This window comes from Lampetra fluviatilis, chromosome 14, assembly GCF_964198595.1.
Source record: "Lampetra fluviatilis chromosome 14, kcLamFluv1.1, whole genome shotgun sequence".
Taxonomy (NCBI): domain Eukaryota; kingdom Metazoa; phylum Chordata; class Hyperoartia; order Petromyzontiformes; family Petromyzontidae; genus Lampetra; species Lampetra fluviatilis.
Genome location: NC_136288.1, coordinates 4,741,830 through 4,813,918, shown reverse-complemented (window position 1 = coordinate 4,813,918; position 72,089 = coordinate 4,741,830).

The window sequence follows — 72,089 nt, the reverse complement described above, 5'->3', positions numbered from 1 at the left end:
TTAATTACACAGTTGTATTTTCATTGGGATGTTATGTTTTAAAGTTTTCAGAAGATTTTAAATGTATTTTTCCCCCGGGCAACGCTGGGTATATCGAGTTTATACCACAAAGTCGACGCCTGACAGAGTTGCGTGTCGAGGCCTAGTACCGTGCAGAGCCTCCGGTCTCGCCTAGATTGCCCATCCGGCTGAGGCTGGGTGCTGGGACCGTTAACCCCCCCCCCCCCCCGCGCTACAATAATACTGTCTAATCGCTATTATTTTATTATCTACCGACCCTATAATAGTAATTGCACACATTGGGGTGGGGGGGGGGAGTGAAGAGGACGTGAAACTTTGATGAATTTACCTCAGAATCGCGTGTTAATGCGTGCACATATTTTTAATGCAAAATGGCGTCCACCCCGCAGCGAACACGTTGCTATCCGTTGCCAGGGGCAAGAGTAAATAAATAAATAAAGCGTTATATAAATAAATAAATAGAAATCGCACTAAATCGATAATCGGTCCGATTTAAAGTTTAGAGACGAAAAATCGGAAATTCCTAAGTTTACCGCGGGGCCGGGGGCGTGCCCACCTGCAAAATTTAATCTCGCCGAACCCCACGGTCCGAGAGTTACATCCCCCGCAAGGGAGCGTACGCAGACGGACGGACGGACGGACAGACAAAAAATTAATTATATAGGTTAGATTCAATGGTGGAACATACCTTCACAAATCAGCTTCTTCGCATGGTGGTTTGTCTCTAAATTGTCCATTATTCAGTTCAGGGGAAGGCTATTGAGTCTAATATTTCCCATCAGTTGTTTCCTTTTTTTTCCAAATAAAAAATGATTAAGGTATAATTCCATGATTGAGACATTTCATTTATATGTAAACATGTAGTAAATAGGTCTGCCAATTACGACCCAACATGTGGTTCTACTTTTTTGATGATGTCTACAGTTAAACCATCTCGTACAGAAGCTGACTTCCTTGTCACACTGTGATGGGAAGTGGCTCTTTCAGTGTGACACTTAAAACCTATTCCTCCACGTAGGAATAATGCCATATGGTTTACTTATTTCGATGCAAACATTTGCATGAATTTCCTCCACTAGTTTAATGATTCTGTATTTATTGTACATTTTGAATGTCATCTTCCCCTCTGAGGGGTATTATTTGTGTGATTATACAGGACTGCACAAATATATTTTGATCAAGTTAATTGGTGCTCGGGTGAGTTCTTCAGTACACAATTCTTAGGTCAAGAGTTATTTCAGCCTATCATCCCTCCAAGGAAGATAACAAGAGTTCCACTCCGAGGGATTTCAACAGTGGCTGTGTTATGGAGAGATTTGCCCCTAACTTAGAATGCTCACCACTGGCCCAGGGCTGCCAATAGAGATGAGAACCATCACAAGCTTTATCTTGGCTTTAAGGACACTGAGATTAGACTTTTCACACTCATAAAATTGCTCGATAAACGCACAGTTATCAATGCCAAAAGAGAACCGCCAAGTGACTTAATTGTACGTGCACATAATGTGTCCTCGTGGACAGAGGGTGCACTAAATGTATGGAGCGTGCACTCACGTGCTTAGCCCTTTGACGTTTCTATATTTGCGCTGATCAATGAGTGCCAGACAGACCTGATTCAAAACTCAGAGCTATAATTCTCAATGTCAGGCAAGTATAGATTGAAATTGGGTAATGACTAATCAAGAGACATTTCACATTTTCAAGCTACCGCACCTTGTTATTAAATAATAGTCCAGTCAGTTTTATTTTGCTTACACACGCGGCGCCGGTCTGCAACAAATCTGCCACTCAAAGCCACATCACATTGATACTCATAAACATAAAAAACTGCTACCCAATGAGAAAAATATATATATACTATCTATAGGTGTTTCAAAATATAAGAAGAAAAGCAAGTTGTGGCTGTGAGTTGTTGTATGCACATACACAGAGATGTGTTTTGAGTGGTGACTTGAATGTAGTGATGGAGTTGACAGATTGCTAAGGAGAGGTTGTTCCAGAGGTGTGGTTGCTGCAACAATGAGAATCATTTAGAGCCCTCTGTAAATCCACTGCTGGATGAAGGCCTCCCTCTGCTGTCAGCCTTGGAGGTTATTTAATGATACTTCATCACGCTGCCTAGTTTGGTTCAGTGAAGAGGGGGGCACAGGGCTGATCCAGATTTTACTGGCTTACTGATGTTAATCGGGGCCAGAAATCAATGCGCCACTACTACCCCCGATGACATTGTTATGGGATCGCAAAAATGTCATTGCGTGAGATAAAAAGAAATCTGGTGAGCTTTGAGGCAGTCAGGAGATGACGGTGGAGTTAATTGGTTTCTGACCTGTCTGTGTGGACTTTGAATTTTATTCCCGACTACACACAGTGTGTCTCCAATTTCCTCCCACTTACTAAAGACTCATTGAATAATTACAAACACCCTCAATGATACTTGAGATGCAGTGAGGCTTTGCTGTTTAAATACATTACTTTTAAATAAACTTAATCTCACAACACAGCCAATAGTATTGTTCATTAAACGTGAGCTGCCAATATACGATGTATATAAGTTGATTAAACATGTCTATACAATGTAAAACACTGAATGAATATAAAACATGGTAGATACAATAATACTGGTAGGAACGAAGTGGACCAGACCACCAATATATTAATGTGTCCGTCCGTCTGTCCGTCCGTCTGTCCGACAAGATGGCCGCCCGCTCCCCCTGCGATCTGTGAACTAAACAAGATGGCCGTCGCTTCCGGCACCTCACGGCGAAACTTTAAACTTCGCTTCAAAATTACTTTACTGAAACGCAGCACGTTTTAAAAAAAAATTACTTTACTGAAACGCAGCACGTTTTTTAAACACAGAGACAAGAAACATTTATTAACACAGAGACGAGATACATTTAATCGCCTTATTTGTGCACGAAAAGCACGGCGCGAGGCCTAGTGCGGCAGGCCTCGCGAGGCCTTGTGCGGCAGGCTTATTAACACAGAGACGAGATACATTTAATCGCCTTATTTGTGCACGAAAAGCGCGGCTTCGCGAGGCCTACTGCAGAGGCTTCGCGAGGCCTAGTGCAGAAGGCTTCGCTAAGTCTATTGCAGAGAAGGCTTCGCGAGGCCTAGTGCAGTAGGCTTCGCGAGGCCTAGTGCGGCAGGCTTCGCGAGGCCTAGTGCGGGAGGCTTATTAACACAGAGACGAGATACATTTAATCGCCTTATTTGTGCACGAAAAGCGCGGCTTCGCGAGGCCTACTGCAGAGGCTTCGCGAGGCCTAGTGCAGAAGGCTTCGCTAAGTCTACTGCAGAGAAGGCTTCGCGAGGCCTAGTGCGGCAGGCTTCGCGAGGCCTAGTGCGGCAGGCTTCGCGAGGCCTAGTGCGGCAGGCTTATTAACACAGAGACGAGATACATTTAATCGCCTTATTTGTGCACGAAAAGCGCGGCTTCACGAGGCCTACTGCAGAGGCTTCGCGAGGCCTAGTGCGGCAGGCTTCGCGAGGCCTAGTGCGGCAGGCTTATTAACACAGAGACGAGATACATTTAATCGCCTTATTTGTGCACGAAAAGCGCAGCTTCGCGAGGCCTACTGCAGAGGCTTCGCGAGGCCTAGTGCAGAAGGCTTCGCTAAGTCTACTGCAGAGAAGGCTTCGCGAGGCCTAGTGCGGCAGGCTTCGCGAGGCCTAGTGCGGGAGGCTTCGCGAGGCCTAGTGCAGAAGGTGGTGGTGGGGGGTGGTGGGGTGGTGGTGGTGGGGTTGGGTGGTGGTGGGGGGTGGTGGGGGGGTGGTGAGGGCTGGTGGGAGGGGTGGTGTTGAGGGTGGTGTTGGGGGGTGTTGGGGGGGGGCTGTCAACTGCGCGTCACCAAGTCGTCGGCTCCCGCGAAAATCGCCGCGTTTTGTCGTCACGGCGTCGTCGATTTGATGGCGTCGCTGAGATAAAAGCGCCTCCTCGCTAAAGTCGGTCGCCGTGAAGTCTGCAAACGACCACTTCGCCCCCAAGTAGTTGAAGACGGGGGACAGTCAACACAGCGGCGTCCACACGACTCCTCGGCCACCCACGATCACCACGATCACCACACGCCGCCCTCACCACTTAAGCAGGGCGCGTTGCTAAGGGGCGGGGTAGAGGGCGGGGACTCGGAGCCTCTGGCGCGCATCGCTCCTCCCGATATCCCTGTACCGGTGTAATAATCCTTCAGGAGACGGCTTCGGAATCGGTCCTTTTTATTTTCACTTCACTATACACCTTGCTCACTCACTCTCCGTTGCTGGCAGACAACGGAGAGAGGACAGACCACCCACTAAGTCCCCGCCGCGCACGTGGCAACCCCCGGCCCCGTCCGCGCGTGACCCTGCTCTCCTCCTGCTCCAGTCTGCTCCCGATCGTTCTCCTCCCCTCGCTCTTAACACCTTCGTCACGTGGTTCCCCCAGCCAATCATCCATGGACAGCTCCGACCATTCTCGATGGTTCCCTGTCAATCCCGGGACCACGCCCCTCATCCGGCTCCCCATTAGCTGGGGCCCCGAATGGCTAAGCCCATCCCCCTGACGGCCTGTCATGATGACGCATGGGCCATGGTCCCTATCTCAACCCTTATTGGCTACAAGCAGGACCGGCAAGCCAATCCCCACGTGAACCCTCTGTGGCTGTTATTACATCACCCCCCCCCGGTGAAAAAAATTTAGCCGTCTCGGCTGGAAAAGGGGTGAAGAACCAATTCCGCAAAATCTTATTAGGGCACCAAGGTGCATTTAACAATTTGAGGGTGAACCAGCGTTTCCGCGCCTAACAACATTCAACAGTCACCCATAATAATAATAAAAAAATCACAACATACATTAGGGCGCCCCTGCAGCGCGGTAACGACAGGGAATTAGCAAAACGATCAGACGTTAACGAAACGGAAGAGATCTCGACCGCGTACGCGACGCGGGACCCTCTCCGCTCCCAGCGCAAGGTCGCTTTGCCTCCGGATGGACAGGAGGTGGCAGGCTCAAAGAAGAAGTCGGTTGTTGGTGCTCGGTCGCGTCCAGGGCGGGCCCCGTTGGAGGGGGGGCAGCGGGGGCTTCCTCAGCCCTCAGAACCTGTTCATCTGCAGGAGGCACAACACAATCCCCCCTGGGATCAACGGGCGTATCACGCGGCGTAGTCGGCCCAGCAGAACCCGGCAGGTCAGCTATTGGGGATGAAGGACCGACGCGCGCATCAACATAGGGTTTAAGTCGCGAGGAATGAACGTACCACCGACGTTTGCCGTATTGAACACGGATACATTGCGAGTTCCGAATATCTACGAGCGTCACAGGCCCCCGCCATGGCCTGTGCAGTTTAGGGGACGTGCCCGCCGGTACTTGGGGGCAGTGGAGCCACGCCAGGTCTCCCACCGACCAAGGCATGCGAGTGTGCGATCGAAGCACGTACCGTTCGTTCCTTGCCTGAGCACGGCCCGTCGCACACCGGGCGGCCTCTCGCGCCGCCGTTACTCGTTCAAGCGAGTCACGCACGTGGTCAGGCAGGGAGCGGGACGGTTGTTTAGCCGGCGTACCCAGTTGCACATCGATGGGTGGAACATTTTCACGGTCATACATCAAAAAAAACGGTGAGTATCCCGTGGACGTGTCCGGAACCATGCGGTATGCCTCCAAGACGCCTGGTATGTGCAAGTCCCAATCAGTTTGCTTTTCACTGACCGTGTGACAAAGCATAGCGGAAAGGGTACGGTTGAATCGTTCCACCATACCATCTGTTTGTGGATGGTATGGGGAAGTGCGAACCTTCTTTGTACCCAGCGCGTCACAAACTTCCCTAAGCAATTTAGAGGAGAAGTTCCGGCCTTGATCTGTGAGCAGCCTTTCAGGTGCCCCCTTGTCCATGACATACCCGTTCAAGAAAGCGTCGGTGATGGACGCCGCCGTTTGGTCGGGCAGAGGCCAGGCCATCGGCCATCGAGAAAAATATTCCACCCCGACCAGAAGGTACTTATTGCCCCTAGCCGACGGGGGAAACGGCCCCAGAATGTCGAGAGCCACTAATTCGTTAATACGGGACACTTCAATGGAACGCAACGGTGGTACATAGTGGTTCCGAGGCGGTTTCCTTTTCGCACAGTCATGGCACGAGCGGACAAAATCATTGATGTCCGCCGTCATACCGGCCCAGAAAAAATCCTTTTGCATCGCGGCCACAGTCTTTTGGACACCGAGGTGCATCAATTTGTCAGCGTGCAGAGCACGGAGCAGGTCGTAGCGAAGCGAAGTAGGCACCACCAAGCGTGGTCGGTCAGACACCCCGTCGGTGCACATTAGCAATCCCGACTTACCCCGAAACATCTGCCACTTCCAGCCTCCCAATCGCGATTTCTGTTTCCCAACCAATTTACGTAGTGGAGACAGCGAGGCGTCGGCCTCCTGCTCGCGCAACCAGACCGCGTGCGGCAACCGTAAGGTGTCATCGGTGTCCACCGACACCTGCTGGTCCTTCTCTTTCGCTTTCGCCCCTGCGTCGTCCTCATTCGCTATCGCCCCCATAACCGGGCAGGGCGATGTGGGCGGTATGGCGCAGCGGTGCGTGCCCGTCAGGCAAGTGCAAGGAGGAGCGGGCAGCAGCCTTGAGAGCGCATCAGCATTCGCATGACGGGCTCCCTTTCGGTACGTTATATCGAAGGAGAATTCCTGTAACGATTCCAACCACCGGGCCAATTGGCCTGACGGCTGATCTAATTTGAGGGAATATTGCAAAGCCGCATGATCAGTGCGGACTAAGAATTTCCGTCCATACAGGTACGGTCGGTACAATCGAACAAAATGAACAATTGCCAAAAGTTCCCGCCTTGTCACGCAATATCGCGTTTCTGCAGGGGACAGAACCCTGCTGCCATACGCCACCACCCTCTCAACCCCGTCTTTGCGCTGCGACAAAACTGCCCCTATGCCGATATCACTAGCATCCGTATCAAGGATGAACGGCTGTGAAAAATCAGGGTAATCTAACGTATGTGCCGTGGCGAGGTGTTCCCGAAGTGCCTTAAAGGAATTTTCTTCCTCCGCCCCCCATTTAAACCTTTGATTTTTACCAGTCAGAACGTGTAATGGTTTTGCCAACGTCGCAAAGTTTTTAACGAAGCGGCAATAATAGGAAGCGAATCCAATAAACCGCCGAACATCACCCACTGAAGTGGGTGTGGGCCACTCACGTACACACTTTGTTTTCAGAGGGTCAGTAGATACACCGTCCGAGCTGACAATATGACCCAGGTAACAGACGGAGTGTTGCAAGAGGTGGCACTTCCTCGGTTTAAACTTAAGGTCAGCCGCACGCATTCTTTGAAAAACTGTCTCAAGTCTTTGGAGATGTTCCTCGAACGTGCGGCTAAAGACAATTATATCGTCCAGATATATGAGGCACGTTTCCCACTGCAGTCCCGCCAACACCAGTTCCATTAGCCGCTGAAACGTGGCCAGGGCCGCGTTCAGGCCCATCGGCAGCCGATTAAATTCAAAGAGGCCTTGCGGTGTGCGGAATGCCGTTTTGGGTTTTGACTCGTCATCGACGGGAAGCTGCCAAAAGCCCGAGGACAGGTCAAGGGTGGAAAAGAATTTAGCACCCGATAACGCATCCAATGAGTCATCCATCCTCGGTAAGGGGTATGCGTCTGCCACCGAGATTTTATTCAACCGGCAGAAATCAACGCAAAACCTCGTACTACCATTTTTCTTCTTAACCAAGACGACAGGCGCGCCCCAAGGGCTATTGGATGGCGAGATAATATCCGCCGCCAGTAATTCATCTACCGCCCCACGCACGTGTTCCCTTTCCGCGGGGGCTCATGCGGTGAGGGTGCATACAGACAGGTGGCGATGCACCGGTTTCAATATGGTGCGACAAAAGCGATGTGCGTCCGAGGTCCAAATCATTCCTGCTGAACACATCAGCGTACTGCAGCAACAGCGAACGCAAGGCGTTCCTCTGTTCATTAGACAAGGACGAATTCTCTCCGCATAAATCCGCGATCCAGCGTTCTTGTGAACGATCATGCGAAGATCCATGAGCAGGCATCCGCATGCGCGGCGGTTTCTCACAAGAGGCGAAATCGGTAGTGGCGTGAGCCAGCACCGATCCCTCGGGAACAACAACGCGATCAGGTCCCCCATTCAAGACTTGCATGAAAGGTGCCTGACCCAGGCGCACTATCGTTTGTGCCGCCGCCAAAGAAAAAGATTTCGATACGGAATTCGATGGGGATAGCAGCACGCCTTTCGCACCCCTTCCCATTTGAAGCGGTTTTCGGTAACGTAGCGGAATGAGCATTTGCGCTCCCGATGGAACTTCCACGGTAGCCGCAACTACAGCAGTAATTGCGTTACTTGTAGGCGCCTTGGCCAGCAGGGAAGGCAGGAACGCCATCCTATGACCCCCCGGCATTTCCAAACAGTCCTGGTCGACCCGTATTCGCAACGGCATCTGGCGCAGGAAATCTGTCCCCAACAAGCATGGAACAGCTAGCGAGCGAGAAATCAATACAGGTCCTGCGGCGGTGATATTTCCAATAGCTATGCTCACATCCACCTGTCCGCAGATACCCATACTCCCACCATTGGCGGCAACACACGCATCATTAACCTTGCGTATCCTCGACGCAGGAATGGACAACAAATGGAAAATCACATCCGAAATGATGGTAGCCGACGCGCCAGTGTCCACCAAGATACGGACGTCAACGCCGTCGATGGTACCACGTACCGTCGACGAGCCCGACGCCGCAGCCACAATCCTGCGAGCCAATTTCTTCCACTGTGTCGCGGAGCGTGTCAATGGAGCAGAAGTAAAATTGGCTCTAGGAGTGTACGAATGAGTGCAAGTGGATGAATGATGTGACACGACCTGCCGGGTGCCCGTATTGTGCCGACTCGCCCGAGGTTGTTGCAGCTCCGCGGCAGGTAGAGGAGATGGAGGTCCCCTTGGCAGAGGAGGCGATAGCAGAGGTCGGCAGCGGCAATCACGGGCGAAGTGGCCCCGTCTACCGCACTTGAAACACGCGGCCGACGTTGGCCGGCGGTCGGACGACCCGGCCCTCGCACGCGGTCGGCCCGTGTAGTCGCCCCGCTGGTCGCGCAGCCGGCGGCCTGGAATCCTACGCGGAACAGCCGCTGCCAACATGTCGTCGTCGCCCGAGTCGTCGGAGCAGTGGACCACCAGTCGCGGAGACCACCCCAGCGGCGGCCCGTCGATCTCGGGTTTCCCCGTCCACGCCGCCATCTGGTCCCATCGCTTGATATTAAACTTAGCGTCCAGGCAGCGCGCCACCCACCGCGATGAAAGCGGTTCGTGGCCGCACACTGGTAGCGAGATGTTGAGCTCCTGAGACAACTCCAGCATGCGGGAAAGAATGAGTGGATCCAAATGCTCGGCCGTTGCGTCGGGGTAGGCGGCCATGGCCATCGCCATCAACGCCCCCCGATAGGCCAACGGCGATTCCTCCGGTGCCCGGCGACGCGACATGAATTTCCTGGTGGCCGATGTCGGCGGGTCGTAAAATTCTGCCATCTCTGTGAACGCATCCCGCAGTCTCTTCTTCTTGGATGCCGGGATGGCGCGGAAGACCCCCAGAGACACATCATCGAGCAGCGTAGGTAGCGCTGCCAGCGCTTCTTCCTCCGTCCAGTTGACAGATCTAAATGCCGACTCGAAGCGCCACGTAAAAGCACTCCAATCACCTCCGGCGGTGAATTCTTTTATGTGTGGAAGGCGATGTCCACGGTGGCAGGCGCGCGCCGCGGGTGTCTCCGGCCGCCGTTCCCGCTCTCCGCTCGGTGCAGGCAAAATGGCGTCCGGCGGCCGCGTGGTAGCAGGCGCGCCTAAAATGGCGGCTGACGACTCCGACGCAGCCGCCCCACCCAAGACGACGGTGTCCTCCCGTGTGGCAGGAGCAATGGCGGGGCCCGATTCCTTAGTAGGACCCTTTCCCGCGGCGTCCAGTTGATCGGCGATCTGGCGACCAACGGCTGGTGAGGACGCCACCGCGGTCACCAAACTGAGCAGAATTGCGCGCAGCGACTCAATCTGCTCCGCCATCAGCCGCCATTCGTCTCTCGATCCCGCAGTAGCCGCATCTTCTCCCAGTCGGCGCTGAGAGGCGTCGAGGCGAGCATCGTCGGCCGGCGGCACCAGGGCTGTAGCTCCCAACAGCTCATCTTCGTCCGTCTTCGCCTCTTCCTCCGACAGAGGCACGGGCAGGTTCTTTTTTCTGAGGTGTTTAGACATCTTGACGATCGTCCAAACAGTCACAGAATCACTTCTGACACCAATGTAATAATCCTTCAGGAGACGGCTTCGGAATCGGTCCTTTTTTATTTTCACTTCACGATACACCTTGCTCACTCACTCTCCGTTGCTGGCAGACAACGGAGAGAGGACAGACCACCCACTAAGTCCCCGCCGCGCACGTGGCAACCCCCGGCCCCGTCCGCGCGTGACCCTGCTCTCCTCCTGCTCCAGTCTGCTCCCGATCGTTCTCCTCCCCTCGCTCTTAACACCTTCGTCACGTGGTTCCCCCAGCCAATCATCCATGGACAGCTCCGACCATTCTCGATGGTTCCCTGTCAATCCCGGGACCACGCCCCTCATCCGGCTCCCCATTAGCTGGGGCCCCGAATGGCTAAGCCCATCCCCCTGACGGCCTGTCATGATGACGCATGGGCCATGGTCCCTATCTCAACCCTTATTGGCTACAAGCAGGACCGGCAAGCCAATCCCCACGTGAACCCTCTGTGGCTGTTATTACACCGGTACTAAGTATTATTCCTACCAGCCCACCCCGCAGGGTCCTGTTTAATTTGAAAACATAAAATGTCATCATACATTGTGGAGTTTATTGAGTAGCATAATCAACTTTGCCGTTCAAACCAAAACATGATTTATTATAATCGATGTACAGCCCCTATTGTCAGTCTCCTGCTGGATGAGGACTCCCCACACGTTTAAGGTCATGGGGGTTATTTGATCATGCGAGTTGGTTAATGCACGGAATATAGATGTGGGAGCATAGAAGTATAATACAACGATGATTTGTTATGCATTACCCGCTGCTGCCTACAATGTAGCATATCTCCGCAACAACCTGTGACGGCCTGGGGTGCAGAGCGCACCTCCGATTAGCACGGTTGTCTATGTATGGTGCGAAAGAAGTTCAACATACATGCATCCTATAGCGATCCAGGCTCAATACCGATTGGCTTCTGAGGCCTGGTGAGATTCTGCAAGTTCTGGGTGATTTGATCATCAGCTTATATAACCTATGCTGTACTTATACATATACATAGATAGATAAATCCCATTTTTTGTATCTATCTAGCTGGGACACATTGGAATACATGACATCTTACACAAAGTGACAAAGGTAATTGTAGTTTACATAGGCACACCTTCGAGCACACATACTCAAGGGTAATTCTCCAGTTCTAAACGTAAGCCATAACACCTGCACATAATGAACCTACATTATAGACTGCCAGTACGGTCACTCAGTTTAATAACCATTGCTACACTCTATATTATAGAATGCCAATACGTTCACCACGCTTAAAACCAGGATACAGTATACATTATAGGCTGCCAGTACACTCACTTCGATTCAAAACCAGGTTGCAATCTACATGAATTGTTTTTTGATTTTTATTATTTTTATTTTATTTTCATCATTTTTCTTTGTATTCACTTTATTTTATTTTTCTTTCTACGTGACTTTACCGAAAGAGCCAAATAATATGCTGATGGGACACTTTAAGTTTTGTTTTAATTATTTTGTCTGGCCACACCAAAAATAAATACTTTCCCCTCTTTCTGGCATCATTAAAGAGGGGGCCCCTTTATAATGATGGATTGAGAATCCCATCTGCTGCTGCTTATTGACTTTGACCTTGAATGGGTGGGAGCTTCAGCCAGCCCAATCACATATGCAGTGTCGTCTAGCGATGCAGGACCCCATCAAACCTGTCTCCTCCCCGTCCGATTCCACAGACTGCACACACAGTTCAGTTGCCGCCTGCCGTGTATGACTCCAGCAACCATCCACTCGGCAAGCATTCGCTTGAGTGCCAAGCTAATGCATACAGTATCCATGGTGCATACACCTGTTTTCCAATTTTAGATTCATTTCACCAATACTATCCCAATTGTGCTCTCCGAGTTGAGGTTCAGAGAGAAGCCCATTCACTTACAAAAAACACTTACAAAAAACACGGCCATATATCACTTTTGTGCAATGATCCCTAACTGACACCACAAGCCTCCAATGGTCTGTTGTGTACGTCCCACTAGGACTGCTCTTCCTTTAGCTGAGCACACAAGTGGTTTGTTTGGTCCGTGCCAACCTTCCAAGTAATCTCAGATAGTTGGGTTCACGAGGGGTTTTCTTCGTGCAATAATTGGTGACCAGGCTGAGACGGTCCAAGTCACTGCACATGGGAACTCATTGTTGTCTCAGGCGGGTTAAGCTTCGGTCACAAGCATCATATCTCAGCGGTGCCAACTGCCCCAAACAAGGGAATGGCATCCTTCCCGAGCCACCCATCCGACTCTGTGAACACGTATTCGTAACTCAAGTTCAAACGCACCGTCTATTATAACGCAATGATGCTGTGCGCTTTGCAGTTATTTTTTTTTCAAAGGTGCAGCGTGCTTGCTGTTTGTATTTGTATGTGTGCGTCGAGATGGGCGGCTTGCAGATTTATGCGTCACATTAATATTCAGCTTGTGGAGTGCCACTGCGGATTTTCGCCACAGCTAATGGTGTCGGGTTATTGACAGGCGGCAACATTTCCACGCTAATAGAGCACAGGCCATGTCTATCAGCGGGGTGGATGGACTCCTTAGAGAGATTAATGGAACAGACTCAGTGGGGGGATTGAGTTTTATTCATGTTATTCCGACGAAAATAGAGCGAGTAATCTGGCCATTCCATCACTGTCCGTTAGTTAGCGATGTCTTTGTGCATGATGAATAACAGGGCCAGCTCCGCATGAGGCAGCCCTATTACCATACTTACAAATAAAACACCCAGATGTCACGTATTAAAAGCGCAACTTAAGCAACAACAAAAGGTGTTTGTAGGCCATTAATATGCACGTTTAAATTGAAACGAGTGGGCGTTGAAACATATGATGTATATGCTAACACTAGATTATTGCCACGTCTTTTTAACGTTTCCATTGGAAACCACGCTAGTTAAACCGTTCGAAATTATTAGGTTACAATTGTTGTTCATAAACACAGTACAATGTGAAATTACAAAGCAAAGAAATATAACTGCATCTCAAGATACGGTGGAGAGGAGGGGGCAGGATACATTTAGGGTAGCAGTGGTTAGCGCACTGCGCTACGAACCCGGCGACCTGAGTTTGATTCTCGCACAGTTAACATCAGTGACACTTATCTAAACCAGTCCTGTGCCACCTCTAGGTCGTCTCAGCCTCGAATGAGTACCCGGTGCAGTGTGTAGACAGACGGCTGGGCGTGGTTCTGACCACCAAACCCCTCGTGTGCCGTGTTGGTATTCGCAGGTGCTCGCTAGCAGCCCTAGCCCCAATAGTCTGTAATTAATACTACGACTGCCTTGGCCCAAAATGATTTTCTACATTTGTAGAAAATGATTTTCTACACATGTAGAAAATCACTTTCCCTAGAAGCCATTATTGTAGATTATTCAAATCGAATGCCAATGTTATGCTCGTGTTATGTTAATTCTCAGATGGACACGACATGGGGAGACAGAATGAGATGGACGAAATAGGAACAACATTTTTCAACTGACTAAGCAGTGTGACAAACAATGATAGTACAAATTCAAAAGTACAAAGACACAGTACAAAATATGTGGCAGTGACATAAACGGATGCAATTTCTTGCAACCAAACTTCAGGGGAATTAACGTATTTGAATAATAATTACTAATATCACACACATATATGTAGCCTCCGTGATTCAAAGACAGAGTTTCTAGGAGGCACTTTATTAACAACTTTCACGGTCTCGTCCGCACACTCTCCACAGTAGCTCAGCCTAGCCTGTACACAACACCAGCCGTCTAACACTGACGGCGCTGACTGAGATAACCATAAATTTAGCGACGACGGCGATGAGACGAAGCAACGACGAGACGAGTCCATTCCCAGAACCGGCAGCCTCGAGCCCCCGCTCTCGGCTCCTTTTATGCTACCAGCGAGGCCTGGCTCCGCCTTGACCGCCCCTCCCTTCTCGAACCTGCTAGCAGGTTCCAGGGACCTCCAGATTTGGTCCTCCGTGACCCTTACCCTAGTTCCTCCCCTCTGCCAACACGCCGTGCACACCCTCACTGGCGTGTGTACTGTCTGTCCTCGACAGTTGCCGCCGCTGTCCACCAGCCAGCGCTATTACACTACACATATTTTAAAAAAATTCACTGCCATCGAGCGTACAGCAATACCTCTCGAAGCAAGACAAATTGGGTGTTGAGCTTTGTATTCAAGTCCACCTAAATGCAAATGTAGTAATTTCAAAATGTTGATTATATTACAATATTTTAAATGCAATCTTTCTCACTACATTTTCAAAAATCATGTTTTATTACCATTACCGTAAAGCAGAGTTGGACAGCGGAGGTCCACTGGATGTGGAATGCTTAAAACAATCTCTCACGGGCTTCAAGAATACATTTCGTTTATTTGCTAAATAATGCAAAAATAACGTTAACAAAAATACGACAGCTCGCACTGAGAGCACGTGGATGGATCGGGCTCACCGAATTCCATACAATAGAAAAGAATAACGTGTTATTATTGCTAAAGCACAAAGGCATGTCAATGGTATTCATTGCAATGGTAAGGGGTAGAATTCCATACACGTTATTAACACCTCTTTACTACTTTACTGATGCGTGTGAATTTGTGTCAGAACGCTGCACCCTACTTTGCGCAGTTTTAGTCACCACGCAAACAATGTTCCTGTTGCATTTTGACCGTTTTTATTTATGCCTTTGAGGGGGTTACATTTTCAGCATACCCAGAATTACAGCTTATTCAAGTGCAACTCTGAGAAGTATTACTATAATTGTGAATATAATTCTATCCAATAATTGAATCACCATCCTTTATCAATGTAAGGTGCCATGCCCAAGTTCACTGACTTTTCTGTAATGGTCAATACGTCTATAACTTGAATAAGTTATCTGATAAACGTGGTCCTCTTTCTGTCTCTCAGTATAATTCAGAGCATATACCTATCCGTACTTTTGTATAATTTCCAGTCTTTATTCTATTCGTTTATTTGTCAACGTCAGTGTTTATTATCCATATGTCAAAGCAGGTACTACACATTGATTAAACCGTGTGTTCTTCCGGCACATTGGCACGTGACTATCCATTGTTAAAATATAATTTTCCAAAAGCATTCCCACCTGCTCTCTTTCACCAATGTATAAAATATATATATCCAAATATATCAAACAACTGCTCCAGGTCTACATACTAGGTTTAGATACTCTGATGTATTTTGCAATTGCATCCCTCTATCACATGTCAGAGACAAAGTGTTAAGGATGGAACATCGAGAAAAGAGCCTTGGGTGTGGAAACAATGGATAGAACAAGCAATCCTGTTGTACGTGACATCTGTTTTGCTCGTATATATGAAGACCAATTTCTGCAGCGTTTTTTATTATATTCTCGGATAATTTGTGTACTTTAGTACATTTAATTCAACGTTGACCATTTCAGATGTATTGACTGCATAGTTGTTAAGACAACCGGTGGAAATGAACTGCACACTATGATAGAATAACTTGAAAATTAAAATCCTACTTCTACCGTATATATATCTAGCAGTAATATCACTGTGTCAAAAAATGCATTTACACCTCTGGGGAAAAGATTTACCATGGCACAGCAGTGAGGCAACAGCTCACACATGACGTGCTGTTTGCCTAGCAATTAATGACAACGGTTCCTTGGGTGCAAGTTATGACACCCTTGTCAAAATTAGCGAGTCGGAAAGCATTTCCTCAGCCAGCAAAGTGGCAGCTTGAAGCGAACATGCAGTGTATAGCCTCTGGCCCTGCTTTGTTCCCCATGGGGTCCTTGTTATTAGATTTGGGATGCACATGAAGCCTGCACACAGAAACACCAAAGGCTTCTCCGCTATGCAAGTGTACTGCAGGGATGATGGCACTTATGCAGAATATTGGCCAGACAAAAAAATGACATCAACTGCAACAAAAAATCCACCCCGTCTAGCCTGCTTAATTCCACTAATATGACAATGGCATTGTTGCCAACTTGGAATGCCACATTTTATTTATATGATTGTATGAAAATAAAATACAATACGGCTCAGCATGCATGCCACTGGTTTCCATGTGGTTGGTGGTTGAATTCCTGCAGCAGCAATTCAGTAATATTACGTGAAAATTACACGAGGGGTTCAGAAGTTATTGTTGAAATAATGGCCAGGTTTCCTGAAATCCCACTGTCTCTCTCCAATCCAGCAATATAAATTGATGCACCACAGTTATATGTCTGGCCAGCATGGATTAATAGGCTAAATACTCTCTGGGGGAGCTATCTTGAGCTACCTATAGTGGAGGCCCTTCTCCTGGCAGGAGCGTAAGCAAGCAAAGTGCAGGGCTGTATCTTTACTTACCAACTTCTGTAAAGTAGCCAATAAAACACCCTGTGACGCCATTTTCAAGAGCACTTAGCAACTGAATGACAACATGTTTTAATGTTTTTAAAAGACTCATTATCTTATCATATTTTGCAAATGCGACAATGAAGCTAGTTGGATTTTAACTTGGTTAAATGATCTGCAGGACATGTGTATTTATTAAATATTCCTATGGTTATGTTTTTGGACCAAAATGAACACGAACTTAATTATTATAATCAGTAAGCTAACACTTTTGTGTCATACATTGAGATTGTAGTCAGGGATGAGAAATGAAAATTGTTCAAGAAAATTATTGATATACCATATTACCTAAAGGTTACTTTTTATCCCGAATACAGAAAGTATAAAACTTTAAAACAATAATGAGCAATTGGCATTCTAAATCAGAAAGTATTTTCTACAAAATTCAATTAAAAAAATAGATATTTGCATCTGATGCAAACACATAAGTAGGATTAAATATTAGGCAGAAATTACCATACCTTTAGCATCTGAGGATTTGTACACCGTGGCAGGTAAGGGGTTAATCTAAAATTATTTTAGATGCTGGAGGTTTTTGTGGCCAGAAGGCATTTGGACGTTTGAAGACTCAGCGTTTTTGATGCTTTTGTAGCAGCCAGCTGTTTCAGGGTTTTGTGATGAAAGGTTGGTGAATAATTCAGTTTGAGAGAGGTTTTTTTTTATTTTAAAGGTACATATTTAATTGAAATATATTTCTCGTATGCATATAGGTTTTGCCCCTCTGTGGGGACATGAGGACAGTCTTTGTGGGCCAAACACAAAGACCGAGCTGCAAATGAGACACGGCATCTCAGTCGTGCACCTTCGTTAAATATTTGAAATCAAAACAAATGAAATATATAAAATGACTTTAACAATTCATTGCATACGTTTTTTTCATAATTTCCATTACATTCCATGTGATGTGGGATTTTTTTTATTTTCTCATCACTATTAAGCCTCAAACAATTACAGTCCTTTACTCGAGAAAACTTCACCGACTTTTGTGACCGTCTTCAGGAGGGCGTCACTACATGTGGATGTTAAGCCAATTTCTGGAGGGTATGTTTGTTTCTGATAGGAAATTGCATACAAGGGGATAACACAACAATCTAAACAAATAAGTCATACTCCTACTTGCCGTGCTTTAATCAACTGATTATTTATTGGTGCTGCATTGGCAGTGGTGCTAAAAGCCCAAATTACAAACATCTCAACACATTCATCAATAACACTCCCTTAAAATATAAATAATATGTAACAGGCAACGTTTGAGGCAATAGCCCTTCTTCAAAGCACCATTTATGTGGTACGAATAACGGCCTTTTAGGTCAGTGTTACTGACGAATATGTTGAGTTTTTTAAAATATATTTACCATCAACTGGCAAATTTCTGTCTCTGTAGGTCAGTGCCTCATACTGTATCAGGGCGTTTAAGTGTAGTTACATTTCTGGAGTGACACTCCCTGTGAGGTATTATCAGCATTTACAACCTTAGCCAAGCCCTCGTGTATAGATGTATATACAAAATACGAAGCACTCCCTCTTATAACAGCCTCAGACACCTACAACAAGACCTCGTTTTGCTCTATTCTCTCACAGCTGCTTGGCCAACGTATAATTCATAGTCGTGGAGCAGGTGTGACACACACACATTGCACAGCCGCCTCATTAGGCCGGCATGTGCGTACATGCAGCCACTCGCATATTAAACAACGATAATTCAATTCATGCGCAAGCCAGACTACCCGACTGGTCGAACATGTATCTCCGCATGGCATGTCTGGCAATGAAGTTTCCTCACTTGTTTAACTCCCAATGGAGATCGCACACAGGTGTATTAAGGCTTGTTAGCACGTCCCGCTTGGCCCATCAGCCGAGGGGATACCACCTGGGTTGGCAAAAGCTACCAGTATCCATCAAGGGCAGTATACATCTGGAGTAGAAAGCTTATTGTATATGCTGTCTGGTTTACAGACGCTATTCATATTTATTTTCATAGTCCATTCAGGTTTCATATCACATTGTTTTCTTATACATAAATTAATATTCCCCATTAGACATACTATGGAACCATTTTTATCACATTATTTCACCAAAAGCTACCACGGGAAAAAAACATTCCATCGTACGTTTTTGTGATTTTGAGATACAATCCTTCAAAAAAAGTATTGTTAGCATTTGCCACCCGAGGTGGTACCAATGAGCCAATTTCAAGCTAGGGTCTCAAAGAGCAGCTCTACTGGGCAACATCCAGCTAGGGTTCCTCACACGCACACGATGATCTCTGCACGATCCATCAGCCCTGCATTGAAATGTAACCTTGAGATTGTGCTCAACATGGCCATGAACAGTCTCACCACTGGTCACAATTATGTATGACTGCAATTCATGACACACCTTCATGAGGCCTATGTGCATTGTTATATAGCCCCAAAAGCTGTGTTCAACAAAATTAACACGACTTTTGGCAATGCTCGTGACCTTTTATCCTGATCCATTTATGCCATTTACATTACCAATGGTTGTGTAACTCAAAATTAATTTACAATGTAAATGCTGTTGTCAATTCATTTTCAGGATACACACATTGGTGGCTAGCAGCTCTGGAAGGATGGAGAAGACACGGTTTAAACTAGCTGTTTGAAACTGCTGTATTGAGTGTATTGTGTGAATATCTTGTATGTGTAGTGAGCGACTTCCGACACACGTCTAGTAGAAGGCATCTTATTTATTAAGAGCACACAGGGCGATACACTTCGTGACGTGGCTACACCTAGGCTGTCCAAACACGCAGCCCATGTCCGTCCTGCGCTGCGCTGGCTGGTTGACGAGCGTAGCGGCGGCAACAGAGCTGGTCTTGCAGAAGAACAGCCACGTGGTCGAAGACGAAGAGATGATGACGGCAGCGACGCAACCCGGAACTCAGACCCCCACACTAACAGCCCCGAAGCTCTGGTTTGGTGCTCCTTATATCTGCCTGGCGTGGCCAAGCTCCACCTCTGGCCACGCCCCCTTTCTAGAACCTCCTAGACCCTTCGGGATGGTTCCCGGAGCTTCTCGACTGACACCGCCCTTAACATTTACCCCAGATACACCCCTTCATAATAAGGCATTATGTAATGCAGCTATAACCGTAATTATCCTTACAGGCCGGCAGGTGTCACCCTATCATTACATATGTAAAGCGACATAAGGTATCTCGGTTCTGCTCATATCTCTCACCGAAATCCGGCGATGTTTCCATACAAGGGATATTGTCTTCCCAGAATCCTCTCTGCTGTCGAATTCCACAGGCCTACTGTTCTTGACACTTTATCTCATCCCACTGTAAAAAAGAAATTATCTCACGTTTCAACATTGACCACCACTTATAAACTGACGACATGCAACTCCGTATATCCATTGAATACCAGACACTGTCAACCTCTGCATCACCTGCACCTCCGATTAGCACGGTTGGCTATGTATCATGTGAAAGAAGTTCAACATACATACATAGATCATATATTGATGTGGTCTAAACGTCAATAGGTCATTTCTCCAGATAAATATTCCCAAAAAACAATCCTTCTTGTCAGCAAAAAGGTTGCACTCAATAACACAATTGTAGTTCAAACATGATCTTCCAAACTCAATGTGGCAGACAGAGCACCTTGACACCTTTGATTCATCATAAGACCTAAGCTCACATTCTCTTCCCACATTTCCATACTTTGCAAAACCTCCTCCCTTGACTCAAACACAATTTCACACTTCTTTGCCACATTTGCTGCTGGGACGCTCATCGATGCCTTCATAACATGCTGACTCTATTCATCCCACTTTCTCCATCTATGATCTTCCCAGATCCCTCATCGTGAAACTCAAAATGATCCAGAACACCGCCATCATACCTCTCACTGCACCTGTGAATGTGACCACATCCCCGCAGTCCTCAGATATCTTCAATTGGCTCCCAATTTAGTTCCATATCAACTTAAGCATCACTCTCACCTTGTTCGAGATCCTCCATGGACTTGCCTCCATATTCAAGATCTGATCTCACTCTACTATTCATCACGTGCCCTCTGCGCAAGCAACCAAGGCCTTCTGCCAAAATTCTCAGACAAGCTTCCCTCAATTGGACGTCGCTCCTCCTCAGTTGCTGCCATGTTGTCTACAATCCCTTCCTCTGGCTGTCCACACTCCTGAGACCATTCCTCTGTTCCAGCCCAGGCGCAATACTTTCCTCATATCTTTTATCTGTGGTTGGTTGGGTTTCTCTATACAATGTGTAAAATTCACACTTCTACTGTAAAGTTGATTCTACTGCCTCTCTTGCTTGGAGCTCTCAATTCCACTTTTGTTGTTTTGGGCAAATATCCTCATGAACATCTCCTCCAAACTCTGGTCATATACGTGCTTCCCCGCAATTTGTACAGCGTCTAAAGAAATATTGAAATACTTTATGCATTCAAGGAATTTACACATATCCAAACTGTATATGCAGCTTTTGAAATTCATTTGGATCAGTTATTAATGGGTGCACTGAAATTTTGAACCATTATATTCTACAGTTTATTGTTGACTAAGACTAGAAACCTCACACCAAAAGTATAAATTCAGGATCGCAGAATACAATGTATGATTGTATTCATATGCATACCATTGGGTTGTGTTTATGCATACATGTATAATTTAAATGGACACTCTCAGGTCTATATAAATTTTCCAAAATGATTGACTGAACTGTGGCAGTGAAAATAAATTAAACTATTCATTAGAGCAAGCACACCTTCCGTAGCTGCTGATTGACGCCAAATCTGAATAACAAGTGATTATTCTACTTCTGACAACATTTCCTTATCTTTGATCAATCATCAGAGTTAACGAACATGAAGTTGGTACTGACATTAAATTGCACAATAATTTCCCAAAGCATAAAATAATGGCTGCAGGAACCAGTGGTACAGATAGTCTTCTGAAATATTAATGATACCATGGTGTTATCGAATATAAAGTTACTATGGTTTTTTTTAGTATATGCATGTTCTGTTCTTAAATATTGTCCAAAAATGTGCAAATATTGTTTACGTGAATATTATTTTTACTTATTTTTGTAATATCTTGTGATGAATATAAAAATAAAAAAAATGTTGTGTGTGTGGGTTTGTGGGTTTGTTTATGTGTTTGCGCGCTTGTGAAGGATTTGGCTCTCCAACGGTGGGGTTTATATTAAAATTAAAATAGCCAGGTACCACGCCGTAAGCCCCGCCGTCAGCAAGCGCTATTCCTTTTTCACATCCGTCAACTTTTAATTAGTTTAATTAGCGATTTAGTGCCATTTTTGTGTGCTTTCACTTTATTTCTTTATTTATGACGCGTGCACGCCAATACCAACTCGCGCGCCTTTGGTGGGGGGGGGGCATGCCAAGTCGCACGCCTTCGGTGGGAGTGAAGGGGACATTTTATTTCGCGTTAAAAATTCTGTAAAAATACACTAAACGCTGAGATAAATTATTCAATGTGTGATGTCCCCCCCACCCCGATGCGTGCAGTTACTACTATACAGAGCCGGTCCAGCCACTAAGCGACCCTTGCAATTGCAAAGGGCCCCGTGGCCAGCAGAGGGCCCCCTAGAGTCACTGCTAGCTTAGGGCCCCTAAAGGTCTAGGGCCGGTTCTGCTACTATACAGTCGGTAGATGCTACCACTATAGGCCGTATATATTACTGCAGAGCGGCCGGGGAGATCGTGGCTGGGGGGGGGGTCGCAACCCAGGGGAGGATGTTGCACATAGAGGGGTTGGTGCACACACCTGTATCCCAGTGCATATCATACGTGTTAGACGTCTTCTAACAGGGCTACAAGGTGTACCGCAGAAGGCAGTACATCAAGTCGATCGCTTGGCATGAATATGTAACTTGTTTAAGCGTTTCCCCTCATAAGCATAAGTCTTTTTCAGGTACTCCCATAAGTTCAATAATGGGTTAGCCAATGATTCTCAGCAGGATGTTCCTGAAAACAGTGTCTTATAACCTAGTTGACAAGTTTTTAGATAAATAATTGACTAAAGGTGCACAACTGTAGTCAGATCAGACATTAGGTAAACTGTGTGTTGGAATGTGACTCAATCAAGATCAGATCTTATTTTCATCGGCTGATCAGATCATGAGCTCTATTCGTATTTCTGTTTTGCCCATCATTCTTCCACTTTTCCATTTCACTTTGGCCAATTTTGTACGCCAACCCAGGCCACAAGTACTCGTGGCACGATTGCAGAATGGGCCAACGTGGGTCGGGGTCAGGGTGGGATGAGGGCAGCACCAAAAATGGTGAAAATGTTCCTCAAAAATGCAGAAAACTTTCCACCACTGTAAGGAATCATGTAAACAATGATCTGAGGACATTACTTGCTTGTGCGGAATGTGCTGGAGGGCTTGGAGTGGATTATCGTCGTAATATAAGGGAATTCATTTGGACATCCAAACTCATGCAAAGGATTTTAATTCACTTGCTAAAATTTTGGTTTCAAAAATGCATTAATCATATCCCTGATATCATTTGGGTCTTTCGATAAAGTCACGTAGAGAGGTTCAAAGAACATAACAAAATAACAAAAAAAAGTGGTCGTCATCAGGAAAAAGGGGGAGGGGGGCATATCCCTGATGCCAAAGGAACATTTATTGCATTATGTTTATAGAAATTACCCCCGCACAACTCATTTTCTACCCTCACTCAACACTTGCACTTCTAAGCAGAGGTGGGACAAAGTCATTGTTATGCAAGTCCAAGTCGAGTCGCAAGTCATCAAATTCATGACTCGAGTCTGACTCGAGTCCAAGTCACATGACTCGAGTCCACATCTCATAGGTGGGACAAAGTCATTGTTATGCAAGTCCAAGTCGAGTCGCAAGTCATCAAATTCATGACTCGAGTCTGACTCGAGTCCAAGTCACATGACTCGAGTCCACACCTCTGCTTCTAAGCTCTGGAATATGCTCCCAGTTTTAATGACACTAAAGTATTCTTGTTGTTGTTGGTGGTGTCAGCCTATAGCAGTCCACTGTTGTGTAAACGCCTCCCAGAATATCTTCTAATTTCCTTCGTTTTCCCAGTTGTGCCTGTCCAGCAGTGACCTCTGAACTCTGCGATATTGTCTCACTATCTATTCTGCCGTTTTCCTCCTCTGCTTCACTTCCCTTCTCTTGGTCTCCACTCCGGAGTTCATTTTTTGTTATCTCTTATCTCTCGTCAGTTACGCTCATGATGTGCCCTTTGCCCTATTCCTCTTGATGTCTTTTATTGGTGATCTTGTTATTTTGCTTATTTCTTAATTCTTTAACCGATATCTTCAACTAACTCCGAACGTACTTTTTGCTTACGTAAATTAACTAAAGTATAAATGCACGTTTAAATCGCGCATGTTCTAGGATTTTCAGTTCATGACATTGCACCCTCGGGCAAGGTTAATTATATAAATATGTACGAATAACTATTACTGGAGCCACGTAGAAGGGAAGTAATAAAATTTTAAAAAACACAATAAAACAATTCTCCTGACGTTTCGGCCACTTCCCTTCTACGTGACTTTACCGAAAGAACCAAGAAGTTGGATCCCTGCAGTCACGAAAGCTTTAAATCGAAATATTACTGGAGCGTGTACAATTGTGCAGTGTATCTCCTTTACCATCTCGTTCGCATTGTTTCTCATTGTTGACTCGTGTACAGTTTTACTTTCCCCCATTATTGTTACCAACAGTATCTTACAATTCATTGATTCTCCCCGTACATGAGTGATTGCATGCATGCGTCGTGAATATGGGAATCAATTTAATTGATGAACGAATGCACTGTTAGATTCCTGCTGGATTACAAGCGTGCAACGCCACACCCATTCGGCCAGCAAATGTTACCATCGGCACAGGCACGTACGTGTATTACATGTTTTGAATACAGTTGCTGCTTTCATACAGATTAACCCAATTTGCCAAACAGATGGGTAAAATCTAACACTTTATAGAGTAAGTAATTATATTCTTGGTTCTTTCGGTAAAGTTGTAGATAAAAAATAGAATAAAAATTAAGTGAATAAAAATAAGAATAATAAAGCAAATGTTTAAAAAAACACTAATGTAGACTGGAGCTTGGTTCTAATCGGAGTGAGTGTAGTGGCAGTCTATAATTTAGACTGTAGCCTGGTTATTAAGCATGGTGAGTGTATTGCCAGTCTATTATGTACATTGTACCAATGGCTTTTAAGCTGGGTGAGTGTACTGGTAGTCTATAATGTAGACTGTAGCCTGGTTATTAAGCTGGGTGAGTGTACTGGCAGTCTATAATGTAGACTGTAATTATTAAGCTGGGTGAGTGTACTGGCAATCTATAATGTAGACTGTAATGTACAGTCGACATTATACACTGCCAGTACGCTCACCGAGGTTAAGAACCAGGCTACAGTCTACATTATAGACTGCCATTACACTCACCCAGCTTAATAACCACTGCTACAGTCTACATTATAGACTGCCAGTACACTCACTCCGATTAGAACCAAGCTACAACCTCCATTTGTGTTTTTTCAATTCTTTTTTTTATCACTCTATTTTTATTTTTATTGTCTTAATATCTACGTGACTTTACCGAAAGAACCAAGAATATGAATTCCTGCAGTCACGAAAGTTTTAAGTCACATTTTAAATAATAATACTCGGGAGAAAAAAAAAAACCCCAGAGAACTGCTCAGAGTAGGATGCCACAAGGGAATAAGGTCGAGCCATTCCCTGGGGAATAAGCACTTTCTCATAGTCTATTTATAGCAGATATCATCAATGAACCACAGATGATAATCAGAATGGAAGGCAGGCCCATGCGTCCCCGGGGATTGAGCTCTAGGGTGAGTGGAGGTCATGTTTCTGGGACGTGTGCGTCACCAGCCATTTGGGCCCTACCTCTCGTCCCAGATACCCATGCCAAGGTCGTGGTCAAATCCTCTTCTCCATCCAACACTCCCCCGCGACAAAAGGTGCACTTCGTAGTGGACACTGCGTGCATATTTAGGCATTTTAGCAACAATTCAGTTAATTACAGTAATTTTGTTTTCATATAATAAAGTGGTAAACATGAAGGTGCAGCCCGGAAATTACTTTCTTATGCCACTGCTGACCAAAAGAACCTCCACTTGAAAGGGCTCAAAATCCCCTCTAAAGGGTATTTAGCCTACTCTTCTATTCTGGCCATATGTCTTGGAAGAGGTGGGGGTACCCACGCATCACCGCACGTGACCCGCTGATACATTATCTAGGATACCCACGTATAACGCTGGGTGGACAAAAAAAAACTGTCACGCCGGGAGATCGAACTGGCAACCTCTGGGTTGTCTAGTTTGCTAACAATGATACCATGGTAGCATGTTCACATAATGCCTTACATCAAACAGTTTTTACATTCAAAATCTGATTGATACCTGGCTCAAGGTATACGGAAATGTGATAATTTGTGTAATAAAGAACTCTTGCACTGGGTCTGTCTCCGTTGTCCTTTATTGTGGTTCGTACAACTTTGCCCGCACGGCGTCTCGCTCAGAGTCTCCTCCGTCTCCCGCTCGGCAGCCCCACTGCTGCCGTCGCTCCTGCAGACTTGTTGCTGGCTCACTATGCAGCCCCACTGCTGGCTCTTCACTCAGCCTCTCTGCCTCCGACCTGCAGCCCCACGGTTGCTCTCTATGCAGCCCCGCTGCTGGCTCTCCGTCTCCTCCGTGCCCGGACACCGCTGGCCAACGGTGCCGAGTCCCGACCTGTGGCGATCACGCCACTTTCCACCTCCTGCCCTGCGTGGCCTCCTCCTGTCTTTATTCTCACACTCTCCTCCAGCCCTTCCGGTTCCTGTCCTTAAAAGCTGTCCCTCTCCCCACGTGACCCTAACTCCTCCCACCTGTTACATCATATCCGCGAAGCCGTTTACGCTCGCATTACATTTGTATAGAACACAAGTTCAAGCGCATTAGATTGTTGGAAATAGCTCTAGCCTTGGTGACAATAATTACAAAACATTTTTATCATACGACAAGTCACACGAGCATCAGAATTCTATCATAGTCATACAAATGAGAATGGCCTTGTCATTTAGGAGTTCGACAAAATATACTGTGCCGAAACAAGAGGAGAAAAAATTCCATCTAGAAAAGTGGTTCTTAACCTTCACTGCAGCCTTGCACCCCTTTGGTTCTCAATCGTAAAAAAATGGAGAATATTAATACATACATACGTGTCCATGATTTACCTTCTTAAAAATACATGGTACGTCTCGCACCCCCAGAAAGGGCATCTCGCACCCCCAATGGGTGCACCTCAGATTAAGAATCGTTGATCTAGAGAAATGAAAAGATTACTGCTAAGGGATTAAAACAGCATTTTTTGTGTATTTTGGGGAAATAGACTTACACAAGTTATTATGGTGCTTGTATCTCGGTCAAAACTGCACATATAATGTGAACATGATGAAGAGCAAAATGCATTTCACTTCCATTTACTAATGCTCATTCAGTCGCCTGCCAACAGCCATCTGAGGCGTGTCCTTCATCTTCCTGCAATGGCGCTTTTGAGGGGTTACGTAACACAGAGTAACAAAAGGGGCTAACTCGAGACATCTCGGTTACCTGCCAAACTTTCCCACTCCTGCATTTTTCCTTACCACATGCGAAGGTCCCATTCGATAAAAAAAAATCCCACGCGTATACAGTTCAAGTACAGAGAGCTCCTTCATTCTGACAAGGGCCATTGATGTGTTGCCGAATCACCAGAAATTCCCCGACATGAATTAAACATCAGGCCAAAAGGAATATATGCTTCGTCAGAAGATGTTGAATATGTTTTAAGTGCCTGGACAGTGAGCCCACTGCTGAGCCATTGTACAACAAACAGATGGTTAAATTCCCACTGCCATCTGATATCTTCGAGAGGGAAACATAATTTAACAGGGGTTCTTACGTACAGTGAGTTGATGGTCTCAGCCTGGTCACCAATGACTGCACAAAACGTGAGTTTAATTGTCTAAATTCCTATTTTAACAAATATAGGGTTGACTGTCATCTGACAAACATTTAGTTCTGTAGCAAAGTGTGTGGAAAAGTGCTGCCGCCTCGTGTGGATAAGAAGTTACTTACGTTCTAGATTTGAAGCTTTCGTGACTGCAAGGATTCATACTCTTAGTTTGTTCGGTAAAGTCACGTAGGTAAAAAATGAAATTAAAATTAATTAATAATTTTATTTTAAAGTCATTATTATTTTATTTTTTTTAATTTCATTTTTTACCTACGTGACTTTACCGAAAAAACTAAGATAAGTTACTTAAGGTTTCACGGATCATTCTTCAACATGGGGTGATGCTCTGCTCTGCGATAATTCCAAAAGAGATTTTTGTGTCTTCTTGGTTCTTTCGGTAAAGTCACGTAGAAGGGAAGTAATCAAATAATAAAAATAAAACATAATAAAATTATTCTCACGACGTTTCGGCCACAACGCAAGCAGCCGTCCTCAGGTGAAAACCAGGTCCGTCGAGGCGACAGAGTCTGAATGAAACAGCACACGAGCTTGGAGCATATATATAAGCTGGGCGCCTTGACAAAGGAATTTGCATATCAAGAGGAATTTAGCATATTTATGAGAAATGCAGGAATGTGATTAGTACTACATATGCATGTGCATTATGCAGGATTAACAGCATCAAAGGGAGCTGCAGTTGCTGCTGCTGCAGTTGCTGCTGCTGCAGTTGCTGCTGCTGCTGCTGCAGTTGCTGCTGCTGCAGTTGCTGCTGCTGCTGCAGTTGCTGCCTTATCCATTTTAATATAACACTATGTATTATTCTACCCACCCTAATGTGTATCACACTGCTATATATTTACTATACAATTACGACACCATACATTACTCTGCACACTGCACCATGCCAGTGAGTGGAACGCGGTCTGAAAGTCACCGTAAACGTGAACACAATCAGTTAAGATCCGAAATGGTTTATTACGTCCTTCCAATGATTGCTAAGCCAGAATCCATCTTCTCGGTTGAAATTGTCTCTGTGTTTGTATATGTGGATCGCCTCATGAACGAATCTCTCATGATAGCCAGATGGCTTGCAGAGAACCTCTGTCTTGGAGAAGTCAATGTCATGTGAGCCCACTGAATTGTAACAGTGATCTGCCACGGCTGAGGTGTTTGTCCTACCGTGTTTCAGGTCTGCTTTATGTTCACGGATGCGGTCCGAGACATGTCGTTTGGTTTCTCCAATGTAACTGCTACCACAGAGGCAACTTAGTTTGTAGACGCCAGGGTACTGTATGTCTGGAACCACATCTTTTACAGACGGGACCAGATCACGGATTTTATGTACTGTGTTGAATCGGACCTAGATCTTGTGTTTAATCAGGATTTTGAAGATCTTTTTCGTGACCCCAGCAATGTAGGGTAAGGTGATGGTCTTGAAAGGCTCCTCAACAGGATCCTTCTTGATGGTTGGAGTGATGGCCTTGCGGATTGTGTAGTCGGAGTAACCATTAGCCTTAAGAGCTTGGCGTACGTGTTTCAGTTCACTGCCAATGTGTTCCTGGTCGGAAATGCATTGGGCTTTATGGTATAGAGTCTTGATGAGGGAATTCTTCTGGGATGGATGGTGGTGGGAATCCGGTTTTAGGTAAGCATCCGTATGGGTTGCTTTCCTCTAGACAGAGTGGCTCATTGAACCATCAGGTCTCCTTTTAATTGGGACATCCAAAAAGGGTAGCTTGCCATCTTTTTAGACTTCCATGGTGAATCTGATGGCTGGGTGTATGGAATTGATGTGGTCGAGAAATTGGTCTAGAGCAGGCCGGTCATGTGGCCAGATGACAAAAGTGTCATCTTTGTATCTCTTCCATAAGGTCGGGCGTAGAGTGGCAGTCTTGATGGCGTCAGTCTCAAATTTCTCCATGAAGATGTTGGCTACAACCGGAGATAGGGGGGAGCCCATTGGGGTGCCCTCAGTTTGCTTGTAGAAAGTTCCATTCCAGGTGAAGTATGTATTGGTTAAGCAGTGTCTCACCAGGGGGGTACCCCAGCATTCAGTCCTTGATGAACCAAGTCTTCAATGATTGCGATGGTGTCAGGTACAGGAACTTTGGTGAATAAGGAAACCACATCAAAACTGACAAGCAGGTCGTCTGGGGACAGGGCAATCCCCTTGATTGTCGATACCAGGTCAGTAGAGTTTAGTACCTCAGAGGTGGTTTTTCCAGTGAAAGGCCGTAGGATTTCAGACAAAAAACGAGCCAGTTTATAGGTGGGGGAGTTGATAGTAGAGACCATGGGACGAATAGGTGTATCTTCTTAATGTATCTTTGGCAAGCCGTATAATCTTGGTGGCCTGGCTGCAGAAGGTTTCAACGAGAACTGTTTGGTCTGATCAATTAATGCAGTTGAATCAGAAATGATTTGCTTGGTTTTAGAGACAAGGCTGTTGGTGGGGTCTCTTTTTATTTTTGTATAGCTGCCATCGTTGAGTAGTTCTTGGATTTTGTTGTTGTATTCTGTTTTGTCCATGATGACAGTGGCATTGCCTTTGTCGGCTGAGAGGATGACAATGTAATCCGTCTTTTTTAATTGAGCTAATTCAAAACGCTCATCTTTGCTGATGTTGCTAGCTGGCATCTTAGCGTTTTTGAGGGTTGCAGAGATTTCAGATCTTGCTACGTCTGCAGCGATGTGACTCAGGTCCTTGAGAGCTACATCTACTCTAGCAATTATATAATTAACTGGTATGTGTCTAGGTGTGACTGCAAAGTTTAGTCCTTTAGCTAAAACGGATTTCAGGCCTTCAGAAATAGAACTGTTACTGCGATTAATTACGACTTTGTTAATATCTAGCTTTTCAATGTGTGGGTCCGGTTTCTTATTTGAGAGGCGATCGAATTTGGAAATCAAGTTGTCCTTACATTTGGTCGACATAGCGGTAGCTGAAGAGGCAGTCATTTTATCTACATGTTCCCCATCCGATGTGGACATTGTTGCACTCAAAGATAAGTGTGATTTGTAGAGTGTCTTGTCTAACTGATCTAGATCGGTGCGCGTAAGTCTGATTTTCTCTGAGATAAGAGCTAAGCTAGTTCTAGACAGAATTCGTTTAGCATTAGAAGAAGTTACAGCAGTAGATGTTAGTGTAAATGCGTTTGGTATTACCTTAGAGTCGCGGCATCTCTTCAGAAAGGTGAGAGACTCGATTAGCTGAGCCTACTTATCCCGGAGCTTTTAAAGGATCTCAAAGTTATGTGGAAACCCTCCCCGTAGAGGCGGTTAAATTTTGATTTAAAGCTTTCGTGACTGCAGGGATTCATCTTCTTGGTTCTTTCGGTAAAGTTACGTAGAAGGGAAGTAACAAAAAAATAATAAAAATAAAACATAATACAATTATTCTCACGACGTTTCGGCCACAACACAAGCAGCCGTCCTCAGGTGAAAACCAGGTCCGTCGAGGCGACAGAGTCTGAATGAAACAGCACACGAGCTTGGAGCATATATATAAGCTGGGCGCCTTGACAAAGGAATTTGCATATCAAGAGGAATTTAGCATATTTATGAGAAATGCAGGAATGTGATTAGTACTACATATGCATGTGCATTATGCAGGATTAACAGCATCAAAGGGAGCTGCAGTTGCTGCTGCTGCAGTTGCTGCTGCTGCAGTTGCTGCTGCTGCTGCTGCAGTTGCTGCTGCTGCAGTTGCTGCTGCTACTGCAGTTGCTGCCTTATCCATTTTAATATAACACTATGTATTATTCTACCCACCCTAATGTGTATCACACTGCTATATATTTACTATACAATTACGACACCATACATTACTCTGCACACTGCACCATGCCAGTGAGTGGAACGCGGTCTGAAAGTCACCGTAAACGTGAACACAATCAGTTAAGATCCGAAATGGTTTATTACGTCCTTCCAATGATTGCTAAGCCAGAATCCATCTTCTCGGTTGAAATTGTCTCTGTGTTTGTATATGTGGATCGCCTCATGAACGAATCTCTCATGATAGCCAGATGGCTTGCAGAGAACCTCTGTCTTGGAGAAGTCAATGTCATGTGAGCCCACTGAATTGTAACAGTGATCTGCCACGGCTGAGGTGTTTGTCCTACCGTGTTTCAGGTCTGCTTTATGTTCACGGATGCGGTCCGAGACATGTCGTTTGGTTTCTCCAATGTAACTGCTACCACAGAGGCAACTTAGTTTGTAGACGCCAGGGTACTGTATGTCTGGAACCACATCTTTTACAGACGGGACCAGATCACGGATTTTATGTACTGTGTTGAATCGGACCTGGATCTTGTGTTTAATCAGGATTTTGGAGATCTTTTTTGTGACCCCAGCAAGGCACCTCAACAGGATCCTTCTTGATGGTTGGAGTGATGGCCTTGCGGATTGTGTAGTCGGAGTAACCATTAGCCTTAAGAGCTTGGCGTATGTGTTTGAGTTCACTGCCAATGTGTTCCTGGTCGGAAATGCATTGGGCTCTATGGTATAGAGTCTTGATGAGGGAATTCTTCTGGGATGGATGGTGGTGGGAATCCGGTTTTAGGTAAGCATCCGTATGGGTGGTTTTCCTCTAGACAGAGTGGCTCATTGAACCATCAGGTCTCCTTTTAATTAGGACATCCAAAAAGGGTAGCTTGCCATCTTTTTCGACTTCAATGGTGAATCTGATGGCTGGGTGTATGGAATTGATGTGGTCGAGAGATTGGTCTAGAGCAGGCCGGTCATGTGGCCAGATGACAAAAGTGTCATCTACGTACCTCTTCCATAAGGACGGGCGTAGAGTGGCAGTCTTGATGGCGTCAGTCTCAAATTTCTCCATGAAGATGTTGGCTACAACCGGAGATAGGGGGGAGCCCATTGGGGTGCCCTCAGTTTGCTTGTAGAAAGTTCCATTCCAGGTGAAGTATGTATTGGTTAAGCAGTGTCTCACCAGGGGGGGTACCCCAGCATTCAGTCCTTGATGAACCAAGTCTTCAATGATTGCGATGGTGTCAGGTACAGGAACTTTGGTGAATAAGGAAACCACATCAAAACTGACAAGCAGGTCTTCTGGGGACAGGGCCATCCCCTTGATTGTCGATACCAGGTCAGTAGAGTTTAGTACCGCAGAGGTGGTTTTTCCAGTGAAAGGCCGTAGGATTTCAGACAAAAAACGAGCCAGTTTATAGGTGGGGGAGTTGATAGTAGAGACAATGGGACGAAGAGGTGTATCTTCTTTATGTATCTTTGGCAAGCCGTATAATCTTGGTGGCCTGGCTGCAGAAGGTTTCAACGAGAACTGTTTGGTCTGATCAATTAATGCGCTTGAATCAGAAATGATTTGCTTGGTTTTAGAGACGAGGCTGTTGGAGGGGTCTCTTTTTATTTTTGTATAGCTGCCATCGTTGTGTAGTTCTTGGATTTTGTTGTTGTATTTTGTTGTGTCCATGATGACAGTGGCATTGCCTTTGTCGGCTGAGAGGATGACAATGTCATCCGTCTTTTTTAATTGAGCTAATTCAAAACGCTCATCTTTGCTGATGTTGCTAGCTGGCATCTTAGCGTTTTTGAGGGTTGCAGAGATTTCAGATCTTGCTACGTCTGCAGCGATGTGACTCAGGCCCTTGAGAGCTACATCTACTCTAGCAATTATATCATTAACTGGTATGTGTCTAGGTGTGACTGCAAAGTTTATTCATTTAGCTAAAACGGATTTCAGGCCTTCAGAAAATAAACTGTTACTGCGATTAATTACGACTTTGTTAATATCTAGCTTTTCAATGTGTGGGTCCGGTTTCTTATTTGAGAGGCGATCGAATTTGGAAATCAAGTTGTCCTTACATTTGGTCGACATAGCGGCAGCTGAAGAGGCAGTCATTTTATCTAAATGTTCCCAATCCGATGTGGACATTGTTGCACTCAAAGATAAGTGTGATTTGTAGAGTGTCTTGTCTAACTGATCTAGATCGGTGCGCGTAAGTCTGATTTTCTCTGAGATAAGAGCTAAGCTAGTTCTAGACAGAATTCGTTTAGCATTAGAAGAAGTTACAGCAGCAGATGTTAATGTAAATGCGTTTGGTATTAACTTAGAGTCGCGGCATCTCTTCAGAAAGGTGAGAGACTCGATTAGCTGAGCCTTCTTATCCCGGAGCTTGTTAAAGGATCTCAAAGTTATGTGGAAACCCTCCCCGTAGAGGCGGTTAAATTTTGATTTAAAGCTTTCGTGACTGCAGGGATTCATCTTCTTGGTTCTTTCGGTAAAGTCACGTAGAAGGGAAGTAATAAAATAATAAAAATAAAACATAATAAAATTATTCTCACGACGTTTCGGCCACAACGCAAGCAGCCGTCCTCAGGTGAAAACCAGGTCCGTCGAGGCGACAGAGTCTGAATGAAACAGCAACGAGCTTGGAGCATATATATAAGCTGGGCGCCTTGACAAAGGAATTTGCATATCAAGAGGAATTTAGCATATTTATGGAAAATGCAGGAATGTGATTAGTACTACATATGCATGTGCATTATGCAGGATTAACAGCATCAAAGGGAGCTGCAGTTGCTGCTGCTGCTGCTGCTGCAGTTGCTGCTACTGCAGTTGCTGCAGCTGCAGTTGCTGCTGCTGCGGTTGCTGCTGCTGCGGTTGCTGCTGCTGCAGTTTCTGCTGCTGCTGCAGTTTCTGCTACTGCTGCAGTTGCTGCTGCTGCAGTTGCTGCTGCTGCAGTTGCTGCCTTATCCATTTTAATATAACACTATGTATTATTCTACCCACCCTAATGTGTATCACACTGCTATATATTTACTATACAATTACGACACCATACATTACTCTGCACACTGCACCATGCCAGTGAGTGGAACGCGGTCTGAAAGTCACCGTAAACGTGAACACAATCAGTTAAGATCCGAAATGGTTTATTACGTCCTTCCAATGATTGCTAAGCCAGAATCCATCTTCTCGGTTGAAATTGTCTCTGTGTTTGTATATGTGGATCGCCTCATGAACGAATCTCTCATGATAGCCAGATGGCTTGCAGAGAACCTCTGTCTTGGAGAAGTCAATGTCATGTGAGCCCACTGAATTGTAACAGTGATCTGCCACGGCTGAGGTGTTCACGGATGCGGTCCGAGACATGTCGTTTGGTTTCTCCAATGTAACTGCTACCACAGAGGCAACTTAGTTTGTAGACGCCGGTTGTAGCCAACATCTTCATGGAGAAATTTGAGACTGACGCCATCAAGACTGCCACTCTAGGCCCGACCTTATGGAAGAGGTACGTAGATGACACTTTTGTCATCTGGCCACATGGCCGGCCTGCTCTAGACCAATTTCTCGACCACATCAATTCCATACACCCAGCCATCAGATTCACCATGGAAGTCTAAAAAGATGGCAAGCTACCCTTTTTGCATGTCCTAATTAAAAGGAGACCTGATGGTTCAATGAGCCACTCTGTCTACAGGAAAGCCACCAATACGGATGCTTACCTAAAACCGGATTCCCACCACCATCCATCCCAGAAGAATTCCCTCATCAAGACTCTATACCATAGAGCCCAATGCATTTCCGACCAGGAACACATTGGCAGTGAACTCAAACACGTACGCCAAGCTCTTAAGGCTAATGGTTACTCCGACTACACAATCCGCAAGGCCATCACTCCAACCATCAAGAAGGATCCTGTTGAGGAGCCTTTCAAGACCATCACCTTACCCTACATTGCTGGGGTCACGAAAACGATCTCCAAAATCCTGATTAAACACAAGATCCAGGTCCGATTCAACACAGTACATAAAATCCGTGATCTGGTCCAGTCTGTAAAAGATGTGGTTCCAGACATACAGTACCCTGGCGTCTATAAAACTAAGTTGCCTCTGTGGTAGCGGTTACATTGGAGAAACCAAACGACATGTCTCGGACCGCATCCGTGAACATAAAGCAGACCTGAAACACGATAGGACAAACACCTCAGTCGTGGCAGATCACTGTTACAATTCAGTGGGCTCACATGACATTGACTTCTCCAAGACAGAGGTTCTCTGCAAGCCATCTGGCTATCATGAGAGATTCGTTCATGAGGCGATCCACATATACAAACACAGAAACAATTTCAACTGAGAAGATGGATTCTGGCTTAGCAATCATTGGAAGGACGTAATAAACCATTTCGGATCTTAACTGATTGTGTTCACGTTTACGGTGACTTTCAGACCGCGTTCCACTCACTGGCATGGTGCAGTGTGCAGAGTAATGTATGGTGTCGTAATTGTATAGTAAATATATAGCAGTGTGATACACATTAGGGTGGGTAGAATAATACATAATGTTATATTAAAATGGATAAGGCAGCAACTGCAGCAGCATAAATATGCTAAATTCCTCTTGATATGCAAATTCCTTTGTCAAGGCGCCCAGCTTATATATATGCTCCAAGCTCGTGTGCTGTTTCATTCAGACTCTGTCGCCTCGACGGACCTGGTTTTCACCTGAGGACGGCTGCTTGTGTTGTGGCCGAAACGTCGTGAGAATAATTTCATTATGTTTTATTTTTATTATTTTTTTGTTACTTCCCTTCTACGTGACTTTACCGAAAGAACCAAGAAGATGAATCCCTGCAGTCACGAAAGCTTTAAATCAAAATTTAACCGCCTCTACGGGGAGGGTTTCCACATAACTTTGAGATCCTTTAAAAGCTCCGGGATAAGTAGGCTCAGCTAATCGAGTCTCTCACCTTTCTGAAGAGATGCCGCGACTCTAAGGTAATACCAAACGCATTTACACTAACATCTACTGCTGTAACTTCTTCTAATGCTAAACGAATTCTGTCTAGAACTAGCTTAGCTCTTATCTCAGAGAAAATCAGACTTACGCGCACCGATCTAGATCAGTTAGACAAGACACTCTACAAATCACACTTATCTTTGAGTGCAACAATGTCCACATCGGATGGGGAACATGTAGATAAAATGACTGCCTCTTCAGCTACCGCTATGTCGACCAAATGTAAGGACAACTTGATTTCCAAATTCGATCGCCTCTCAAATAAGAAACCTGACCCACACATTGAAAAGCTAGATATTAACAAAGTCGTAATTAATCGCAGTAACAGTTCTATTTCTGAAGGCCTGAAATCCGTTTTAGCTAAAGGACTAAACTTTGCAGTCACACCTAGACACATACCAGTTAATTATATAATTGCTAGAGTAGATGTAGCTCTCAAGGACCTGAGTCACATCGCTGCAGACGTAGCAAGATCTGAAATCTCTGCAACCCTCAAAAACGCTAAGATGCCAGCTAGCAACATCAGCAAAGATGAGCGTTTTGAATTAGCTCAATTAAAAAAGACGGATTACATTGTCATCCTCTCAGCCGACAAAGGCAATGCCACTGTCATCATGGACAAAACAGAATACAACAACAAAATCCAAGAACTACTCAACGATGGCAGCTATACAAAAATAAAAAGAGACCCCACCAACAGCCTTGTCTCTAAAACCAAGCAAATCATTTCTGATTCAACTGCATTAATTGATCAGACCAAACAGTTCTCGTTGAAACCTTCTGCAGCCAGGCCACCAAGATTATACGGCTTGCCAAAGATACATTAAGAAGATACACCTATTCGTCCCATGGTCTCTACTATCAACTCCCCCACCTATAAACTGGCTCGTTTTTTGTCTGAAATCCTACGGTCTTTCACTGGAAAAACCACCTCTGAGGTACTAAACTCTACTGACCTGGTATCGACAATCAAGGGGATTGCCCTGTCCCCAGACGACCTGCTTGTCAGTTTTGATGTGGTTTCCTTATTCACCAAAGTTCCTGTACCTGACACCATCGCAATCATTGAAGACTTGGTTCATCAAGGACTGAATGCTGGGGTACCCCCCTGGTGAGACACTGCTTAACCAATACATACTTCACCTGGAATGGAACTTTCTACAAGCAAACTGAGGGCACCCCAATGGGCTCCCCCCTATCTCCGGTTGTAGCCAACATCTTCATGGAGAAATTTGAGACTGACGCCATCAAGACTGCCACTCTACGCCCGACCTTATGGAAGAGATACGTAGATGACACTTTTGTCATCTGGCCACATGACCGGCCTGCTCTAGACCAATTTCTCGACCACATCAATTCCATACACCCAGCCATCAGATTCACCATGGAAGTCTAAAAAGATGGCAAGCTACCCTTTTTGGATGTCCCAATTAAAAGGATACCTGATGGTTCAATGAGCCACTCTGTCTAGAGGAAAGCAACCCATACGGATGCTTACCTAAAACCGGATTCCCACCACCATCCATCCCAGAAGAATTCCCTCATCAAGACTCTATACCATAAAGCCCAATGCATTTCCGACCAGGAACACATTGGCAGTGAACTGAAACACGTACGCCAAGCTCTTAAGGCTAATGGTTACTCCGACTACACAATCCGCAAGGCCATCACTCCAACCATCAAGAAGGATCCTGTTGAGGAGCCTTTCAAGACCATCACCTTACCCTACATTGCTGGGGTCACGAAAAAGATCTTCAAAATCCTGATTAAACACAAGATCTAGGTCCGATTCAACACAGTACATAAAATCCGTGATCTGGTCCCGTCTGTAAAAGATGTGGTTCCAGACATACAGTACCCTGGCGTCTACAAACTAAGTTGCCTCTGTGGTAGCAGTTACATTGGAGAAGCCAAACGACATGTCTCGGACCGCATCCGTGAACATAAAGCAGACCTGATACACGGTAGGACAAACACCTCAGCCGTGGCAGATCACTGTTACAATTCAGTGGGCTCACATGACATTGACTTCTCCAAGACAGAGGTTATCTGCAAGCCATCTGGCTATCATGAGAGATTCGTTCCTGAGGCGATCCACATATACAAACACAGAGACAATTTCAACCGAGAAGATGGATTCTGGCTTAGCAATCATTGGAAGGACGTAATAAACCATTTCGGATCTTAACTGATTGTGTTCACGTTTACGGTGACTTTCAGACCGCGTTCCACTCACTGGCATGGTGCAGTGTGCAGAGTAATGTATGGTGTCGTAATTGTATAGTAAATATATAGCAGTGTGATACACATTAGGGTGTGTAGAATAATACATAGTGTTATATTAAAATGGATAAGGCAGCAACTGCAGCAGCAGCAGCAACTGCAGCAGCAGCAGCAACTGCAGCAGCAGCAGCAGCAACTGCAGCAGCAGCAGCAACTGCAGCAGCAGCAGCAGCAACTGCAGCAGCAGCAGCAGCAACTGCAGCAGCAGCAGCAACTGCAGCAGCAGCAGAAACTGCAGCAGCAGCAGCAACTGCAGCAGCAGCAGCAACTGCAGCAGCAGCAGCAACTGCAGCAGCAGCAACTGCAGCAGCAGCAGCAACTGCAGCAGCAGCAGCAACTGCAGCAGCAGCAGAAACTGCAGCAGCAGCAGAAACTGCAGCAGCAGCAACTGCAGCAGCAGCAACTGCAGCAGCAGCAACTGCAGCTCCCTTTGATGCTGTTAATCCTGCATAATGCACATGCATATGTAGGACTAATCACATTCCTGCATTTCCCATAAATATGCTAAATTCCTCTTGATATGCAAATTCCTTTGTCAAGGCGCCCAGCTTATATATATGCTCCAAGCTCGTGTGATGTTTCATTCAGACTCTGTCGCCTCGACGGACCTGGTTTTCACCTGAGGACGGCTGCTTGCGTTGTGGCCGAAACGTCGTGAGAATAATTTTATTATGTTTTATTTTTAATATTGTACTACTTCCCTTCTACGTGACTTTACCGAAAGAACCAAGAAGATGAATCCTTGCCGTCACGAAAGCTTTAAATCAAGATTTTTGTGTGTTGTCAAATGACGCATATAACACAATTCAGATTGCAAAAATATATAATGCATTAAATAAATACAAGTTTTACAGTGTTCCTCAAGCATCCTAATTCCAGCAACATACTGTTTTATCTTCTTGGTTCTTTCTGCAGTCACGAAAGCTTTAAATCGAAATACTGTTTTATACGTTGGTGTTTCTTAAGCCATAACTGCAATACTACCTTTCATATAGACGTTCTATCACAGGTTTCAACCAATGTAAGCCACAAAAAGGACTAGGTCTGGACTGTCTTTTGAATATATCCAGAACAATCTATCCTTCCATCCAAGCTTTCCTATAATTGGACATTCATATTATGGGCTTATATTATCATGCTAAACCCATCTTATTTTCTTAACAATTCCACAGTGGTCGCAACGATTATCAGATGTTAACTTATTATCCAACAAATCTCAATACAAAGCACTCGAGTCATTCTCTCAATTGTCCTGAAAAGCAAATGTTATTCGATTCTACATGTCCCAACACACAGTCATTATTACCTATTTTTAGCAGAAGGCTTGGGGACTTGATAGTGTCTTTGCTGGAGAACCTGAGTGTTCCAATTCAAATCTACGGCGCTCACCTTCTATCTCAGAATTATGGTTGCCAAGTTTATTATCGTGGTGATAATATGAGATTTTAAAAAAAATGCATTGCCTTCATGTAGGAATCTGGCCAATACAGCATAGCAAAATACCAATCTTGTTTGTGAATAGAAGACTGTTAAGCATTTTTATCACCCAATGGGCATTTTTAGAAATACATCTTGCTGCCAACTACTCGTGCTATCAACAGAACCACACTCGCAACCTGATTGCCGTCATTCCACACATTTTTTAAAGAAAGCCTTTGTTCATGAAGTTGTGACAATGCAGCTTCAGTCTGATTAATTCCAGTTGTCTACACTCTCAAAGAACTAAAACAACGAATGTTTGCTACTTTTCTAATGTGCACTTGCGCAAGGGCATCGGCATCTTTGACCACATATAATACAACTGCTATTTAGTAGTGAAACAATGTTGCAGGTGAGTATAGCAGGGTAAGACCCATATTACATTTTGGCAAGTTATTCCCTAACCACAGACGGAGGTTTAAGAATTATTAAAAGCCTCTTTACTTATTGAATACTCTCACACAAAAATGTGACTCCTGCTATTCAATAGGTATACCTTTGTTCATAGTATATGATACGTGACATTTTTAAACGCATATGTAATATATGTAATGTCCTTGTGAAAACTGTAGTGAACCAGGTTTAAATTTCAAATTAAATAATGTATCTTAAAAGGGTTATCATATGGTTAAATAAAGGACTCCGACGTCTTGATTAATTTATCATAATTTACCAGCATACATTGAACATTCTTGTTGTAACCTTTACGTTATTTTCATAACCACAAGCAAATTGTGAAAAATTTAATTTGTCACTTACTATATACCGCTAGAAAAATGTAATGAATATCACTGCTATCTCTTGAGATATGGCGGTGACAATGGAAAAGGACCTCGTGGTTCTGTAATTCCCATGGAATGTGCTAAGAAAGTCCCGATGCTCATATGTAAACTGTGAACCAACACCCGGCTTCATGGCCATACATTATATAAGTGCAACACACTCAGTCAGCTGGTACTGCATATTTACAATTACACTAACCTTTCTCAGATTTAAAATGTGTCTAACCTTTAATATTTTTAGCCATGTCACCTGATTTTATTCTGACAGGCTGCATATCGAAGCTGTGTGTGTGCATGCATGAGTGGGTTTGTGCCTAGATGTGTGTATGCATGCACTAGTGAGTGTGTATTACGTGTGTATGTGATGGCATCGTGGTCAGTACACTGCACTCCAGCAACGATGATCTGAGTTTGATTCTTGGCCACGCAAGTGAAATCAGTGGCAAGTAAAGTCTGAATATGTCCTGGGTCTCCTCAAAGTCAATTCAGCCTAAAATGAGTACCTGATGCAGCATGTTACAGTTAGCACAGGTGGTGTTGATCAAACTACCACATTAGGATTCCTGACCTTAATAGGTGCTCACTAACATAGCTTGTCTCTACGCTATAAAGCCATATTTAGGACCGTATGCGTGTGAGTGTCGAGAGTAGTGGCACAGTGATTATCACATTGCAGGCTTACCCTACAACATGAGTTACATTCTTGTCCATGGTTGACATACGTGACAAGGGATATCTGAATCAGTCATGAGTCTCCTCTCGGTTGACTTAGTCTTAAATCAGTAGATGGTACGGTGTATAAACATCAGAGCTGGAGAAACAAAGGTGGCCAGGCATGGTATTGGCAACACATCTTCTTCATTTGCTATGCAGACCTTAATAAGTTCTCACTTGCCCCAGTAGTCAGTTAACAGGGATCTTGTACGCGAGTATGTGTGCATATTTATAACGTGCCATCTGAACACAGTGCTCCTTGCGCCCTGATATAAATGCATTAATTTAGCGTGCTGGGTGGCATTCGTGTGATTTAATGCATACGATAAACACTCCATATATATCCCCCAGTACTGACAGCTTGGAGCCTCTGGACTCCCAAATGCACGGAGACCTTTGTTGTTTTCACCGTCACCTCCCCCCCCTCCCCCGGCCTTCCGTGCGTACACAATTCTGTCATGGCTTAATTTGACATCACAAATGAATGCAAGGCATATTTGGCAGATCACGCTGTGTTCCTTAAAATCACGCTGAAACATTACGGGGACTATTTTTTTTCTCAAAGCTCTTGCTGCGTCGTCCTTGCCCGCTGGGGCATTAACAGACAGACAATGCAGCCAAGCATTCTTGTCACCAAAAGTAAACTTGCAATTATTTATATGATGTGTTCATATGAATAAAAGTGGTGGGATTTTTTTAAAATCTAATTACATAAATGAGAACTGTGATAATCGGGTTTCCCCCTTTTTACTGGCAACAAAACAAGGAATCATGTATGCATTAACCACAATGCTTGTGGTCAGAATGCAAACAACAAACATACTCTGATAAAGAAAGCTGTCTCTGGTGTGGACCAATCAGTTTCAAGGACAATGCATATATTGTAATAGGTTTTTACCCTTTTAACTGGTACAAAATCTGACACCTTTATACAAGGCATCATGTTTGCAATAACCTCAACACAAGAAGTCAAAAATGCAAACAAAAAGAAACAACTCTGATGATGATAATGATATGCAAACATGCTGCCTTGTATAAAGGTGTCAGATTTTGTACCAGTTAAAAGGGTAAAAACCTATTACTATATTTTGCCACTGGTAAAGGAGATCTCATAGTGTTAATGCATATATTATCAGTGTGTTTTTTGTTTGCATTCTAACCTCAAGCATTGTGGTTAATGCAGACATGATTCATTGTAAAAGGTTTTAGTTTGGTGTTTTAACATCTTAACACCTGTTTTGTTGCCGGAAAAAAAGGGAAAAACCTATTATCATATTTTGGTACTGGCAAAGGAGGTCCCATGATGTAGAGAACTGTGAGTTATATTGCTCAAATTTAACCAATTAGATTCCAGAAAGAGCAGGTAAATAGCTATTTTATGCAGTAAATAATCATCTGTATTATTAAAATGCGAGCTGTCAGTTCATGTCTCGACATTTCTGCAGTGAATGGCTGATAATACTTGAACATACGTTTGACCATCTTCATTGCATTCCCAATGGCAATGTGTTAACAATTATCAGGGTTCCGTACTTCTGTCAACCAATTGTGGAGAAATTATGCAGACATATGATTGTGAAATTTAAATGCATCTTTCTATCGGCCTTGAAAGTTCCTTAGTTTTAGTTATCCCTGCAATACATTGATTACATACATTATTCATTAATTTTAATGAACTCTGTCAACGCACTGCTGAGTAAATATAAATGAGTTTTCAATCTATAGGATGGTCCAGATGTCTTGTGGCCACCAATTAGTTGACCCCTAATATTTTTTTCCTTTCCATATTTTTTTTTAATGTCCCTTACTTAAAAAATATTACTATTTTAGATAATAAAATGGGCATCACAAGACATTTGGACCACCCTGTGGATTAAAAAGTGCATAGCTCCAGTGGCTTCCTTGTATCAGAAGGACCTGAGAGTTAAAATGTCTTCTCAAAATTGTCCTGGGGTGCAATAAAATAGCTTTTTTTTTAATCCGTTTACCATCGTCCGTGCAAATTGCATCTGACAATCGCTGGGGAACCACAGTCAGTCTGGAAGTCTCCCAGTTATTGAGCGGTGCCAAAAATCGCTCTGCAATTCTCTATATATTAAGATGTTTTCAGTAAACTAGCGAGTTTTTATACATGTGGGAGGAAATCGGAGCACCCGGAGAAAACCCACACATGCAAGGGGGCAACACCATCCCATACAGAAGGGAAAAGCGATACATTCCCACTTTGCTGGACTACATTCTAACACGTGAGCCAGGGTGGAGGTTTCCCACCGGAAAGGAGTTTCGCGATCATTGTCATTTGTCTGATCCACCAACCCTCGCCTCCACAGTGCTGGATAACAGGCGTGCATCACCACTGCCCATATTGTACTTTAAATTATGAACGTTTTTGTTCGTTTATAGAAAAAATATGCTGAATTATGGGAACTATGCTGAAATCCCATGGTTGACTTTTAGTTAGCTTTGGGCCAGCTGTTGGAAAGGGGGATTTACATATTCTTAAAGTGCCGTCCATGATTTTTTTTCGATATTAATTCAACAGCACATATCCCTAATGCTTCACTTTTCTAATGAATAATGTATTGAAAACTATACTCTGCATATCATTGCAAATACATATCCCAAAAAATTCTAAGTTCAGACCAAAAAATGTATCAATCAGAAATTCAACACATCATACGGTCACTAATAGTCTATCCGTTATTGGCAAGCAATAGCTCTGAAGTCCATATGTGTTCAGAATCTCCATTAATGTCAGCATCCCCAGTACTGTTTATGAATGTTGTATGTATGTATGCTGAACTTATTTCGCACCGTACGTAGCCAACTATGCTAATCGGAGGTGCAGAGGGAGGCCAACAAACTAAACACAAAAGGCACTTCTAAAGAAATGGGTTTTGAATTTAAAATGAGTTTAAATCAGCATTAGCTGAACCTTCGGGTCTAGATGGACATCAAGAGATAATAATTCTGCATGTTGCTGTGGTGTTGTTTATCGGTTCAATGGTGGCCCTTATAACAAATCATGCAGGTGTGTGCTACTAACCAGATAGTACTATTTATTATGAGGCAATCTAATCTGTAATTTATGGTGTTATTTCTTTTAATCTTCCCAACCAACCGCATGCAATGCGTTGTGTGGCCAATTTGGAGCAGCATCTGGGCAATAATACGCTGGGACACACATCCCTCCGGGATCTAACAAATTGATGGACCCGGGTTCCAGTTTATTTTTATTGACCCTGTTAGTAAGTGCAAGTGGTGTGGCGTGCTGGGGCTGGTCACTGGCTCAGTGGGTACAGTCCTGTCTGCTCTGATGAATCCTGAAGGTGCGAATGCATGTGGCCCCATGCTTTGCTTGCATGGCCTCATGTGACTGCACAGCAACGCTATCGGAAGACACACTCTCGTATGCAATGCGTGCACAGCTGTGATTGGGTTGGTAGTATCCTGCTCTTTGTTACAGTAGCTTGGCATTCAAGGCAGGTCATGTGTTGAAATTAGAATGCATTTTTATTCAGAAAGTTCGTCATTGTTTATTGAGAAATTAAATACGGTATATACACAACAACGCGGGATCAGTGCTGCAGTCGTTGGCACACTGCGCTATGAACACTGAGAATGGACCATGGTTCCCAGCCATGGCTAACAATCAGCACAGTGTTGAGTGTAATCTGAATTGGTCCTCTCCCCCTTTCACCAGCCCACACTGACCAGTGTGGTGAAGTATGCTCAAACAACCCCCATGATCTAAGACATGGAGAGCATCTCATCCAGTGGTGGTTTGACAAGAGCTATAAATTATTATTATTGTTGAATAATGTACTGTAATATAGTCTCATTGTCTTTTAATACAATAATAAAGATAATATAATTTCAAGTAAATTATTACATAAATTCGCAATATTAGGAATATTATAATTTTGTGCGATTGGCAATTCATGTGTTGTGTCACAAACACTCTCCTAGTTTTCTGATAATTACAGAAAAAATAATCTTTCCACATATACTCTTCGGTTCTTTCGGTAAAATCACGTAGGTATAAAATAAAATAAATTAAATCACGACGTTTCGATCGCAACACAAGCAATCACCATCAGGTGGGAAACCCACAGCAAGAATTTTTTTGCTGAAGTGGGAGAGAGATACCGTGGTAAGAGGTTATACAGGTAAGAGAGGTGGGAGGGGCAAGGGAGGGGGGGTAGGGGGAGGGGGGCGTTGCGTGGACGCTCGGAGAGAGACGTGAAGCTAGGACGGGGGGAAGTGGGCGGGGCTGGAAGTGGGAGGCTGAGAGAGCTGGGCATGCGCGGGGAGGGAGGAAGCTACAATAAAGCAGCAACAGTGCCAATAAAGCCAACAACCCCAATGCAGCAGCAATGCCAAAGGGTTTACACATATGTGACCCCTTTATACCAGCTGCCAACTTTGAAAAGCAGAGATGTGCCAATCTTGATTTGAAGGTTCCGTGACTGCAGGAATCATCCTCTTTGGTTCTTTCGATAAAGTCACATAGATAGAAAAATAAACTATAAAATAATATATCATGACGTTTCGATTGCAACACAAGCGGTCATCCTCAGGCGGAGAAAACTAATCGAGCAGTGGAACTGCTGAACCAGCGAAAGAGCTGTTACAACAAGGTTATATATGTGGTGAAGGGCAAGCAGGCGGGGTCTGAGCTGGAAAGGAATTCCATCCCCGGATGCAAGCACGTCAGTTGTGTTAATGGGGGAGATTAGGGAGAGAGAGATTAGGGAGAGAGATTAGCATGAGAGATTAGCATTATTTTATTTTTCTACCTACATGACTTTACCGAAAGAACCAAAGAGTAGTAGAGATGTGCCACTATTAGTGCGATTGCTTTGGGTTGCTATGATCTTTGAAAGAAATTAAACACCTTTTTATCTGTAATTCATCCAAATTTCATTCATGATGTCTTTTGACTGCATAGCAAAATATGTGTATTCCTTCAAATGTTTTACATTATGAGATACAGTGTTTCTTTGTGGAGAATTTGTCACTATTCGTTGTTTTACAAATCAGTCATGATTAAATATGTATGAAAAATTACATCACGAATGTGTATTCATCAGTTAGAGTGTATACTCGCAGTTAACATATTAGGGAAGATATGTCAGTTAAATGACATAATATTGACTGTTTGGTGAAAAAATAAATGTAGTTAGACAGGCTAGTTTTCCAAAAGAAATGATGGCCATTGGTCATGAATACTAATGGAGTGACAGTCAAATGAGGGAACATGGCCGAGAGGATAGTCACCATGGAGGTAGAGAGCGATTATATCAGCTCTTATGCAGACGCTGGATACAATGCGAGACTGAGATAAAAATGGAGACGAGAGACCTTCAACAAGCATTGGATAAATCATGGGTTGTGATAATGGACATACTTTGAAGGTCTCTACCCTCAAAGAATGCCCATGACCACCTGAATTAAATTTCCAGGCACGGCTGACATCAGTGGTGAGTGCTACCTAAATTGGACCTAGCCACCCCTTCCTCACCCCGTCACAAACCCACACTGACCAGCGTGGTGAAGTATGGACAAACAACCCTCATGAACAACAAGGTGTGGGGAGGCCTTCATCCAACAGTGGATAGCGATAGTACTGTAGATCCTTATTATTTTCAACATTCTTTGGGTGACAAAAATGGCCTTTACTTCATGGATGGCTTTCAAATGGCATATACATTCCAATTCATCTCAGATAATTTGCTGATTATAACATTTTTCACGAACATATCTTCGATAACAGATAATATAAATGTATTATATTAGATTATCATACATACGTACAGTATATATACAAATAGAGTATATATGTAGCCTTTGCATATGCTAAAAACATTTCATATCATCGTCATTAACAATGCATTATAACTGAAGACATTTTCAGTACACGTATGTTTTTGGGCAAGAGCAAAATTCAAAGCAAAAAGATGAAGACAGATTTTTTTTTATTCAATTGAGAAAACATTATTTCATAAAATGTGTAGTGAGTCCAACTGAGAGGCTACACATTTATTTAACATCAACATGTTAACACAAAGGGGTAACTGCCCCTTCACCAGATACAGCCTAGGGTGGTAACCACCCAGCTAACTACACTATACGTAGAAGTTACAGCTATGCTATAAAGGGTCAGCCCTCACTCGGGTCCCTGACCATGTGTTGATGTCTCGTAGGACGTAGAACTTCCAGCTTGTAGATGTAGAGCTTCAAGCTTATCGAATGCAGCGACCCCAGTCTCTCTCAGGGACCCACCTTATATCCTCCCGGGTCGGGGCTGCTCCACCCTCAGCCCCACCCGCCTTCTCGAGCGTTCTAGCTCCCTCTTGATCCCTCTCAAGAGCTCTCCCTGGACACGTGATCACCCCCTAGCCCCCCCCCCCCCCCATCTGGGGCCCTCTCTGTGGACACTCTGGATCACATGTCTACGGGGTCAACTAGAGTGCCATGGCCCAGGGCAACCCTGTCCCTGGGCTGACACTCTCCCACTCCCCCTTGCGGGAGCCCACACTACACGCTATGCACGTTACCCGCGCTATCCCAGCGCTCACCAAGCCCCGCTAGAGCTGGTACTACACCTACGGGGTGTATGCGATGACGGTGCATTGCACGCCGTGCTATAGTAAAGCCAGCATCACACAGCAACCCACCCAGTGCTGTTCACGACGTAGGAACATCGCACGCTACGACCCTCCTTGGCCAGCACCATACAGTGATATCCCCGATGTCACTACATCACCCCCCCCCCACTTCGTAGCATCCAGCCATCCCGGCTGCCAACTCCCCCTCCAAACGAACAAAAAAACATAGTGTGCCTCAACTATAACAATTACAGCAATAATAACATTACCTGCTTAAACCTACTTGTTATAAGTAAATCAATGACGGTAATTTTTAAATCCTTTATATTAAGTTCGCGTGCTTGCTTGATTGCTTGCGTGCTTGCTTGCTTGCTTAGGACCGTGCAAATCTTTCGGTCGTTTTTTAACCCACTTCCCGTGATCCAATCGAGCTGACATTTTCCACACAGACTCGTTGTGCCAGACAATTATTGTTCGTGAAAAAAAATTCCCAAAATTTTACACGTTTTAGGCAAAAAAAAATTATTTTACATATATTCAAATAGAACGCATTCATGGCTTTGGCTGAACGTCAGAGTGTAAGAGCCCAGAGCGTAACCCCTCCACAGGCCGTGGTGGAGTAGCGCAGTTGGTAGCGCCCTCGCTTCCCATGCCAAAGGTCGCGGGATCGATCCCCGCGTCCTCCACAGGCGAATATATATTTTTAAATCTTTTATATTAAGTTCGCTGCCACGCATATAAAGGATTTATAGTGAAAAACTTTGTTTTTACGGGTTTACTTGTTAACGCATAAAATATTTAGGAGTAAATAATTTTTTTAAATAAAATTTCAATTACATAAAATAACTGAAACGTGTTATATATGTATTTGCTTGCTTTTATGCCCGATTCAGTTTCTCAAAAAATATTAAGCAGATAAAACGACAGATATGTATCAGTTAAAATCCTATTATCAGATATTTCACCCCGAGTAACACTCCTCCCTCTGTCTTTGGTACATTCGAAATAGTAAGTTACTTAATTTAAGCCAAACCTTTTAAATTTTGCATTGACGTGAAGTTGAAAGAATTGCATGTTTATAAAATGTATTGACATTTGTTTATTTGATAACCCTTTAATACCCCTTTTTTATTCAATAAATCACAATTGAATGATCTATTTGTGTTTGAGATGACTGTGCATTTTTACTTTAAAAATTGAATTATGTTAGATTACACATCATAGCTTTATCTTCTATCTACATGGTAATGGCACACATGAAGACTAACACCAATTATTATTAATGGAGATAGTGTTATAATACATTTTGAAATATTCACATTAATATGAAAATGTATTTAAATAAATAAAACACACATGAAAATCATTTCAAAGATTTACCATTATGCACAGCACATGAATTACACAAACTGTCATTCACATGTATCTCATTTAATAAGCCTTCAAGCAACTAAAGGCATTGTGCCACTGGCTCTGAGCCAAGCAAGGGTTAATGAACACCACGCCACTTGTGAGGCAATTAGCAGCGCATGGCTGCCTGGCATTAGTGATTGGGCCTCCATTGCCTTTGAGGGCTCAGCTTATACCCACAATGCCTTGGGCAAACTCTCTAAAAACAATCCAAGCAAAATGGGTGTTGACCGAAGACTCCAAAATGTGCTGTGTCATCTCTTATATTCCTGGGCAGCATCAGAATTAAATTACTTGCCAAGATAATTTCTCTCTGCACAACATGGCTGTGTTTTATTAGGTTGCAGGAACACTGTTTTTCGTCTGAACTGAAGTGAAATCGATAAACTTGTGCAGTTAGTCACATCGGAGACACTATATAGGAGGCAACAACGTTTATTCTACACTACATAACACCGTTACACACGGGACTACCATGCATCTAACTCTTATACGAGTTACACACGGGACTATTCCATGCCTATCTCTTGCACACACGGGGTAACTATAACCGGGTCAAAACAGCCAACATGCTGTCTGTCGCACAATGTCAGAGACGGAGACGAAGACGAAGCACTCAGGTTCCACTTCACCTGTAGACAGCCCCGATATTCGATCAGGGCTGCCCTTTTATTCCTCTCGGCGCGGCCTGGCTCCACCCTCGGCCGCGCCTCCCTCTGGAATATTCTTGAAAGTTCCAGACTACCTTGCACCTCCCACTCGCCCGGCTCCACCCTTAACCGCGCCCCCTTCAGGGAATTCTCTAGACAATTCCTGGCTACTCTTCCCATGTCCGCTCGGTCACCTTTCCCCCACATTCATCACCCCGGCCCATGACGTGCTTCACCCAATGCCGGAGGTGACTCGTCCTCATATGCTCCCTTCCGCCAGCAGCCCGCACCACGCTCCCCAGTGACCAATTATGTGGCAATTACTCGCTGCACTGGCAGAGAGGCTGCAATCCCCTACTCTGTCAGTAGAACTCATTTGATCCTTATGGCGGTACCCCGGGGTACCAAATAATACAAAATGGTTGAGGCAATTAAATATTTCATTTCTGGGACACTATTTTTTCCAGGAGTGTACTTAACTCCGCGACTGGGGTACTATTCAGTCTGAAATCAGTGCTACGATGTCGAAACGCAGCGAGGACGATTGTGCTAAAACCCTGAACACTCGTCTGCACCATAGTGCATCGTGTACAGCTCGTCAAGATGAGCCAATTGCCGCATCGCCGACCATCAACAGAATAAAATGACTGCATCACGGACATTATGTGAGAGTGACCCACTCTATGGTACTACACAGTGTGCGAGCGTTTGCACCCATATTTCCTTGTTCTACAGCACTTAACGCTACGTGCCATAGTGATCAATTAATATCACTACACTAAAGTTCGTGTCTGGTTTTGTTTCCACTATTGCATCTCCTCTACCAAACACCCTTCTCCATAATCACTGTACAACTGGCTGCATCTTCTTTAATTACTTGTCACTGGAGGGAAGGAAAAATAACGTGGACTTCATTCTACACAATTAAGCTGGCTTTACAGCTGTACATACTTACAACGGGGTCTATTGAATCTGATAGGTACATTGAATGTTTCCAGTTTAATGGGAGAAACGTAACTACAGTATATCAGGTTCAGAAAGTTAACTTTAATTGTTATTTGACAAAATAATGTATAAGTGTGTGATATTAGTATTTGGATAGATATACAAACTTAGCATCATGAATTATCCAATATTAACCTACTCTTATAGAAAAACATTTTTACGTACATACACACCTCTCACACATGCATACGTATTACAGACACATCCTTCCAAACAGCTCCTTATTGTGATCCTAATTACTTATACTATTTTAGGATAAGATTCCTATACAAACTTTGTTGCCAGAAAAAGGGGAAAACCTATTATCATATTTTGGTAATGGCAAAGAAGGTCACATGATGTAGATGCTCATCCCGAGCTCTCATTACTCGGATAGTGCATTGTCTTTGAGCTGTATGCCTTTTGGCGTCCTCTGGTCTAACACCGTTTGAGACGAGGCTCAAAAGAAAGCTGTCTCTTTCGATTTAAAGCTTTCGTGACTGCAGGGATTCATCTTCTTGGTTCTTTCGGTAGAAAGAACCAAGAAGAAGAAAAAAAGCTGTCTCTGGTGTGGACCAATCAGTTTCAAGGACAATGCATATATTATCAGAGCATGTTTTTTTGTTTGCATTCAGACTACAATCATTGTTTTTAATGCAGACATGATTCCTTGTAAAAGGTTTAAGTTTGGTGTTTTAACATTTTAACACCTGTTTTGTTGCCACAAAAAAGGGGAAAACCTATTATCATGTTATAATCCCTTGTTCATCATGACGTCCTTTTTACTTCTATGTCTCAACAGCGTTACGGAGATCGCGTGACGTGAGGGTTCTGCCTTTGTCGTGAGGGTGCCAAGTTGATGCCGAGGGGGGGGGGGAGAAGTGCCTTGGCCCCCCATGTGGAGTCACATCATTATTATGAATGGGGTGGGGGAGTGTCCATTTGGAGGACGTCACCTGTTAATGATTATTAATGAGGGGGGAGGGTGCTCCATTTGGAGGACGTCACCTGATCATGATTATTGATGAGGGGGGCGGGTCCATTTGGAGGACGTCACCTGTTAATGATTATAATGAGGGGGGCTGGTCGACGTGGAGTGACGTCACGATCATTGTACACAGACATTCTTGGCTCATTATAGTAGGTAATCATAATGGTGGGGGTGTCCATTGGAGGACGTCACCTGCTCATGATTATTAATGAGGGGGGCCGTTCGATGTGGAGTGACGTCACTTGCTCATGATTGCTAGTGAGGGGGGGTGGGGGGGTGACCATTTGGTGGATGTCACCTGCTCATGAATATTAATGAGAGGAGCGTTAAGAACAGACATTCCTGGGTGTTTATAGTAGGTATGCCTAAAAAAGTGTGCTAATGTGAACAGTTTTGATAATAAAAAAGAAACAAAAAACATATCCGAGTAGAGGTTAAAACATGTGCAATGACCAATTAATGTAAATATCCTGCAACATATCCTGAATTTTAAGAACAATAAGTGAACGCACATTATATATTTTCAAATATAAATTAGATTCTCTCCTTGAATCAATGGTTCTACTTAAGCTATGTTGCACGTTTTTATATATACAAATTTGGGTCATTATATGTCACTTCACATATTAAGGCTTATTGCACAACAAAATAAACCGTAAAATTATCATTTGTATTGTACCAGCACATTTGCAAATATATTATCACATGCACTTCATTTATCTCCATCAAACAAATAATACAGTGTTATCGGTATTCTGGAACAAAAAGTTGTGCAATTTACGGCAACACGTGCGGTGTTCCTGTCAAACACCAAAGAGGGATTCATAAAAATGTATTTCTGCTTAATTCCGCACCTGTGAGTTTGTTAAAGACGACACAGAAAACATCTACTGGGCGCACACCAACGGATTTAAACGCAGCACACCACAGGCAATTGGGGTATGAACACTTTTTATGCACTGTCGCTCTGTGGGATGTTTGTGTGTGCGTATGTGCCACTGAAGTGCAAAGTTAACGTATTCCTTCTGCATATTCGATAACATCACATCACTTTCCAACTGTGTTAACTCTTTAGCCAGACCGAGTCCTGTAAGCAGACACTTGTCCTCCCATTAGACCTATACAAGCGAAATTCAATTAGCAGGGGATGGCTACACCTCATCTCACGCGTGGCACCAGCGACAATTCAAGCTGCTTTGTAGCAAAATAAAAAAAATAGAATTACTGCACAAGCAAGCTGCATACATTTGTATTAGTGTTGCCAATTAAAATTTTCAGCAGAGCCAAGATGAAGAAGATCTGAAAGTCACTCCAGGATCAGGGGTGCCGTGGTGGCGTAATACTAACCCCCGAGCCTGATATACAGGAGGTCGTGGGTTTGATCCCGACCCTGAAGCCTGCTGTATATTTGGAGTTTGCACGTTGTCCTGTGGTCTCGTGGATTTTCTCCCGTGCCTCTGGTTTTGCTCTCCCCATTCATAAACGTGTGTTTCGAGAAGTTGGCGGATATACATTTCCACATGATGAGCTAATTCGTAGAGCTATCATTTGTGGCGAGGTCGTTTCTGAAAAAGAGAAATATAGCTCAGTGGGCCTTACCTGGTAAAATAATAAAAAATACAAATTAGTTTTTTCGTAATTTGCTTACTTTTCCAATACTTTGCACTCCTATCATGGTTTGTCTTGTTTGTTTTTGTAACATTGTAACGTTCTGACCTGCCCTGGCTGGACATCTGTGAAAAAGAGCTTTATAGCTCATCGGATTCCTCCAGAATAAATCAATATTCTGATTTACTACATTAATGAACTGTTAATAATAACACCGACCTTGGTGAGCAACCAACGAGAAATTATTGGACAGTGCTTCTGACTCATTCAAGTTTCCCAGTTGCATGCCTCTTCTATTTGGCCGAAGGTTTCCCAATGTTCATCGTATTTATTTAGAAACGCCGAACGCAAAACCAAAATAGAGCGGCAACACAGTTATTGGCTCACTGCCACTGAAACTGAGTTCAGCTCCTGGCAATGGCTAACACCAGCGATGAATGGTAACTGATCCTATAAAAAAGATCCTATAGCTGTCCCCACCTTCACCTACCCCGGAACTCAACAGCATGGTGAAGCATACTCAAACAACCACCATGACCGACGCGACATGCCAGCGGCCTTCATCGAGCAGTGGATTGATAAAGGTCAGTCAATAATTATGAAAAGCCATTATAATGTACTCCGTCCTTTGTTCTCGTGATTTCATATCCTAGGCAATGTATTACTGCACAAATGCATATATTTGTGAGCTATTCTTATTGCTTACTAGCTTGTTTGCCCGTCCGAGGACAGAAACTGTAATATTTACGAAAAAAATTGAGCAGAGTATAATTGTATCTTGTGTAAATTTAATGGCAGTGAATTTTGCACGAAAGTATGTTATCAAACACTTCACTGCATTTCACTGTAGCACTGTATTAATGGCAGTGATTATTGCACAAACTATGTCATTAAACACCTCACTTCATGTCACTGTAGCACTGTATTTAACTGACCTTCAATTTGTTCAAATTCACTGCTCTGATCATTTATTTTCTTCTGTTTTCGCTCGCCTGGGTTGAAATAAATTTGAATTCGATACAATATCCGGAAAATCACCGAGAAATGTCTATTTTACCATAATGTAGAAGCATAAATTAGACTTACCTTTTGTCTCATGTGCTGAAGATATAAATAAAGACACCAAATCCACTTTGTTGCTGCGTATAATTATTTATTTGATTCACTTTCAATAAAGAAACGTCGAACTTAAAGCGAATTTGCGAAAAAAAATCCGCTCGACCTTCTTCTGCGTGTCAAAATCCACCCGCTCATGAATATTAATGATGGAGGGGTGTGGCATGTGGAGTGACGTCACGCGCGGGACACACATTCTTGGCTTATTATATTCGTAATAAGTATTAGTAGTAGTAATATTATTATAATAGGACAGTAATACTAACCTGTATGGATATGTACATATGCAGATTTACAAAATGTAACATTGTCTCCATGAAATGCCATATGTGTGCTCATCTAAAGCAAATACAATAATATTAAAACGGCAAACAGGTTAATGCCTGTGTTCACGTCCATCTGAATAAAACGATTGATGTGCTCAGCTCCACTTCACTCTCTCCTTCCTCACACGTGGCAGCTGAAACAAAAGCTTGTCACAGCTTGATGATGGAGTTGGAGGCCACGCAATGATGGAAAGGTTGTTTCCAATAGGTTACCTCTGCAATTACAGTCGGGATAAAATGTGTTCCTCTCACCGAAAAGTAGGCAGGGATATTTATCGTGAAACTTTGGAATATCAGAGCACAAAGAGATGCCTATTCATGTTCAATTAGGCATTGCAGCGACTTGTGGGGAATGTTATTCAGCTTTTTGGCAATGTCATGCTGTCCAGTACAACATGCGTGTGTCGCGGCATGATTGAAAAAGGTTTGACTTTATTTCCCCACATCATTCACGGCTTATTCTTCATCGGACAATTCACCCAATTAATGCGGCTATTTAGTACAAAGTGACGATGCTCTTTGGTTGACCGAGGGACATTTTTTGGAGAGAATGTTACCCCGTCACTATTGTGGAATGGCCCAAAGAGGGCAGAGTTATAGTTGATGTTAGGCCAAGCCAATGACAGAAAAACATTTCTGCAAATATGCAATATCTTCCCCCCATTGTGCGTAATCTTGTCAGTCAAACGTTGGCTTATATAAGGAGTGATGAAATGCCTTGGCGACCCATCCATGTATGTGTACGCTTTTCAGTTCCATTTTTATTCGAAAAATGCCATGACATTTGGAGCATCGTTTTGTTGCATTAAACTTTGCGATGTGTGGCGGAATGAAGGCGCACAACCACATACAGGTAAGAAAGCACCATGCACAACACCCTATCAGGCACCCATTTAAGGCTGAGTCAACCTACGAGGTGCTCAAAACAGACTGTGATTCAACCTGCCTCTAATGTGTGCCATGACTAATCATCCAACTTCAATCGCCACGTTTGTAGCGTAGTGCTTGATGTGAGTTTACTGTCCTCTTCCACTTTACAAACAACCACACTGATAAGCAAATGTTAATTTGCATCCAAAGACAAAGATCCCCCGTATCGCCTTTAACAGACTGTTGGGGCAAGTGCTGGTAGCGTGCACCTATGAAGGCCGGCACAGCACACGAGGGGATGGGTGGCCAACACTACGCTCGGCCGCCTTTGTCTCCCTAGTGGCGATGTTTACTGCACACCGCACCGTGTTGGTGGCCGTGAGCGGGAATCGAACCTGGGTGGCCGGGTGTATAGCGCAGCGTAGCGCTAACCGCTACACCACCGCTCCCACACATTTGCGTACACAACACACATTTGGATATAATTTCACGCGCACACAAAGACAATAACCCCCCATATCGCCGTATAGGATATTAGCATAAGTCACGGTAGAGGGGGGTGTAGGGGATAGCACTGTGCGATGAACCCCGCAAGCTGAGTTTCCCCCCCACCTCCGATTGGCACGGTTGACTACGTGCGGTGCGACAGAAGTTCAACACGCACACAAACACACGCTGCTTAATGATGAGGCGACCTCGGGGAGGGCTGCGGAACTAATTCAGATAGGCGTCACTGATATTGGCCGTGAGCGTATATCCAACTCAGGTGGCTGGGTTAGCAGTGCAGTGCGCTAACCACGACACGTCCACATAAAAAAAACACACACACATTCCCGAACCACGTCTAACATCAGTGACGAATGCTACCTGAACTTGGCCTAGTCCACTCCCCCACTTCAACAATTCGCAATGAGCAGCATGGCGAAGTTGCAGGTCGTAACAACCCCACGTCGTGGAACAATGGGGCCAACGGTCACGCGCCCAGTTGGCTTGTTGCGTGTTCGCGTGAGCGATTGGCCAGCTCAGCGAGTCGGCCGAGCGAGTGGGCTGACCACAGTACTGCCCCGGCTACGTTTGGTTCCAGGGTTGTCGGGTGGAATGTGTCTTCCACCCATTTCCACGTGGTGAATTCGCCACCCCCCCCCCAAATAAAAACTGTTTCAAATAATTTGTTGGAATTGATTTTTATAATTGCTAAATAATGCCGACATTCTACAATATTGTTAAACGTCCTTTTAATGTAGCAATTTATTTTTTTATTAAAGCCACGTGAATTTAATCAACGAATACACGGACAATGTGACTTACATAAATGGCTTAATTTAACAACAAATAATGTAATGGGTGCCCATTTGAGTTTTAGAAATCGACTCGGCTGGTGGAGTTCATCCGCGCAGTGACTACTGCTGATCGCAGCCAATCACAGATTACATTTTGTTTTGAAAGCGTCCCCTCTTTATACAATCAGCTCTTATAATGCGTTATACACAAGTAGGTTTTTTAACATCACTGTCTTTATCACGTAATTAAGTTGCATGCAAATGGATATTTTCTTCAGCCTACCAAGGTCTGATTGCGAGAGTAAAGCCATCCAGCATTCAGCGTGCCCACCACCAATATAGTTTACACTGAGCAATGGTCCAATTACTGACACCACCTCGTAATTTCTGTGGTGAATTACCAAAGTGGGCGGTTCATTGTAAACTACACATTTCAGAGCGTGGAACGTACATTGCAAAAGCAAGTGATTAGAGAGACTAGAAGAGAAAGAAACACACAGAGAAAAGCAGGCACACGGAAAGACACACTGGGAGGGAGACGTACACTAGGAAAGAGACACGGGGAGACAGATAGAAACAGGGGAGATAGGAGGAAGGAGACATGGGGAGAAGAAACGCCCAGAGGGACAGCACAGAGAATCGTGGTGTCGACCTTTCCTCCTCAGTGCGACTACAAGAAATAACATTTAAAAAATCTAATAAAATGGCCACGATTAAATTGTAAAATCTATCTCACCTATTTTTCAGTCATACAACTGATTGAATTTAAAGCTCCAGTTGCTTTGACAAAGTGCAAATTGCCACGCAAGGTAGCAGATAAATACCGCCTGCCAAAGCAGATGGTATCCTTTTTCGATGATTGTATATGAATTTCATAACGACTGCACTTACCTGGTCAGAGCTAATGTCATGTAAGCTTTCAAGTGAAATCATAGGTGGTGTCGATATACATTGGTGGCCCTACCACAGTCATGACATGCAAGTAAAACAATTCCACAAATTAGCAAAGTTGCTCGTTTTCCTCGATGTGTCGGTGGTTTTCGTGTTGTTCGTTTTAATTACATTGACATGCTAATCTCTCACAATACAATGTCCACCTCCACAGCTTTGTCGTCGTGGAGGTAGCCCAGCTCTCCGATCTTACAGTTAAATGCAAATTTCATCTCTAGCTCCGTCCACTTCGCTTATGACCCTTGGGCTACACCCATCTCAACCCTTTATAACATTCTGCCTCAGCAGCTATCCCGCTATATTTTTTCACCTGATGACGATTGCTTATGTTGCGATCGAAACGTCGTGACATTTTTATTTTTTATTATTATGTTTTCTATTTACGTGGCTTTACCGAAAGACCCAGAGAATGTTTGACCATATTTCGTATGTGAACATCAGTTCGCAAATGAACGTCAGGTCGCAGAAACGAGGAACACTACAAGGGCTGTTGCCGTTTTATTAAACCACTGTTACACTCCACACTCTATGTTCACACGAGTGTAGGTGCTCTCTATCTCGGTCCTTACTCCGGACACTGATCACTATCTGGTCCTACCCTCGGCTATCCCGTTGGGCTCTCTCACTCGTCTGCCCGGAGGTTCAGCCAATACCGCCCTGCGATGAGGAGAGACCCTCTTCCAGCCGATCCTTTACTCCACGCTACAGTGCCTTACCCTCATCTATCCCCTTGGCTCCCTCCAGCCGATCCTTACTCTCGCTCAACACAACGACCCCTCCTTCGTCACAGGGTCGCCCTTAAGAACCCCTTGGGCAGCTCCTCCCCCTAGCTCGGACCCACCTTTGCTCCTGAAGGTACCTCTTACACCACCAGTGACATTACGTCATCCTTGACTGTCAACCCGCTCGCACCTCCTTCTGTTCGCCCCCTCATGGTTATTCACAATACTCCTCTACACTAGTAGTTTTCCACCCTTGTCCTGCACATACAGTGCATTATATGATATACCCTAGTTCCAGTCTATAGCTAGTGCGATGTGGGAACCATGGAAGATTACTCTTATATTCTTTCTGTTCCCATGCACTGCTTTGATGTTATTTGTGCATTTGTGTGGCCCTTTGTCTTAGTCCTAGCATGGCACGTTTGGCAGCATAGCTGTAACCTGCTAAAAAGACTCAAGGGAAGTCCACCAGTCTGCCTCAGCTTGTACAGCATTCCCTGAATTTTCACAAATTCCTTCCCCAGTTTTCACTCGGTTCACTATATGCTTTATATCTCGCGGTGGAAAGGTTATGTCATCTCCCTTGCCTGATATGCAGGAGGTCGTGGGTTCCATCCCGACTCTGAAGATACCTGTATATTTGGAGTTCCAAGTCCTCCCTGTGGTAGTTACATGGATCTTTTTCCAGGCCCTCTGGTTTTGCCGACCACATTTATAAACATGCATTTAGTTTATGTTGCACACTCGAAATGAAAGACGTGGGCAGGTGCTCCAAATCGAGGGCAAGCACATTTATTTATTGTGGTTAATATTAATCTTGGGAAGAACAGCACCGTCACTCTGTATAATGCAACAACACGTGTGTAGTGGTGATACGCGCTGGGGTAGCGATCAGGTGCCAGCGCGTTGTGATTGGATGTGTGGGTGGTGACGCGCGCTGACGGTGAGGGATCAGGGGTCAGCGCGGGATCGTGGGTTGTGTGGTGTTGATTGGCTGGGTGCCGGTGACGTGCTGGTGTGGGAGTGATCGAGTGGCAGCACGGCGTGATTGGTTGGTGAGTGGAAACACGCGTTGGGGAAAAAGGATCGTACAGATAACGCGTTGTGATTGGTTCACTAACAAGCGATGCTCGCATCGAGGTCCGCATCCGCTTCGTCTCCCGGGAGGAACGACTATATAAGAGGATGCGCACAGGCGCACGGGGAGAGTGTAACCAGCGAAGACTGAAGACGGGAAGAAGAGCCAGGGCCCTGCGGTACCTAGTCCCGCTGTCCTGCGAGGACCGGGACTCTGTGTAACCCAGAGGCGGGGGTAGTGTGAGCATGCAGTGTCAGCATGCCGAGTGTGTAGCCGGGGCCTAGAGTCTACACGAGACGAGTGATATGGGTGTAGCCAGAGGCGTAGGGTCTACACGAGACGAGTCTACACAAGAAGAGTCTACCCGAGACGAGTGATGTGTGTGTAGCCAGAGGCATAGAGTCTACACGAGAAGAGTCTACATGAGACGAGTGATGTGTGTGTAGCCAGAGGCATAGGGTCTACACGAGGCGAGTCTACACGAGACAAGTGAGGCGTGTCTAGCTAGAGGCTTGGAGTCTACACGAGTTCAGTACGGTGTGTTATAAGAAGAGAAGAGGTTACGAGTTGTACCGGTGTCTGGTGACCGTACGCGGAAGAATAGAGACTACACGTTGTATCGAGATAAGTGAAGATTTAATAAAAGAAGTGTGTTACCCGTCAAGGAGTTTCCTGCCGTCATTTCCAATACTTCAACTGGCGTCAGAAGTGAAACTGTCTTCCAAGCATGGATACGAGGAAGACCGTTCGGACCCACGGGAGTGACCGCGAGGACAACCTTGACGACCCGGGCCAGCTGCCGTCGGGAGGTGAGGACGAAGAATGGCCCACGCTGCAGGATCCGCCGGCGGCGCCGGAGGAGCGGCGGGGGACCGAGGCCGTGCTCCGGGAGGCGCACTCTCGTCTGGCGGAGCTGCTGCTCGCCACCGCGTCCATCCTGGCGGAGATCAGCTCGTCGGCAGGAGCGGAGACGGCAGCGGACATTCTACAGGGTCGCCCTGCAGATTCCCGCCAAAATGACTTGGCGATTCCCGCCATTTCATCGGCGGCGACTTTTGGCAGGAACGGCGACCGCCACGTGGGTGCGGGTCTCCAAGCGCGCCATCTTACGTCATCGACGCGCGCTGCGGACCGCCATCAGGCGTCCGCCATTGGAGCCGCCATCTTACACACCGACGGCGCGGCGGGAAGGAACCACGACGCGGAGGACGACTTCATTTTCAACAGCGCCTCCCCGCATTGTCAGCCTTCAAGGCGGAAGGCGGGGACTGGGGCCAGTTTCAGCGCAGATTTTTGGCGCATCAGGAGATGTCGGCCTGGTCCGATGCTACGGCGCTGCGGGCATTGCCTGCCATGTTGAACGACAACGCGCTCGCGGCCTTCATGTCAGCTCGGAGGTCGGACTGATCCACGCTTAAGGCAGCGCTGGGTCTCATGGCCAGGGTCTACGGACCTCCCTCGGCGTACCGCCATCATTTTTATGCGAGGCGGAAGGCGGACACGGAGACCGCGCTCGCCTATCGCACGGCGTTGCTGGCTCTCGCCGATGCTGCATTCCCTCGGATGGACGAGGAGGGCCAGGATGCGATAGTTTTGGAGCAGCTGCTTAAGTTGGCGCAGGACCTGGGGGTCCCCATCAACACGGCCGACGAGATCGACATTTCTTCCTTACGGGTCGCTACGAGTATACAAGCGCACGAGGCCCTTCAACGCAAACAGGGGGTCGTCTGCAACGCTGCTGTGGCCTCAACTCCGGGTCCGGTGATCACCGAACTACAAGTCGTCAGTCCGCGAGAGGAGGCGTTCACCGCGGGACGACCGGGGGACTGGAGGTCGGGGGGTCAGTCGCCTCTGCGATCGACCCGCAAGCTGGAGCAACCGAGATCACCGACGACCCTCATCACGTGCTACAACTGCGGCCTCCGGGGCCACGTGGCGTCTGGTTGCCGCGCGCCCCGTCAGCGCGCCATGGGATCTCGGCTGGACGACGACCAAGGCCCCAAGGCATCCCTACAAACCCCGGCAAGTCGTGGCACCTCACATGCTCGGCCCACACACTCGACACGCATGGGCCGTCGCGGAGCGACGGAAGAGGGCCGGTTAGGGTTCGGGGATTCGGTACGGCGAGGGGGTTTCGGCCGGGACCGGAGAGACATTTAGTGGTCGGAGTTGGGACATAGAATTGTGGCTGCTTCAGCGGGTTCATCCGTCGTTGCGGGTTCTATTGATGGGGTAGAGGTCAGGGTATTGGTGGACACGGGGGCGTCGGCGACGATTATATCTGACCTCATTTATAACATTCTCCCCGTCCAGTGCCGTCCACTGCTCCCAGTGGATGTGCCGTTTTTCGCCGCAAATGGGGGATCGTTGGGCATTATCGGTCAGATTAGGGCGTCCATTTGCATTGGAGATATCAAATTGTCGGGACCCGTTTTTGTTTCGTCTTCTTTGGCGGTTCCTTGTCTATTGGGCACTGATTTTTTGGCTAAGATGCCCATTAAAATTCTAATCGATCAGCGTTGCATTGAACTACCTTCGGGTCGCCGCATTTCATTTTTGACGAGCCCTACTGAGATTCGGACGGCGTGCGCCACGATACAAGCATTGGCGACGCAGACCGTGCACGGTGGTTGGAAGTCCTCCAAGACTATCAGTTCACGACCACATACCGTAAGGGGTTGTGACACACAAATGCCGATGCCCTGTCGCGATTGTTGCCGTGTCAGAAATGTGCGTGTCTATCGGGATCGGCGCGCTGTAAACCGCCGGTTGTGGAAGATAAGGGGACATTGGCTGCGACTGCGGGCGCGCCAATCGGGGAGGTCCCCGCTACTTGTCAGGATCGGGACTCGCTGCTCTCATTGTCGATGGGCGAGTGGGGCTGCCTCCAAATGGCGGACAGCTCCCTGCTAGCATTGCGCCGCAGGGTGGGTGGTCCTAAAGAGGACCAGGAGTGAACTGGCTCCTATGTACTTAAACAGGGCATGTTGATGAGATGGGACAGTTTGTCCCGGCGGCACGCGCTGGTGGTGCCTTCTGCTGTAAGGGGGAAAGTTGTTTTGGCCGCACACGAACGCCTCTTGCATTTGGGAGTAAACAAAACTCTTGCCCTGCTTCAGCGTGACTATTATTGGCCGGGAATGGGGAGTGACGTGGTAAATATTCTGAAGGGGTGCGTTGAGTGCGCCAGACGGAAACCACCGCCCGTGCTAGCTAATCCACCGCTGCAATCGATTCAGGTCTCGCGCACTAACGAGCTCGTTGCACTCGATATTTTGGGGCCTTTTCCAGTCACGCCTAGAGGGAATAAATACCTGTTGGTGGGGGTCGAATATTTCACCCGGTGGCCTATGGCGTGGCCTCTCGCCAACCAGTCGGCAGCGGCTGTGACGGACGCCTTTGTCCAGGGCTATGTCCTGGACAAGGGGGCTCCCGAACGCTTGCTGACCGACCAAGGTAAAAATTTTTCGAGTAAATTGTTGCAAGAGGTGTGCGATTTATTGGGTACTAAAAAGGTGCGTACCTCCCCGTACCACCCGCAGACAGACGGGATGGTGGAAAGACTTCACAAGACTTTGACTTCTATGCAGTGTCAGCAGGTGTGTGAGGCACATGTAGATTGGGACCTGCAGGTCCCGGGGGTCCTTGCCGCGTACAGAATGGCCCCCCATGCAGCGACAGGGTTTTCCCCATTCTATTTGATGTACGGTCGGGAAGCCGACCCGCCCATGGAAACGCAGCTTGGCCTGTCCGCTCCACGAACCAATTCTAAATTGGCGGAACATATTAAATTCAATATTCACAAGCTAACAGAGGCAAGGGAGGCCGCACGGCTTAATTCGCGGGCTCGCCAAATTGCTAACGAACGACTGCGGGCACGGAAGGTGTCCGTGCACAAATGGAAACCGGGTGACAGGGCCTGGCTGCATTGCCCTCAGGCGCCCTTGGCTACGTCGCCTAAATTGTTGAGGCCATGGCGGGGGCCCGTGGAGATCGTGCGCGTTGCACGGCCCCAGTGCGTTCAGATAAAATGGGGAAAACGACGGTGGTACGTCCACCCCTCCCGACTGAAACCGTTCTCGCCTCCATATGGCCTCCCATTGTGTCGTGAGGGACGAGCATGTGACGTGACCGACGACCCAAAGGGGGAAATGTCTCTGCCTGATCCTCACGTCTCTGCCTGATCTGCTCCCAGGTGTCTCGGAACTGACAGCTGCCGACCACCGGCGGCCGGATCTTCGCAGCGGGGCCGGGCCTTTCAGGCCCGTTCCACGCCGTCTAGAGCAGCCGGAGCCGCCTGACGGTCGTCAGTGTCCCGTCCCGTATGACAGACCAGCCAGACGGACTCGCGCCAGGTCGCGCTACTTTGTTTGACCTGCCACGTGAGGAGTTGAGGCAGTGGGAGCGCCTCGTCACTTCGTTAGTTGCAGAGACGCGGAGCGCGTTCGTTTTCTAGAAATCGCTTTTATTATGTTGTTCGTCGGGCTGTATATAGTTTTTTATATATAAGGTGTTGTGTGTGGTATTGTTAACTTTTCTTGCGGTTATTGTCAAATTTGACATAGGTTGCTGTTGTGTTGTTGTTGTGTTACGGGGCACACTGGGGGGGGGGTTTTGTTGTGTTAACGATGTGGGAAGTTGTTGGTTAGCAGCCGGGACGGCTGCAAGCTATGTGGGGGGGGGGGGGGTGATGTAGTGGTGATACGCGCTGGGGTAGCGATCAGGTGCCAGCGCGTTGTGATTGGATGTGTGGGTGGTGACGCGCGCTGACGGTGAGGGATCAGGGGTCAGCGCGGGATCGTGGGTTGTGTGGTGTTGATTGGCTGGGTGCCGGTGACGTGCTGGTGTGGGAGTGATCGAGTGGCAGCACGGCGTGATTGGTTGGTGAGTGGAAACACGCGTTGGGGAAAAAGGATCGTACAGATAACGCGTTGTGATTGGTTCACTAACAAGCGATGCTCGCATCGAGGTCCGCATCCGCTCCGTCTCCCGGGAGGAACGACTATATAAGGGGATGCGCACAGGCGCACGGGGAGAGTGTAACCAGCGAAGACTGAAGACGGGAAGAAGAGCCAGGGCCCTGCGGTACCTAGTCCCGCTGTCCTGCGAGGACCGGGACTCTGTGTAACCCAGAGGCGGGGGTAGTGTGAGCATGCAGTGTCAGCATGCCGAGTGTGTAGCCGGGGCCTAGAGTCTACACGAGACGAGTGATATGGGTGTAGCCAGAGGCGTAGGGTCTACACGAGACGAGTCTACACAAGAAGAGTCTACCCGAGACGAGTGATGTGTGTGTAGCCAGAGGCATAGAGTCTACACGAGAAGTCTACACGAGACGAGTGATGTGTGTGTAGCCAGAGGCATAGGGTCTACACGAGGCGAGTCTACACGAGACGAGTGAGGCGTGTGTAGCTAGAGGCTTGGAGTCTACACGAGTTCAGTACGGTGTGTGTTATAAGAAGAGAAGAGGTTACGAATTGTAACGGTGTCTGGTAACTGTACGCGGAAGAATAGAGACTACACGTTGTATCGAGATAAGTGAAGATTTAATAAAAGAAGTGTGTTACCCGTCAAGGAGTTTCCTGCCGTCATTTCCAATACTTCACGTGTGTTACAACCAGCCTTGCTCCCGAGCCGCCATTAACCATGTGACTGGTATATCCGCGTGGTCATTCAATAACCCTTTCTCTTAAACCCAATTCTACTACTGATAAACCATCTTTGTCTTTGACAATCACATTTGCACATCACTATTCGAATATTACTTTAATCCTAAGCTGTATGTCTATCTATACCATCCACTTATATCGATATATTACACCCATTATATGTACTGAATGTGTACAGTATACGTACTGTATCGCACCATTGTACAGCTTACTACTTTACATGTGTTCTATTCTCAATAACATTGCAAGTAGTTATACTCTGGGTACATGGGCATGGTTATAGACTAAACAGTATTAGAGTTAGAGAATTACAATGACAGTAACTAATTACAGTGCGTCATCCCTTTACAATGCACAGTGCTAAAACGCCTCTAATTGCATATATCACAAACGAACAATTCAAAGCAAAGGCTTAAAGTCTAGAACAAGTCTAGAACAAAAAAAGGTGTCAGTTTTGTTGCCAGATAGAAGGGTAAAGAACCAATTATCATATTTTTACTGGCAAATGAGGTTCCCATAGTAATAAAGTCTAGAACAAGTCTAGGACATTTATATAACGATCAAAAATAACCTTTGGGTCCTTTACCTGTAAAATGCAACAACACGTGTGTTACAACCAGCCTTGCTCCCGAGCCGCCATTAACCATGTGACTAGTATATCCGCGTGGTCATTCAATAACCCTGCCAGCCACCTACAGGCCCGACTCAGTCATCACATGCTGCTGTACACACATGCATTGATGCACTGCACAGCACATCAGGACCTTCACAGAACCACACTTTACTCCCTTGCTGCACAAGGACAAATTAAAAGAGTGATCCATTCCTAATGTGCCACATTTATTTGGCTGCAACTAGACATTCCCACATATAAATTGTGCAAGCCACTTCGATAAGCTATCACCATGTGTGACCTCTGTAAAAGATCTGATAAGTCAATTGGCTTTACCTGGCATATTAAAATAGTAATAAATAGTATATGAATATTATTTGGGTCTTTCGGCAAAGTCACGTAGATAGGTTCAAAGAAAATAACAAAAAATAACAAAAAACTACGACGTTTCGATCGCAACACAAGCGTTCGTCATCAGGAAGAGATACAGGGCTTAAGAAACATTTTAAGACCATGATCATCACCAGGAGATCAAATCAGTGGTGTTAGATCAGAGGACGCCGTTTTGCGTTCTCTGATCTAACACCATTTGAGACTCGGCTCCAAAGAAAGCTGTCTGGTGTGGACCAATCATTTTCAAAGATAATGCATATATTATTCCTTGCAAAAGGTCTCAGTTGGGTGTTGAGTATTTGGCTGCTATACATTTCCACATGATAAGCCACTTCATTTGGCTGTCATTTGTGGCCAGGTGGCTTGTGAAAAAGAGCTATATAGTTCAGTGGGCCTTACCTGGTAAAAGACAAAAATAGACCGCATAAAATATGTAATTGTCCTATTTTATTCATTAGTTCATTTTCTTCATCCAACATCGTCATCGTTCATCATCTTGTTATCTCCATAATCCCACAGTTATTGCAATCGACACGTTCCTCCAATAGTCTTTTTGTATGTTAATTTTAACTTCTTTTGCAAAGTACATAGTCAACCGTGCTAATCGGAGATGCAGGGGAAGGACAACAAACCAAACAAAAATATATTCTAAAGAAATTTGTTTTTTTATAGTCAATGCATGAGTACAATATACCGTCCTCTGCCCTGATCTTATCCATGGATTAATTCACTGCCATTCGTCATCTCTGTCCACGCACTTCTCTGTTGTCCATGAAATTCCGTAACATATGGTGGCCATTGCTTGGATAATGGAAAGAAAAGTAGATTGGGCAGTCAGACCTGCAGAGTCGTGGACAATCTGGGCATAGATGGAAGGGAGTTTGATTCATCTGGTGAGCATTTGGCACTTAATTTCTATTACAGGCTCGTACACAAAACTTGAACGTTGCCATTCTTGTTTAAACAAGATCATAACACTGTTTAGCAGGCCACTTAGATCGATTTAAATCTCTGTTTTAATAGACGTCATTTGACACATGCCTTTGTTCATCCAGTGATGTTACCGAAATGACTCACGTGCATTTCCCACCTAGGATTGTTATCTCTGAGGTGCAAAGACAACCCAGGACATATCATGTGAAAAATATTATCTGACAATATTGAAAAAAATGGAGAATTGCATGTAAGTAAAATTTCTCTAGTAGTGTGCTTTATTATGCATATAACAAAAACTGATATTTTTTAATACCCTGGGAACACTCACATACTTCTCAGAACAGCTACCTCAATAATAGGACAACCCTAGTCCCACCATTGTATGAAGAAATATCACCTGTAGCACAATGTGGGCAAAGCTGCTTGGCAAGCGTCACATGGTTGTATTTGTATTTCACTGACAAAACGGAATGTGAAGAGACAGCTTATTGTTAACCCGTCAATGGCTACATTATCACGTAAACACAGGCATGTACTGTGACTTCATTTCAGGGTAGGTAGCGAGCTCCGTCGGGTTTTCCAGCAGCCTCCCAGGAGGACAGGTCTGGTGAGTGCCCAATGTCTAATGGTGCGTTTGACATTGCCTCCACTTTCTTATTGTACAAAAGGTAAAGGTGTGGCCCTGCAATGACTTGCCCATGATATTGATGGCAGAATAACTTACACCAACGGGAGCTCTGGAGAAGCCCCCTCGAGGATAATGTTGGTCGACTGTTCCACCATGGCCATACGTCTTGTAAGAGGCAGAAGCACCCACACTTCATCCCACCGCACGCAACCTGCCGATCGAATGCCTTTGGTGTAGACATTTATACTGCTGGGTGGACAAAGGTGGGGTTATTTTATAATTGTTACACCAGGAGATCAAATCAGCGACCTCTGCATAAAGTGCTCACCATTACACTACGGTCAGTATTCCTTTTCTACTCGAGCGAATCACCTACACATCACCTGTAGGTACAACCCCAAGGTGAAGTTCAATGACCAACAGAACTGGAGTGAACACAAGTCTGCAATTGGCTGGGATGGCATCACAAGCCTCCACTTGCAAGCTCATATCATGGCCTGGAATGTAACTTCTGAAAGTTGTCAAATCTTGTATATTTATGCTCGTGTGCATGTGCTCGGGGAGATTTTTACATCGCAGGATCGTGAGAAGGCAATGGCTTGGGGAGGCCTTCATGCAGCAGTGGACTGGTCATGGCAGATGATGATCATGGTCTTAAAATGTTTCTTAAGCCCTGTATCTCTATGGTTGCAGTCCCATTACTGTGCAAATACATAAATATGGCTTTTTTTGTTTTTACAAAAAGCCAATGCCTGTTATTGCTTCCCATGAGGATGCTGTTGCTCTATCTATTCCACGCTGCCCTTTATTGCCCTAACTTGGGTTGTAAGAAGTATTGATGTAATTAAGCTACTCTATTAAGGCAATACCAACAGTGGAGAATGTGCTCATTAAACACGAAGCACATGGAGAGTTAACAAATGCGAGAAACTGTTGTGTATATCAGCCAATCTTGTAGCACTATAATGATTGTATTGATCAAAAACAAGAGCTGTTTTAGCAGCTTTATCATATGCCATTTGTGACAGCCTAAACATTTACAAAACGTCCGTCGTCATTATATTTTATTACAAATATCGTTCAAAGCCAGACAAAGTTCGATTTAATAAGGAAAGTGGGCTTGGGCAAGACAATGATGCTAGAATGACTGGCTGTTGTGCAAAACAGCAATGGAATAACAGCCAAAGGGAGGGAACGTGTCATCTTCTTGGTTCTTTCGGTAAAGTCACGTAGAAGGGGACTAATAAAATAATAAAAATAAAACATAATAAAATAATTCTCACGATGTTTCGGCCACAACGCAAGCAGCCGTCATCAGGTGAAGAACAGGGCTGTCGGAAAGACAGCGTCCTAATGAACACTGCTAAGCTTGGCAGCAAATCATCATCAATATGCTAAACTCTAACATTCGTGATCTGATCCCATCTGTGAAGGATGTGATCCCTGACATGCAATACTAACGGCATCTACAAACTAAGCTGTGTCTGCGGCAGTAGTTACATTGGGGAAACTAAGCGACATGTCTCAGACCGTGTTCATGAACATAAGGCTGATCTGAAATACGTTAGGACAAATACCTTGGCCATGGCTGATCATTGTTTTAATGCGGTGGGCTCACACTAAATTAATTTCTCTAAGACGAAGGTACTTTGCAAACCCACTGGTTATCAACACAGATTCGTTCATGCAGCCATCCACATATACAGACACAACTTCAATCGAGAAGATAGGTATAAACTGAGCAATCATTGTAAGGACGTTATCAACTAGTTTAAGTCATGACTGGCTGTGATGTTCCCATCCTACCACCTTCCGCTGTTAGTTGTTATTTTCGTCTTTCTCATTTTACATTAACAGGTTAAATTTCCCACACTAACAGCCACCGAGCTCGCCGAGCTCGACTTTGCTGCTCTGCGATCTCCCATTAACATGCTAATCTCTCACATTAACATAGCCACCTCCACGCCCTCGTCGTGGAGGCCGCTCTCCGATCTTACATTAACATGCTAATTTCTCACATTAACATCACTAGCCCCGCCCACTTATTTTATGACCCTTGGGCTACACCAATTTTAAACCTTTAAAACAGTCTGCCTCAGCAGCTGTCTCCCTCTTTTTCCCTCCTGATCATGATCGCTTGTGTTGTGATCGACACGTTGTAGTTTTGTTGTTGTTTGTTTTGTTCTTTTCTTTGAACCTATCTACTTGACTTTACCAAAAGACCAAAAGAATATGAATAAGGTAATAGTAAAGTTGCAAACCGTGCATTTACTTGCTCATGCCACTGGTGATAGATGGGCCTCCACTAGAGGGTGCTCAAGGGAGCCCCCCTTAAAGGGTGTTTGCCCTACTATTCCACATTGACCAGACCATCCTAGAATAGGTGGCCATATCCACACTCATAAACCACCACGACACGTGACCTGCTGATCCACTGTGGCGCAGCCATTGTTTCAACTGCCGCGCCGGGAGATTGAATCGAAGCGGCGACCTGCGGGGATTTGCGAGTCTGGCGCGCGAACCGCCACACCCACAGCGCAGCGGTGGCGTCACCGCACCCAGAACATTTGGCCGCAAAAAAACGTCACGGTCATGGCAGAAATGTGACGAAGCTTCATGGTGAATGCGCACACGCACAACGATAACCGAGCGACATCGGCCGGCAATCGTCGTCACAGCGCCGCAACTTCCTCGTCCCACAGTAGATCATCGCGATGTTTGTGTTTAGGTATCGCCATCTGTAACGGCCACCTTGACAGCGACAATATGTGGCATTATGGCACGTTGTTCATCATGGTGTGTGCTCGGTGATAACCCTTCGCCGGTGATGAATAGCACGGGGCGATGCCGAGACGATGCCCTGCAGTTGACGGCGAAATGAAAGGCTGCAACGTTCGGATGTGTTCTACGTCCATATCTGTCGAGATAACGCGGCTCTCGCTCTGGAAGGGAACAAAAAAACAGCTCTGGCTTCGGAATATTTCACGACGCTGTCAGTTTTAAGGGTGGCCTTGCAGTGTCTCCTCTCATCAAGGACACACGTGAAAAGGATTTGTATTCGTTATTGTAGTTCCAATAATAATTATTATTGATCAATCCACATTTGAGGTCTCACAATGTATTGTATTTTGGCCCATACAGAATGTTTGTAATTCGATTTTTTTTATAGTTTTCGTGTTTCTTCGTTCATATTTAATATCCCTGATTATACGTTCCATTTTTCAAAGCTCATCAGAATTTGAATTTCAGCCTTATACATATAAATAGACGTTGAAAACTTTATTTTTGATTTATCATTGTTTTATTTCTTTATTTCACTTGGGTTATTTGCTTGCTGTTTATACACAATGTATTACTTTGCCTTTTTTCAAATGTTGGAATGGGAGGTTATTTAGCTAAAATCGTTGTTTGTGTTTCTCCTGACTGAGAATAATTTCCCCTCTTTGGGTCTCTCGTGATAATACACGTTTTAATTAATTTACTGAAATGTA